The sequence below is a fragment of the Patella vulgata genome, chromosome 7, assembly GCF_932274485.2.
Source record: "Patella vulgata chromosome 7, xgPatVulg1.2, whole genome shotgun sequence".
Classification (NCBI taxonomy): domain Eukaryota; kingdom Metazoa; phylum Mollusca; class Gastropoda; family Patellidae; genus Patella; species Patella vulgata.
In genome coordinates this window covers 22,234,503-22,291,660 of record NC_065885.2, presented here as the reverse complement: position 1 = coordinate 22,291,660, position 57,158 = coordinate 22,234,503, and the positions used below count along the sequence as shown (strand labels likewise).

At 32.1% G+C, this 57,158-nt stretch overlaps 4 protein-coding genes across 8 annotated transcripts; 2 read left to right on the top strand and 2 right to left on the bottom strand.

Annotated features, from left to right (window-relative positions):
• Positions 1 to 2,174: 2,174 nt before the first annotated feature.
• LOC126828752 (homologous recombination OB-fold protein) lies at positions 2,175 to 13,515 on the bottom strand. 3 transcript variants are annotated; one of them, XM_050558720.1, is made up of 8 exons: positions 13,339 to 13,515; positions 9,836 to 10,399; positions 9,633 to 9,698; positions 8,731 to 8,862; positions 7,583 to 7,691; positions 5,058 to 5,143; positions 2,941 to 4,057; positions 2,175 to 2,627 (listed from the first exon to the last, which is right to left on the bottom strand). In XM_050558720.1, exons 1-8 carry the CDS (start codon positions 13,375 to 13,377, stop codon positions 2,581 to 2,583), a joined length of 2,160 nt encoding a protein of 719 aa, XP_050414677.1. In that variant the 5' UTR covers positions 13,378 to 13,515; the 3' UTR covers positions 2,175 to 2,580. The 3 variants fall into 3 exon arrangements, with proteins under 3 accessions (XP_050414677.1, XP_050414679.1, XP_050414678.1); XM_050558721.2 differs by lacking the exon at positions 2,175 to 2,627 and having other exon boundaries at positions 3,808 to 3,891; XM_050558722.2 differs by lacking the exons at positions 7,583 to 7,691; positions 8,731 to 8,862; positions 9,633 to 9,698; positions 9,836 to 10,399; positions 13,339 to 13,515 and having other exon boundaries at positions 2,941 to 3,891; positions 5,058 to 5,144.
• Positions 13,516 to 13,573: 58 nt separating this feature from the next.
• Positions 13,574 to 32,506, top strand: LOC126828754 (nuclear protein MDM1). 3 transcript variants are annotated; one of them, XM_050558725.2, is made up of 16 exons: positions 13,574 to 13,666; positions 18,117 to 18,228; positions 18,945 to 19,201; positions 19,606 to 20,211; positions 20,342 to 20,470; positions 20,791 to 20,940; positions 21,517 to 21,541; positions 21,752 to 21,869; positions 22,457 to 22,562; positions 22,728 to 22,966; positions 23,428 to 23,667; positions 24,122 to 24,363; positions 25,900 to 25,949; positions 27,894 to 28,044; positions 28,801 to 28,953; positions 29,646 to 32,506. In XM_050558725.2, the coding sequence occupies exons 1-16, from the start codon at positions 13,649 to 13,651 to the stop codon at positions 29,801 to 29,803; spliced, it is 2,754 nt and encodes a 917-aa protein (XP_050414682.1). In that variant the 5' UTR covers positions 13,574 to 13,648; the 3' UTR covers positions 29,804 to 32,506. The 3 variants fall into 3 exon arrangements, with proteins under 3 accessions (XP_050414682.1, XP_050414681.1, XP_050414680.1); XM_050558724.2 differs by lacking the exon at positions 18,117 to 18,228 and adding an exon at positions 16,977 to 17,091 and having other exon boundaries at positions 13,581 to 13,666; XM_050558723.2 differs by lacking the exon at positions 13,574 to 13,666 and adding an exon at positions 17,073 to 17,091.
• On the bottom strand, positions 29,758 to 38,000 carry LOC126828755 (mitochondrial tRNA-specific 2-thiouridylase 1). Its single transcript, XM_050558727.1, has 8 exons — positions 37,808 to 38,000; positions 36,551 to 36,716; positions 36,081 to 36,265; positions 35,657 to 35,829; positions 34,136 to 34,189; positions 33,711 to 33,777; positions 33,201 to 33,301; positions 29,758 to 32,559 (listed from the first exon to the last, which is right to left on the bottom strand). Exons 1-8 carry the CDS (start codon positions 37,881 to 37,883, stop codon positions 32,215 to 32,217), a joined length of 1,167 nt encoding a protein of 388 aa, XP_050414684.1. The 5' UTR covers positions 37,884 to 38,000; the 3' UTR covers positions 29,758 to 32,214.
• A 125-nt stretch (positions 38,001 to 38,125) lies between these two features.
• LOC126828756 (myotubularin-related protein 14) lies at positions 38,126 to 56,875 on the top strand. The gene is made up of 19 exons (XM_050558728.2): positions 38,126 to 38,289; positions 39,053 to 39,109; positions 39,348 to 39,451; positions 40,375 to 40,483; positions 40,688 to 40,763; positions 41,691 to 41,733; positions 42,601 to 42,714; positions 43,668 to 43,741; positions 44,272 to 44,342; positions 44,462 to 44,539; positions 45,102 to 45,165; positions 45,354 to 45,516; positions 46,980 to 47,016; positions 47,265 to 47,332; positions 47,694 to 47,800; positions 48,604 to 48,724; positions 50,294 to 50,506; positions 50,957 to 51,070; positions 51,457 to 56,875. The coding sequence occupies exons 1-19, from the start codon at positions 38,179 to 38,181 to the stop codon at positions 51,653 to 51,655; spliced, it is 1,923 nt and encodes a 640-aa protein (XP_050414685.1). The 5' UTR covers positions 38,126 to 38,178; the 3' UTR covers positions 51,656 to 56,875.
• The last annotated feature ends 283 nt before the right edge of the window (positions 56,876 to 57,158 follow it).

Sequence of the window (57,158 nt, the reverse complement as noted above, 5' to 3'; positions counted from 1 at the left end):
CTTAGAAAATTTGAAATTCTCGCTTTAAAGTTAGACTAGAGCTTCCACGATATTTTAAAAAGTGATCAAGGGTTATAGCTCTGGCATTAATTATCAGAGATTGTTGAAAATCAATAGAATTCTTTGTCTGGTTTCTTGAAACACTGTCTATAAATTTAAAGTCAATCAAACATTAACATTAGCCTCTAGAGCGTCCACAAGATTTTCCAAAGTAATCAAAGGCCTTATGCGATTTGATGGGTATTTTCTTGCACCGTATACGAATTATCTTAGAAAACCAAATTATAACCTAGATAATCTCATGACGTCAATTCGATGTAAAGAAATAAAATTCAATCTCAACAGTAGGAAATGATTTCAACATAGACACGCACATCACACGAAATGCTAAGGACAAACTATTCTAGAAAGTCCTGTTCCCGAGGCAAGTCACCGCTCCCTTTACCGAAAAAGTTCTTAAAAATTTGGTGTGATGCATTAGGGTCATATGTCAGAGTTCCTCAATGTTGCGTTATGCTCCCTTTTCCAAAAACATTCTGCACGCGATAGGTTATAGTCTTTAACGAATTTCATTCCTGAGTTATCCCCTCCCCATTTCCGAAACCTTGTGTACGCGTTAGAGGCTAAAATTGTTTTTGGCGTCATCAGAGGACGAATCACGTGGATATTCCCTTTTCCGATAACTTTGTGAAAGTCATATAGTCTACAGTTTTTTGGTGTAAAGTATTGGATTCATGAGAGAAAGACCCCCCATTGATATTCAGTGTTCTGCAACCTTCCGTTCAAGAGTTATGCTCCCTTTCCTGAAAACCTAGTGAAAGCATGAGCGGCTACACATGTTTTTGCCAAAATTTGGTGCAAATCATTATGGTAATGAGAGTGAACCTGGAAATTGTATACAATTTTTTTTGTGTTTGATTTTAGTAGCCTGGGATGTCCTCTTTCAGTATCTGCCGGGTGAACCTCGGTCATCCTTAAAGAGAAATTCAAGATGGCATTCAAGACGGCCGCCATTTCAAATATTTAGTCTAGGGTTATAATTTTGGTGTCTAACCATATGTTTTTAGGATCAAGGAATACACTGACTCGTTCATTATGTTGTGGTGTGAGTAGATGATAGTAAAATACAAAATGTCAGACAATATGGCCCATTAACTCGTTAGCGGCGGTTGGGGTCGATTATTTCACCAAACCACATCTAGAAACAAACTATATATTTCTGGACATAGGAGCATATGAGTCATTATGAGTGATACAAGCTGTTTTTGAACATTTAAAAAACAAATTCCATCCGCAAAACCCGAAAATAACCTCCACAAAACTAGGAAATAATCAGTTTAATCCTTTAGTCGTGTTCCTGATTGCAATCTACCACAATACAAGCGCAAAATACTGTATATTCTACGGCATCCCTAGTGCAGCCCCAATCAAGCATACTACATGGGGTGTTACTCATGTATCGGCATCTGATGAGCCACATGACAGACTCCGGAAACAGCAGATCGGATTCAAATCCAAAGAAAATCAGACACATAAGATGGCATCGAGAGTTGATATGGTCTTTTTATGTTAATAAATGTCTAATTAATAGTTTATATAACATTTCAGGTCTAAAGAAAGACCTCCAATAGGCAGATTTATCTCTTGCATAATGCACGTTTAATTATTAAGCTAAGTATATAAGAATAAGATTATAAACATGCATTATGCAAAAGCTAAATCTGCCTGTTATACATTAATTAACTTACGGTACCAAGACCATAATCAACCCTCTATGCCATCAGATGGCTGAAATATAGGTGGATAATCAAGACTTTGTCTATTATCGTAACAATGGTAGTAATGATAATCAAGACTAGACTATAATTGTATCCCCAATATCTAGGCTTAGAGTAAAGAAATTTGACTGAAACTTTCAGCATATCCTCTTTTCACTATTTCTTAACTACATAAGTTATACATGTAGCGAGAACTGTCCGCTCTTACCTAATCACCTTTTAAGTGGCATGATTTAAATTTAAAACCAAATTACACGTAGAACTATTTCGTTAATTTTGGTAAATATTTATGAGCTTGTATAAAACCAATATATACATGTATTGAGTGCCATCTTATACAAATGCTATATTCTTCACTTCTGTATGGCCTGCTGGGAGGTGGGAGAGCATCTGGTATTGGATTTGGATAATTTATTGATCGATTCTTCGTCTTGGTAAACATGGATACCTAATGCTACAAACCTTTTTCATGTTAACTTTCTGAATCCTGTTCAATATGATTCATTGATTATTATTAAAATGTTTTGTATAATAACAGTAGAGAATATGTTTTACAAGATAACAAGTCCCACATTATTGTTCTTTCCATTAAATAAAACATAGTGTGAGCAGGATGAACATGCAAACAATTTAATGTTTAGAATTGTTCGCTTTTTGTTCTATGAAACTTCCTTCTAATACAGTTTAAATTCCGAACATATTAAACATTATTGATGGAATACATGCACCTTACAATTCATCATAATTTACGATTTGCGCTATTTATTCTACCAACACCAGTGAAAGTTATGTAAATATATATCTAGATCATCTCCTCTGATAAATGGGATAACAGTTCATCAGTAATATCTGGAATATAAAAAAACAATAACACCTTTCACGATTTTTTGTAGACTTGCTGGGATTCTTTAGTTATCCTTAGGAGTCTTTTGAAAGGCCATACACATAACTTAGAATTGATTGTGTGGAATAATATTTGGAGCAAACTGTTTAATATGATTTTAAACACTATTTCAGTGTCTATTTTGGAATGTTGAGGCTATAAATTGCAACATGCAATAACTTTAGACACATTAAAAATAAATATATTTTTTAATTTTTTGATATGTAATGCAGCTTGAAAATATCAAACAAAATTGTAGTGTAGAAATATTTTACATACCATCTTGCCACATTTCTTCCATACTGTCATTTTTCTTTTTGACTAGTGTTGATGAATTATTATCCAAGTTTATAACTGTATTTGACTGAACATTTATTACTGTTTCTGACTGAACACTAGTTTTTTCACAAACAACTTTCTGTGTATCTGGAGTTCTAGTCCTCATATAAGGTTTAAAGTTTATGTTAGTTTTTGGAGAGTAACTGGGTGTTTTATTTTTAAAACTAAATTTGGCAGTCTTAGGAGTCACAGTAGCACTATTTAACCCATTGGAATTAATGTCCTTTGAATGTCCAGTAAAATTATTTGGACTGTTTGTAGAAGATTTACTATCAACCAATGTTTGTTTATTTCTTCCAAATACTGGTACATATCGACCACTGTTATTCACCACTGAAGGGTTTAATTGTCCAGAATTTTGGGCCACTATATTTTCTTTCGCATTAGAATTATTTAAGTTTGTTTTCAAAATGTCAGTTCCTGTTACATAGTTACATGTGGTGCTAAGCCTGGAAGAAATTGTCTTTGCCGAACTAATGGCTTGATGAACATTTCCAGAACTCCGGTTTACAGTAATGTGTGAACTATTAAGTTCCATTGATGGTTGCTGGTAACAAGTTATTGGAGTAAGAAGTTGGTTGTTACAACTATTAGGTATTGAAGGTCCTAGGTTGTAACTTTTTGGTTTTGGAGTTGAGACTTGTTGATTTAAATTATTTGGAGTTGAAAGTCGTTGATTAAAACTATTTGGAGTAGAGAGTTGCTGATTAAAACTATTTGAAGTTGGGAGCTGCTGATTAAAACTATTTGAAGTTGGGAGTTGCTGTTTAAAACTATTTGGAGTTGAGTGTCGCTGCTGATAAATATTGAAAGTCCTTGGTTGATTTGGTGTTGCTATGTTCTGATTATTTGCAGTAATATTGGGAGTAACTACACTTGTGTCCATCTGATCTATAAAATTTTGTTTGTTTTTTTTAAATTCTGTCATAAAATGTTTTAAAGATGTATGATGAAAAACATGTTTATTGACATTGATAGTGTTACTATTCAGATAAACCATGTTGGTAGGGGTAATATTCAGATAGTGAGTACGACTGGTTGGACTAACAACACTGACCTAAAAACATATTATATTTATTTTAATAAGTTAAGAATTCAAATAAATATATTTAAACTATAATTAAAGACAACGTAAATTTACAACTAACATTTTTCTTTTGCCCACTTCTAGAATTTCTGTTGACTGCCATTGCATTGTTTATTTTATGCTTTAATTTTTTTTATCATAGAAATATTTATTATTATTATTAAATAAAGAAATACTAAATCCATATTTTCAGCTAAAAATATTCTGTGTAGTTTTTTTTCATAAAATAAATTTTGGTGAAGCAGACCTAAACAGAGATTGCAGTATTATGGTACAGTAAACTTCGCATAAATCGGATCTAAGTGGACTGACTAATTTTATCCAAGTTAAGCAAAGATCCGAGTTAGCCGAAGACCGAAATTCAATCTTTGCTCAATTAGAAATAAACTGCAAGAGCCGGATAATAATTAATTTAAAGGCACATTTCACGCTTTTGTTCGGATGTGCGAGTAGATAACTTCCGTTTTTTTCTCCATCTTTGAAAAATGTCCTAAACTTTTCCAGAAAGTGTCTCGTACAGCAGACAGAGAGTTTCGAATTTTCTGGGAAAAAGAATTATTGCATCCCATCAAATAGGCTGAATTGAGTCAAAATGATAGGAGAAAGTATTTTGGGGCTCTGTGTGCATGGAATACCTAACTGCGTTTTAGGCCATCGGTCCAAAACTGACTTAGTGAAATTCTGAACATACTGTCAATCCGGGAAGTAAAAAAGCCGCAATTAGATCAAATGGACCAGACATTTTGATCCGAATTGAGCAAAGATCTGACTTAGGAAATCTGACATATGCGCTGAATTTTAATAAGAAAAATGTGCAGGATCAAAGGTTGCAAACGATTTTATCCGAGTTGAGCAAAGATCTGACTTATACAAATCCGACTTATGCGAAGTTTACTGTATTTACAGAAACCGGGTCAACCTACAGCTTCACTATTTTTGTTATAATATATATTATATACCATATACAAACCTGTCTTAGAACTAAAGTTGTTCCTGCTTGAATATCAGCCCCATATTCTTTAATAACATCTCTATGTAAAGTACCCTTAATTTTACCTTCAAAAGATTATAAGAATAACCTAAGAAATACAATTACATGTAGCAAGAGTTTTGTTTTTCTATACAGTTTACAAAGCTGAAGATGATTATAAAATGCAAATTAAAGAAGATAGTCAATCTGTTTTATAAGAAAGATAATGAAGCCTGCTAAGCAGATCAACTTTTATAAATATTCCCCATTCCCCAGTTCAAGCACTACCCTTAATCAAAGAGGCGCCGTGGTGGCCTGCTAACCTGGATATCCTGTGTTGGATCCCAATGTTGACCTAGAAAGTTTACTGGGATTTTCCTGTGTGGTTTCCCTTGTCTATGGTGCAGGACGAAGGGCCAATGTAAAGTCGTTCTGTCGAGACTAAAAACCAAGGTCCTGTGTACACATTGGTGGGCATGTAAAAGCACCCTTGACAATTGGAATTTGAATAAAAGTAGGCTGTAGTGCTGCTGTCTGGGCAAAGTTTCCCTCATAGCACTTTGTATGGCGTATCCCCGTCTTCATTAGCCCAGTTGGAGCAGAACAGGAGGACATAAAACCCCATCCGATGAATGTTTTAACAGTGAGGTTTAGAAATTGTGATCTTTTTAATATATCGTTCAAAGGTGTTTAATTTGTGTATCAAAATTATCTGTTAGTCATGTTTCTACACTTTACAATTGCCAATTGCTAGTTCTGATTCCATCAGAGACATGTGTGAGTGAGAGTGAGAGTGAGTGGAGGAGTGAGTGAGTGAGTGAGTCAGAGAGTGAGAGAGAGAGAGAGAGAGAGAGAGAGAGAGAAAAATGGGGTTTAAGGTCCACTCTACACAAACTAGGTCATTCCGGGACTAACATATTGTTTAATTTTTTTATTTCAATAATTTGCTTGCGCGTAGGGGTCTTTAGCAGTGGGAGGAAACCGGAGTACCCGGAGAAAACCCACGAGGTTGGACAGGCGACCCTATTCCTTGTCACCAGGGCTGCCGACAACCAGTATCGCAGCGCAATTTGCGATACATATTTTGTCCGTTGCTAATCAAAAATTAAAATCTAAAGTTTTTGATTCGCAGTAACTGCGAATCATTAATATGCCTGTCATTTTGGATATTGACAGAAGGATAATCCACATTTGAAGACTAGAAGGCTTTCTGAACACTTTCAACATGTATAAAATGTTGAATAAAATTTTATAAACAAAACTGAATTCTCCGTGTGACATTTTTTTCTCGAACTACCCAGACACAATTTATTATACGGTACTATATAATACAGGGACATAACTCTATGAATAGGGACTATTAAACCGGAAATAGGGAATCAAGTAGTACCACTCACGTTGCGAGACATAAAGTAATTAAATTATATTCATTTTGAAAGAAATAAAGCCAGTGTATCCCCCACGTATTGTAAATAAAATATATGTTAAAGTATTGTAAAATGATAAATCAAAGTAAAAATTCCCGTAAAATATCGCGTGTGTCTAGTTAATCGAGGTGCGCCCGATTGAACAAAAATAGCAATACACGATAAAAAGCAGACGAAATTGTTTTCTAACGAAGATTTCTAACGTAACGAAAAATAACAATTAAAATGATTGGGGCCTTGGAAGTCACTGTTAAGAATTGGATTCAGACATAAGACCTAACTAAATGTCTACATCACATTCACAAACTGTCACAAGTACTTGTGGCAGTGCTAAAAAAATCTAAGAATAGTAAGAATGGAATCTAATCATATTTGTTATGAACTAAAGTAATATCTTGTTATTTAGGTTTTTATGTTGAAACTGAAAAACTGCTAATCAATTTTTAAATTTGCTAATCAAATTTGGCAAAATTGGACTTTTTGATTAGCAGTGCTGCTAATCAACTGTGAAAAATTACCGACAGCCCTGCTTGTCACGTACAACCGGGGAATCAAAACCCCGCCAGTTGACTCAATGACAGACCGTATGATACAGTGCGCGCGTGCTAACCATTCGGCCATCCAACCCCCCCAGAGACATGTGACCTGCAGAATGTTGATTCGAGTAGCATCTTCCCTCCTTTAACAGGAAAAAAGAAACAGGGCACATTAATAATTCACCAAATTAATTATCTCAATCAAATATATATTACAATCAAATATATATTTTGCTTCAGAAATGTGTTTTGTTTACACAATTCTTTGAATAATTGTAGATTACTGAAGTAATGAAAGAAAACAAAATTCACCATACAAAAGGAGGCAACTGTCCAAATGGGCATATTTCAGTGATGCAGATTCATTAGTCTAGATAAACTTATTGACTAACAAAATGTCATGTGTTGACTAATCTTAGTCAGTTTAATATTTTATTTTATACTTTAGGTAAACCATGAATCAATGTGTGGCTCCTTACTATATTCAAGTTAGACAATACAAATATTTATCAATATTTAGACGAGTGGAAACAAGAACATTAAATGAAATAACAATATTTACCAGTTTTATCTTTTAATACAACACTAGCTCCAGCACCTTGTAAATCTATAGATTCTACCATGACCAATAACAGTGGTATTTTACCTTTAGGTAATAATTTCTTGGATGCCTGAAATCAGTCAACAGTTAACAGACACTCCTTAAACTCTGATGTGCAGGATCCTGTCTGGAGGCCATAAATGGTCAAGAAATTTAAGCAGACATACTTTGAGAAACCATATGTTTCATGGTGAGCAAGTTGTGTTTTTTCTTTACCAGCGGTTGCCAGGCAAGATACGCTCACATTTTGCAAGAGATGGATAGAGAACAAGCTAAAACAAAAATGTGATTTTTCATACAATCAGGGGCCATAATCCAGGAAGTTAAGGTCTGAAATGCATGATTATCGAAAGGGACTGAGATCTTGTGGATATACAGATATACCGTAAGTTTCATAAAAATCGGACAAATTAATTGTGACCTATAGAGGGTCCACAGCCTTCATATTACAATATACTTTTACACAATTTGCGTACAAGGAGTGGCCATTTAGTCGGATAGTATCGTTTGAACTCAACCTTCCTTATGGTGTAACGGTAATATATTTAAACGGTTTTTAAAATTAGATAAAAATTGGGACCTCTAGAGTGGCCACAAGCTAAAAACATGATTTTTCGTACAATCAGGGGCCATAATCCAGGAAGTTACGGTCCGATATGTGCAAATATCGAAAGTAACCGAGATCTTTGGGCGATAAACCCTATTTCAAGTTTCGTCAAAATCAGATAAAAATTGTGACCTGTAGAGTGGCAACAAACAAATATGCACGGACGGCCCGGGACGGCAACAATATATGTTTACATAAAAATGTGGGCGTCTAAACAACAATATCTTTATTCCTGATATCTGAATGGGATTGGAAAACAGGCTTAGCCAATGTAAATCCCCTCTCCCTGTTGTGTTGTTGACAAATTCCTGCAGCCATACCCACTTCTCTTCATAAAGAGGGCATAAACTGAAATGGTCCATTATGAGGTAGAATATGCTTCCATTTTGAAATAATTGGTGTTCCTATCTGTTGCTTTATACTTATGACTAATTTTGGCCACTGGAGTTTGTTTTTTGGCTATCCTGCCCCCATATGATAAAAGCTGATTAATGTACTGCACCTTCTGTAAACTAGACATAACTGAAAATTGATCCAGAATAATTTCTGCTTCTTCACCAAGATCTTGTAATAAAGATTGCCATGAAGTTTCATTGAAACCATCATCTGCTGCTTGAGATGACATTACAACATTCTACAAAACAAGCATTGAAAAATTAATATACGGTTCGATGTTGATCATAATAATGATTATATTATTCACATGAAATACTAATAGGTTTCCATTATGAATACAATATGAAATTTGAGTTCTGTAAAGTAATTCACAAAATACATGTACTCCAATGAACCATGGCAGCTGAAACATGTTTGCTGTGTTTGGTTACATCACGATTCTCCCGACGTGGTGTGGGGAGTCTGATTCTAAACAAAATTAGTGTCAGATGTTTGTACAGTACATTGTTCTCTGTAATTCCAATCTGGTTAAAACACAGATCCTATTTCGTTTCATTTTTATAGTTCAAAATTTCATTTTACTTGTCTTTACTACACTTGGATCTGGAAGAGTTGTTATTTAACTCATGGTGTCAGGGATAAGCCAATGAAACGGTCTGTCACGGCGAGCTTTAGGCATGTTTTGCACTAGTAACATCAATGCTGATTGGTTAATCAAATGTCTGACATCATAGGGTCATAAGTCGGTCTGTTGACCCCTGACTTTACCTATCGCTATAACTTGTCAGATCTTCATGTAGTGTAGGCCATCGAAAATATAAAAAAACGAAACGAAATATAGATCTGTATTTTAATCAGATTGCTGTAATTCAGACTATTCCAGGTTTGTCTATAGCTAATGTACAGTATTTACAGTGTAAAGTCTGCACTAGCATACATATACAATGTGCATGTCATAACTTAGCCTTTTTAACCTAGTAAACTGACAAGAATGTTCTATTATAATACCTGTGGTAATTTGTTGTCACTTTCTGGTGATGTTGAAGCTGTTTTCTCTATATGTTGACCCGGTTTCTGTAAATTAGAATACCCAAATAAAATACAAATATAATACCTGAAGAATAAAATATCAAATGAATTCTTATTTCAATAAAAAAAAGCCAGTGTATAATCAAATTCAAACTTGTCCTACATTTCTTGTAAATACTAACCAGTTTAGGTAATCGACCAGCTGGTCCAGGAAACTTTCTCTTAACACGTCTTATAGGAATTTGATTATCTGGATCATTACTATCGGATGTTTTTAAATTAGGCCTACTTTGTGTTGGTACTTGGGTTCTTTGATTGGTAACACTTGGTGGAAGAATAAGAGTACTTTCTGCACTACCAACTGACTTCTTCACTGGTGTGTAGAATTCACAAGATGCTGGTCTTCCATTATTTCCAGGAATTTCATTCATGATGAAATCTAATTTTTCATTATTAGATGTATTATATATACTACTAGTGCCACCCTTTTGCTTAATATTACATGCATTACTATTGCTAGTCGGATTTCCGGTGGTTGATTTAATGATATTTAAATTATTTTTAGTACAAATTGAATTTGAGAAGATTTGTTCAGCTTTAATTGGATCTTGTTCACCACTGTTCTGTTTTTCAAGTCTTATTCTTTTGGCGGATTGACCGGTTCCATCATCGGTGGTAGTTTCTAATTCTTTACTTGGTTTACTTTGTGGTAGGTTCTTTTCTGTGATATCCACTAATGGTAAATCCTAAAAAAATTAAGGACATTCATCTTGTAGAACATAATATTTATGGTATTTCAAATAAAAAAGGATTTGAATCTTCAGACTCTTTACTCAACCTCGGATAGTCAAGCTATGTCAACCTTGGCTAGTCATAACAACTAGGCACTTAGGGATTTCAAATTCCTCAGCTAAGAAGATCAGGGGAATTTTAAAATCTCTTTCAGATTTGCAAAACAATAATTAAGCACGTGTACTTATTTGAAAAGGTGACTGGTTTGCTTGTGTAATCCAAAAATGTAAATTTTACACATTCCTATGTATTCTGATCGCATACTATTTAAAAGAATCATGTACCATAATGCGTTTCAGCGCCATTTGTAGCACAGGACTCGAAGAACGAGTTAGACATATTCCGCAAGTCATGTCAAACGGTGACGTCATATTCTTATCTGGAGAGCATGCACAATAAATACTATCGGTGTAGCCTGAAATAACGCTAGAGATTGCCATTCCATTGAGACTTCTATGGCGTATTTCGCCAAACATAACTGATTTGAAATTAGGGTAAAAACGGAAACGATTGAATGTAAATCAGTTTATAAACATTCATATTATATTATTATATGCGTTGCAACCCATTTGTGCCAATTTCTAGATCCCAAATATTAGCGACTTAGCTCCTTTAACCAACATATTTCTACATCCTAAAATTAAACTTTTAAAGTCGTGTGAACGAGTCAACCAACACGTGTGTACGACTCTACCAACAAGTGTGAATGACTCCACCAACAAGAGTGCATGACTCCACCAATGAGGGGACAACTTAACCAGATTTTTCGTGCGGACGACTTTGCTAAGTTGTGGATGACTTAATGACTGGCATTCGATAGAGTGCCGCTTGGTCCAAATATTGACCCATGAATGAAAGGTAGCACGTCATTTCGGTCCCGGGTCAGTCCGGACTCAACACAAACGTCGTTTCGGACTCAGTTTGACAACCTTTCGGACTTACTTGGAGACTTTTCGGACTCGGACTGGCGACGTTTCGGACTCAATAAAAGCTAAAATTAAACATTGTTAGTTGTGTTTTATTTATCCCATACCGACCTTGAACTTGAAGTAAAACCAATATTATTTGATCGGCGAATACATTATTTATTTATTTTTTTTTATTTTATTTTTTTTAATAGCTTTATTTATTTACAAATATACACGTATACAAAATTATAATAGGTACAATTAACAATATGCATGGACAAACATATAATACATTTTATATTTGTTTATAGATTTTTATATGTAGCTATTTTTTTCCCAAAAGTTTATATACAAATCGAACAGATATACAACTGTGCATTATCTATTGTCAGGTATATGATAATATAGTGAAACCAAGCCGAGATTATTTAATCTCTATTGAAGTGATTGGAGATTGTTGTATTTGATCTGAGTAAGTTTAGATTATTGGCGATAATTGATCAATTGATCGGCGTTTCTTAAAGCCGTTAAGAAACGATTGAGAAATAAAAACACTGCTACCTTCCTTTTGTTGATTGAGTCAACGCCAGGGGTCCGGTGTCATTTTATTTACTTAATTGTGAGTTATTTTCAGAGGCAGAAAAGATACCCTTCAACATTACCATGATATCGGAGGGCTCAATGAGACGGCACCAGAGAAGCCGGTATCGGCATATAGAGGGCCGACTATTTCAATTATGGGATGAATAAGCTTATAACCACCAAGATATTAGTACTAGTAGGCTATTAAAAAAACAAAAAAACACAGCCATTTGTACGGCCCACCTGCCCAATAAAGAAAAGTGAAAAAATAATTAAAATAATTGGAAAACTGAAAAAATAAAATGAAACTGATAAAATAAATAAAATAAATGTATGTTTTATAAAATAAATGAATACCCGACTGAAGCTTTTATTTCATCAAATAATGTTAATGTATGAATTTATATGTATGTTTTATACAATAAATGAATACCCGACTGAGGCTATTATTTCATCAAATAAATATGCCCGTTGTTATAAATCGCTGTTATCGTTTTATGCTATATTAATAAATAAAATAGTTTATAAAGTAAATTGACGGCAATGCGCATGTCAACTTACCAAATCTCAGCCAAACGAGATCACGTAACTAACAAAAATAATTCTACACACCAAATCTCGACCAAGCGAGATTACGCGCCTCATAGAACTATTTCTATGACGCGTCTAATCACTGACGTCACATATTTTTTTACGTCAATGAAAATAATTCTCACACATTTTTGTTCTTTTTTTAAAAACAAAATTAATGTTAAAATTTAGATCTAAATCAAAATCAATTTTGAAAAAACTAAATTATTTAACATTTTTTGTATCAATTGAGAAAATTAATTATAAGGGTTGTATATTTGACAATAATCAGCTTCGCTCTACTCAGGCAATGTCTGTTACATATTAATAGAGCGAAGCTCTACAGCATCGCACAAAGCGCGGTGCTTGAGCAAAGCTCTTTTCCGGTAACACAGGAGCGTAACTGAAATTGTCACCCACAGACTGTTGATTAAAAATAAATTCAGACCGGAACCGAATACACTGGGCAAAACAGGCAATACGCATGTCAACTTACCAAATCTCGCCTGAAGCGAGATTACGCGCCTCGTCATAGAACTATTTCTATGACGCGTCTAATCAATGACGTTACATATTTTTGACGTCAATGAAAATAATTCTCACACTTTTTTGTTCCTTTTTAAAAAAACAAAATTAATGTATAATGTATCTAAATGAAAATCAATTTGGAAAAACTAAATTATTTAACATTTTTTGTATCACTTGAGAAAATTAATTATGAAGGTTTTATATTTGACAATAATCAGCTTCGCTCTACTCAGGCAATGCCTGTTGTTACATATTATTTTCATTTTTTGTCAATGTACTGAGTGATATGTAGAACTAGAGTCTACCTCCCAAAATTCTTCATCATCATCTGATATTTCAAACATATTTAGTATCTACAATGTCAGAATGACTATATCTTAAGATAACAAAATATTGATTTCGAATCTATATTGGCTGACTGGCAATTTCATTTAGAAACATCATCCAAACGAAAATTTATTTTGAACCAGCCCGCCATGACAGGAAAGAGTATACTAAGGGAGAGTATTCGTTAAATAAGGCGCATGCGCGTTGCGGATGACGCGGGTTAATCCACATCCGGCTTTAAAATCAAAACAAGAAACTTTTTCCTCAAAATCGAACAGATTTATTAACATGCCAGTGAGATTTAAGGTAAAGTAGACATTTGTCTTTGTAAATAATAGGAACTGTCGCAATATTCTTTGGTGTTAGATATATAGACCTAATTATGTCGAAAAAATGAGACGAACTAAATTGGAATAGATCTAGCTCAAAACTGACATTATGAAAGAAATTACAACAAAAACGTGTCTGGACTGATCAAAAGTCAAAGGTTTGCAGTTGACATTTTGATGTAAAATAAGGCTCATTGAGATATTTGATATACCCAGGTATTTACTTTGCCGATGTGTATATGACCAACAAGAAAAATAATTGAATACACACAGAGGGTCAATATATGTTGTTGAGCAAATTGTTTTTTTTTAGCCTATTTTTTGATGATTGTTCAGACACTCGACAGTCAGTAGTGTAGTATGTTTTTCTGTTTTGTCTGTACTGTTGGTTAGAGACATAAACGGCCCTAAACCATAATGACCAAAATAATTGGTCATAACGGCCAAAATATGGTACTATTTCAGTAATGTACCTCTACCAGTTCCCATGATTGTAGCGACTTGAAATTTTCAGGGGGCATTCATGGGGCCTAGCCATGACCTCACACCAAATTTCACTTGAATCTGTCAATAACTTTTTATTTTACCGTAATTTAGCTTATAACGAGAATGTTTAACCGATTTTGACGCCATTTTGTTTGTTGGCTATTTAAACTCGAATAACAAGACAGGGTTAGGGTTAGGGCTAGCCCTGTCTACATCTTGAGACTATGACAAAATCTACAGGTCCTAGCCCTTACCCTAACCCTTATCCTAACCCACAATCCACATATGACGTCTTTCGAGCCTAAATAGCCAACAAACAAAATGGCGTCAAAATCGGATAAATTTATCTCTTATAGAAGCTAAACTACGGTAAAATAAAAAAAGTTATTGACCGATACGGCTAGTCCCCGTGAACACCCCCTGAAAATTTCAAGTCTCTACGATCACAGGAACTGGTGCGTTACTGAAATAGTACCCAAAATATTTGGTCATGATGACCAAAGAATTTGGTAGATCGTAACGGCCATACAAATTGGTCATAACGGCCAAATAAACCATAACATTTATTACATGTACGAAATGATATTTATTAATAACATGATAAATGTTGCATAATACTATAAAAGATAATACCATAATATAAATACATAGATTACATAAACATTAATTTAATATGTAAATTTACATAGACATTTAAAGATGGGTTCCCAGAAAAGTATTTATCGGGTGGTTATTTCCAAGAAAAGAATGGTAATTTTGGTATATATGTAAAATAGAGATATCCAATCTTACTAGAAAAATACTGAATTCCCCGAAAAACACTCATGGAGCGTATACAGGACAAAAATGTAAGGGTTTCCCTAATCAACAGTCCGACGATTAGGAATTTCTGCACGCGTGATGTCAAAGGTCACACGTGAACATTGAGCGCTTGATGTATAAGTTGATAAACTTTATGAAGAGTTAGACGTACAACACTTTCTATGATAAAAATGACTGAAAAGAACCCGGGTAGTGGATAATCTGAGAATTTAATTAGGATTTGATATTTGTAATAAATAGTAAGCGATTAAAGACAACATCGTCTTATGTATGCAATGAATTCTCCTCTGAATTCCAAGAGAGGTAAGTCATGTGACGTAAACATGACCTGGTTTGATCAAATTTTTATAGCAGGACATTCTTTCGCAATTACAATGTTTGAGAAGGATTTGAAGCAAAGTTATGACAAATTAATTAGTATACGTTTTTAGTCCATATATACCATTAAATCACCCAGTTTGTACACGGGAACCCATCTTTAACATAATACAAATTATAATATTTCACATACATAATACATTGTATAAAACATACAAAATATATTTTGTAATATTACAAATTTTGTAATATTGTAACATGATATTGTAATTAGTAATTATTACTTTCAACACAATAAATAACTTAGAATTTTCTGTTAGTCGCTCTGATTAGGTTATCTGGATTTTCTCTGAATGGATTGGAGATGGCCATTTCTTTTACCTTTAGTTAGTTGATAAAACAAATAAATGATTAATATTTATCTTGCATCAATATTTCAGCTAATCAGATCAGAGGGTGTGAAGTACCTAATTAGCTGGGATTATCCAAACAGTTGATTAATTAGTACTAACCTCTTTTTCTTGAATTACAATTACACTTTACAGCATGTAATTTTCCGGGTTGGCTTGGGTTGTTATGCCTCCAGGACACATGTATGGTTTGTACATGTATAAGTTATGCAACTGTTAATTGCATATCAAAATGGCCCATTTTAGCTAATTTATGCAATTAGTTAAAAATGAGACCTTTAAACATGAATATCTCCGGAACTAATCAAGATATTTTGTTAATTTTTTTTTGCTGGGCTTCTATTGGTGGCTACTTTCATGATAAACTATCAAATATCAGAAATAATAAGAAATGTAGCATCACATCAATGTTTTTTATTTAAATATATTGTTTTTCATTAAATTAAAAATGTTTGGCCGTTACGACTAAATTATTTGGCCATTATGACCAAATTTATTGGCCGTTATGACCAAACTGTTTTGCCGTTATGACCAAACTGTTTGGCCGTTATGATTAAAGTATGGCCATTTTGACCAAACCTGTTTTTGGCCGTTATGGCATAGGGCCGTTATGACCGCATTAAACTGAGTCTGAAATTTCGGGGGACCAACATGTCGTTCTACCAAATGAAATACATACAAAATAAATAGTATGGTACTCTGCATGTATGGTGTGTATGATCAGTAATTATTATTTGAGCTTTATTTACTTGAGGGGGTCACAGTGATCAATCCCTGCATTGGCCGAGAAAGTTCTTTCAGATTTTCTGGCGTGGTACCCCTTGTCAGTGATGGAGGACGGAGGGCCTGACAAGGACAGCTGTCTGGTTGTTTGGATGGGACGAAAAAAGAGGTCCCAATTACACATTTGCGTGCACTTAAAACATCCCTTGACAGTTGGAATTTGATATAAGAGTAGGCCGTTGTGCCGCTGTCTGGGCAAAATTTCCCTCATAGCACACTGTATGGCATATGCCCGTCTTCATTAGCCCAGTTCAGAGCAGAACAGTAGGATGTTAAACCTCATTTCATTTCATTTATTTACTTGAGTATGATTATTGTCACATTATTTAGTACAAGCTTACTGTACATGTATTAGATGTAAGTAATAATATTTAGAACAACAATAAAACAAATATCATTGTATCAATTGTAATGTAGTATCTAGACTAATGCTTCTACATGTACCCCAATTTTATCATATTTTTACAGGGGAAATCTGAATATGATCTTCATTATAAATGGGTGGATTCCTTCCGTAAAAAAGGATTTGTTCCTAGTCCCGAACAAGCAGCACCTCTTGCTGGTCTCCGTTCTGTTGAACTCAGTGGGTACCCAAAAGAATGATTGATTAGCTTGCTGAATTTGCACAGTCAGGCATTTAAGAATATATTGTTTTAATACATTGTAGGCTTATTTATTCATAATCAATTTCATAAATTGATCTTCTCTTATCACTACATGTACTCACATGCATGTACAAAGCCTTGATACTATAGCAAGAAACATACATTTTGATACATTCTGTCATGATTTAGGCCTACTCCAATTTTAAAGGCTACTGCATATCTTACTGTTATTTAAAAGAAAATTGGAATAACTAAACATGAGGAAACGCAAGGTGTTTTTGCTGTCAGGCACCTCAGAAAGATCATGCCAGATGTGCTGACTGCTGAGAGAAGATTGGTATATGAAAATGGCTTATTGTCATAACCAATTACTTTTACCTCCTGGTTAAATTTATGATTCTATCATGTACATGTAGGCCATTAAATTTCTACCTGTAGTCAGATTATAATTTGGATCAAATTTTGGTAACTTGTTATCTTTTAAACTATGTATTTCCAAACAAATGTACATGTAACAACTGAGGTGATTGAAGATTATCAATAATCCTTACTCATCAGGGTAGATTTGTGTTCTGAGTTCATATAGATTTCATGATTTTGGTATTTGAAAAATATGTTTGGCCCACGTAATGATTTAATTTCAATTCATATGGTTCAAACTGAAACACATCCTATTCCTACTAGGGTTGTAACCTTTTTTTTTTTTTTTTTTTTTTTTTTAAAAAAAACAAAAAAACCTGATTGTATAATTATCCTGCATTGTGCATGTGTATGTTTGGATTGGGATTGATGCCTATTGTTGCTATGTATGTTCATATTGTATTCCTAGCTTACACTAATTAATTACCACTTACCCACTAGATTTTTATTTGTTTGCAGTGTCTTGGCAACGTGATGATGATTGCTGTCTTATAATAAGCCTCCCAGATGTTTTTTCTGCACTGATACATTCACAGTCGACTGCTTGACTCAGACATTATACATGTACTTATTGTCATTACAGGGCTCTTCAGAATATAAAGAAAATTTTAAACCTTTTGTAATGCAGCCAGTTATAAATGCTGCATCTGAACAGGTAGCTGTAAACGATGCACCATGGGTTGGTGCAGAAGTAGGTAGGAATCCTCATCACTGAAAAGCTGTATTAAAAAAAAACAATTGTTATTTTTTCTGAAGAGGATGCTGAATGTTATAAACTTTTTAATTCATCATATTGAACAGTATTAAACCTTTACTAGTTTTAGAGATTCAAATTTCACAATTATTGTTATTTTCAACTTGTGATTGTAAATCCCACAAATGATGGTCAGTGGTTGTAAATCTCCTAAAGTTTTCCCATGTAGGCCTTCACTTTCATTGTGATCTGTGGTGAGTGGAAAAAATGTGCATATAGGGATATTAGTGTTGCTTTGCATTTTGATTTTTTTAAGCTTTCCACTGGTATATGTGTATGATCAAAGAGAAATGCATGTTGCATCTAATATGTATATATATCCTAAACTTAACACTAATCAAGCTTATACTAATATTTGTACATTTATATTATTACATGTATCTCTAATTCTAGTCTTATTACCATACCTGTAAGTTTTCTTTTGCTTCTGTCTATAATAAAAAATATAGATAGAAAAAGAAATTCAGGAAAAGGTCAATGTAAAAGTATTCTAATTCAAAATTAAACGCTAATTATTTGGGAAAATGTTTAAAATGATAATATTAGCGTAATCTAAATCTAATCTGAGGTTGTCAAATATGATATTCATTAGTACATGTACCGTCATGAATACAATTAAATACATGTATGTTCAGAATGTATTTTTTTAATTTTCAGGGAAATCTGTGGAACCACCAATTCAACATAAGAAAAGAATATCAGGACCACCAACTTCTCTAGCTAATGATTTTTATGAAAGACCACCTCCACAAGAATACACATTGTTAGGACACAATGATAAATTTGCATCAAATGTGCAGTACATGCCTAAAAAGAAACTCAATATGGACAATGTTAATCGCATTAACAACAACGGCACTTTTATTCAACCGCAACCAAATCAACCAGTTCAAAATCTAGACACATACATGGAGGTTTGTATTGAAACCATTTTACATTAACAATCTAAAAGACATTGAGTCAAGATCATTTGTTCCATATGAATCTACATTTATAAACCACTTTACTCTTCTGGATCTAAAAATATACGAGCTGTAAATGGATCGTTCACTCCCATTCACAAATTAATTCAATGGTTTTTGTTTCAGAATTGATATTACGCAAGTGTTTCTGTATATTGTAATGTGCTACTTATCTTGGTTAAAGCATTAACTCTGTCTGTTAAAACAATAAGTGTGAATTTGATATCTAATTTGTAGAAGAACCTATTATTTACCATTAACTTTAGTGTACTGAATAGAGTTAACAGAATGTATTCAATATTCTTTAAGTTAAAATTACACAATTTTAAAAATCTCTGTTTGGTTTTTATTCATAGAAGTCAAATCAAGATAAAGAAATAAGAGTCTCCAAACCCAACAAACCACCAAAAGTTGACACACGAATATATCTTGGTCCACCAACGCCTGATACTCCTAGGGAACCAGTATACCATGCTGAAACTAAAGAAACACAGACCACTTACAGGCAAGACTTGAGAAATGGTAATCCCAAAAGTCACCAGCCTAAAAATGATTCCAACACCAAACCACCAAAAGTTGACACACGAATATATCTTGGTCCACCAACGCCTGATACTCCTAGGGAACCAGTATACCATGCTGAAACTAAAGAAACACAGACCACTTACAGGCAAGACTTGAGAAATGGTAATCCCAAAAGTCACCAGCCTAAAAATGTTTTCAACACCAAAGAAACAAAATACTTTCAAAACCAAGGAGTGACTAACAAACAAAAACGTCAGGCCAATAAAAAGGAAAAGGGAGAAAAGAATGAAAAGCAGGTGGTTTATAAAGCAGGTTTAAAAGATAAAAATCTAAAAGATGTTCTGGATGTTGAAAGAAAGCCACGGAGGGAGAGATGGAATGAAATAACCCAGACAGATCTTGATAAAGGAATCATTGATTCAGCACCAGAAGCAGTGGTATGTCACAGCCTATTTGAAATGTTTGTCTGTTGATTATAACATGTAAATTTATCATGCATAAGTAATTGGAGAGATATAAAACTCAATGGGGACATTATAAATATAAGCTTGCTTTGTGTTATTTCAGTCGGATTATGCATTAAGATACAAAGCAGGAATAGCTGAAACTAGAAAAGGTCGTAAATGGTCAGAATATCAAAGAGAATTTGAATGGAAGAACAGAGTTCCTGATTCTCCACTTATAACAGCAGATCAGGTAGTGAGAAATGTGTGTGTTGAAACATGAACTTATAAAATGTTCTTTATTGACATAGATTTACATTAGAGAGGTCAATGGCCAATATGTACAACTATTCACTTTTATTGTTTGTAATCAAATTGTATTACTGATTGTGTATTGAGTATACAGAAAATGTTTTAACCAAATATATGTATACAGTAGAAGATTAAAGCTGGACTATAACTAGTATAACACACATTCACATTTAAATCCTGATTTTGAATATTCAACACAAAATCATATACTTTCAAAATGTTTAATTCACAAGTATCTAAAGTGTCTTTTTATGATCACAGGTTGTACATAAAAGCAGCACAGCTTTGGTGGCACCCAAACATGTCCCTAAACCACGAGCTAGTGAATATAAATCTCAGTTCAAGGCATGGAAAATGAGACCTGTTGAAAGAAAGGATAAAGTTGAAGAACCCGCTGAAAAGAAAGCCAAGGTATTATACATGTATATGCTAATTTCTTATTTAAACATACATTATGCAAGAGATAAATCTGCCAATTGCAGGTCTTTTCTTAGGCCTGAAATGTTATCTAAATTGTTAATTAGACATTAATTAACTTGTCCAGACCATAATCAACTTTCGATGGCATTGCTAGTCTGTGATATTTACTGGATTAGAACCTGCTCTGCTGCTTCTGATTAGATAAAAAAATGGATAATCTAAACTATGTTTTTTATCGTACCGAATTTAGTAATGATGATCAAGGCTAGGCAGTAATTTCAATCGGTTAATTCTCGGTTCATAGTGGATCAATTTGATAAAATTTTCAGCAAATTGCCTTTACATTGTCTAGTTTTTAACTACTATAGTGAGAACTGCCAGCTCTTTATCTAATCTCCCATAATGTATTTCTAATCAATAAAGTCTGACATTGAAGGTAATTTTTACATTGGTGCATGTATTGGAGAATATATATTATAAGATAAGGAATGTCCTTGGCACACCTCTCACAGGCTCCTCTGGACCAATAGACATTTGTTTCTAATTCTACTTTTATTTATTTTTTAGCTTAAAAGAAGTAAAAGTATGGGAGGTGAGTATTCCAGTAATTTTAATATGTGTGTTTACAAATTATTAATGATCCATGATATATTTATTATGATGCTAAAAGTACAGGTTTCATTTTACCCAGTGATATCATCAATCGGACATAATCTTCATATCCCTCACTTCCATGATGTGGTGGTTTGAGGTGTACTTGATGTAGGAGAAATAATAAAGTTTATTAAAAATCTTTTTTCAGCTATAACTGAAAATGTACGTAATGATGAAGATTCCAGAAGTAAACAACAAGTTAGAAAATCTTTGAAAGATAAATCTAATATTGTTGATGTAGTTAAGGCTTCTCATGGTAAACTCAGGTAAGTTTAATAAATTTAAAAGGAAACAACCTAAACGTAATTATGCCAAGAACAACCAAAAACAATACCACATATGGAATGTGCTGTCATTGAAAAAATAACCATCAAATACCCCAGAATCGGCAATACCCATGAAATTTCCCTCAAAATAAAATGCAGACACCTTGACACATTGAATGTTCTGTCACCACCTCAAAAAAAAACCCCAATAATATTGCCATCCACCTCTAAACAAACAAAAAATAAGAGTGAATGTGCTACCACAACATTCATTATTTATGGAGAAATGTTTGACAATTTGACACCAGAATCCCATCTAGATGACTTTGAGTTTCTATCCCGAATGTAACATTCAGTATAGTAGATGTTCTGATGTACGATGGCAAAGACAGATAAATGTTTTTAGACACATTTACACTGACAAAAATCCACTACGACTGCATTAACATTATCTTACATTAATAAGGATGAAACTTGTTAATTTTCAATCTTCTTATATTTGACTTGTAGTTGTACTTCCTAATATTTGACTTTCTGAATTATAAAAATTCTTCAATAAATTAATTGCATTCCACTATATTTTGCAGGAGAACTGAATCTGAGTATGACTCCAACTTCAAGGCCCCCTCACAGTTTCAATATAGAGATGGAGCTTGGCATGGTGCTAATCATCCGCATGCTTTTATTTCTAAGGTATTTATATTTTGGCTGCTACAAAATAATGATTTACCAAAAATCTAATATTGTCACTTTTGACCCCAGTTATTCACAAGTATAATGAATTGTTGGCTGATCTTGCATCTCTGATTGTGATATTGACCCTTTTTTGGAATAATTATATTATATATTTTACTCTAGAAAGCAGAAGAGAAAGGTGAAGATAAGCCGTCTAATTGGTATGGAGAAGTTTTAGAATTAAGACAGAAAGCTGATGAGTATCGTAAGCGTGCACAAGGGACTCATTTCTCTCGTGCTCATTTAGCTCAATTATTAGCCAGACAAGCTGAATTATGGGATAATACAACAGGTAGTACAAGTAGTACACTATCGGCTTTATCTCTCGAGACCGGAGATTTACCTCCACCCAAAAAACTAGAGTAAGTATGAATAAATTAATCAGTTTTATCAAAATATTTTTTATGATGATTGTCATCAGATATATTCATTTAAACCCTGGGTCTGATGAGTAAACAAATCTCAAGTGGAAATAACAGCTCTTGTGCAATTGTTTCATATACGGGTCTCAAATGTTACAGATCAACTATGGCAAAGATGTTTTCTTTCAAGTCTGTTTAACCTATTTGATCATTCGATCTCATGTAAAATGGGTGAACAACAATAATAAACGAAAAAATGTAATCTTATAAAAATTATATTATAATCTATTTTTAGTTATATTGTCATGATTTTAGCTCTCTGGAATCTGCTACTTGTAATATCATCTCCATTTTAGGACAATTTTTGACAAAAGTAATATGCTTGTAATACTTGGAGCCATTATAAATTTTGAAAAATGCTTTATTGATAGATTGGTTTATATGTGTTATTTTCTTGATAGACTGAAAGAGAAAACATTACGGAAGAAAGGACAAGTGGAACAGCGGAAACAAAGAACATTTAATGACATGGATTCCACTAAAGCTACCATAGCAACAGAAGTAGAATCAACTTCTACAACAGACTATGAGGAACCAATACCAAGTAATTATTATATTGGACATAGAGGCAAGGAAAATATACGTCCCAGAAAAACAGCATGGAAATATACAGAGTCAGAACAGACGTTAACTGATGATGGGTTTGTACATATTTTATTATTAGAATGTATAAGATAACATAAGTTTTTTTTAATGTAACCATGGAAACATGAATTGGAAACAATGCAGCTAGTGTATTATGAGGATACAAGGAAACATTGTACCCAACCAAATATTGAAGATTACTTTGTGATCAAGGTTGTGAGCACATTGGAGATAAGAGATTATGATCAACCCTATAAAGCCCCACTCTCACCACTTAATATTTGGCAGCCACAATGGTGGTTTTGTTTATTAAAGTAAGCAAGTTATCAAGCAAGAAAGAAAGGATATTATTCCAGAGTTTCATATATATATAACAGAGTTCAAAGAATTCATAATATTCTTCTCTATGGGTACATTTTAAAAGTGATGACAGAGTTGATGTCCTATTATTAAAAAGAAATTAAGTTACATCGGTTAAGTAATGTTGTTTTGTCTTTGTGATAATTATAGTGTTTATGACAGAGATATAGAAACACCTGTAAATGAAGAAGAAAATAATAATAATTACCAAGAAGGTAGATTACCCACACCACAATTACAACATCTTGATAAACCTATTCAAAGACACCATTTTGATAGAACAACTCCATGTGTTGGTGGTGCCATTTTATCTTCTCCTCCAGAAATGAAAAACCGTCCAATGAAAAAATATTTAACGAAAGAAGCTACGAAGATACATCAGTATGCAAATAGTAAGTTGAATTTATTTAAAAATTAATTTTCTTGACTTTCAATTTACACTAACTTTATTGTGTACAACATGTTGTGCATTTCAAATGTACAAGAAATATATTTTAACTTTTTAAATAAATGATATAACATATACTGCCTTATGCATGATATTCATCAATACTGATAGCTAAGCATGATATTCATGATATTCATCAATACTGATAGCTAAGCATGATATTCATCAATACTGATAGCTAAAGATAGGTTGCCAGGCAACGAAACATACGCCCATAGCAACTAAATCGTCCAGGCAGTCAACAAGGGTTGTCGCATATTTTTACTTTTTTCGGTAATGAAACATTTATAATACACTAAAATCTGATTAAGAGCAACAACTCACGAAGTAATTATCAGAAAACTATTAGAATTTGTTTGGTTTTTATAAAGTTCTGCCCCATGCTAACATTTTGTATGCAAAGCTTTTAATATCATGGATTTAACTGTTTAAGTCATAAAAATTCATTGAAAATCAATATACTTGTTCATCTCAAGATCTTAAACTCTGTGTATCAATCTGAAGTCAATCGGATTATAACTTTAGCCTTTAGAGCATCACAAGATTTTGCAAAGTGATCAAGGGCCATAACTTTGGCAGTAATTATCGGAAATCGTTGAAAATCAATAGGAATCTTCGTCTCATGACCTCAAACACTGTGTATAAATTTAAACTCAATCGGATATTAGCTTTAGCCTCTAGAGCATCCACAAGATTTTTTGAAGTGATCAAGGGCCATAACTCTGGCAGTAATTATCGGAAATCGCTGAAAATCAATAGGCTTCTTCGTCTCATGACCTTAAACACTGTGTATAAATTGAAAGTCAATCGGATATTAACTTTGGCCTCTAGAGCGTCCACAAGATTTTTCAAAGTGATCAAGGGCCATAACTCTGGCAGCAAATATTGGAAATCGCTGAAAATCAATAGGCTTCTTTGTCTCATGACCTTAAACACTGTGTATAAATTTAAAGTCAATCGAATATTAACTTTCGCTTCTAGAGCATCCACAAGATTTTTTGAAGTGATCAAGGGCCATAACTCTGGCAGTAATTATCAGAAATCGTTGAAAACCAATAGGCTTCTTCGTGTCATGACCTCAAACACTGTGTATAAATTTAAGGTCAATTGGATATTAACTTTGGCCTCTAAAGCGTCCACAAGATTTTTCAAAGTGATCAAGGGCCATAACTCTGGCAGTAATTATTGGAAATCGCTGAAAATAAATAGGCTTTTTCGTCTCAAGACCTCTAAAACTGTGTATAAATTTAAAGTCAATCAGATATTATATATGTGACAACAATATTTCAGATTATTCCTTTTATTATGCAATTTAATTTTTTTTTTAACAAAATGGGTTGAAATTATGACTATACATTTCTTTGTGCAAATTGTTAAGTTATGACTGAGAATAGCACGTAAATGAGAAGTATTCCTTTCTTAATGAATTTTGGTTTGACCTTAATTTAATTATAATATGTGTATAAATGTATTATTGTAGATAATTACAGTGATGAGGATGAAGAAGAAGAAGCTAGAATTATAGGAAAGGTAAGAATCAGAGTTTAAGTTTGGGTATAACATATTACTATTTTGTCAATATGTGGGAATATCTTTTCTTGGTTGTTTTATAGTGTTAAATTATTATACACTGTAACCCAGGTATCATTTAATATTGTGTATCTAGCACTAATTTCTTTCACATTTGTTTAATATCAGATCTTTGTTTAAAAATTTGTAAAAAACGTTTAAAATCACCAAAAATCATCCAATTTGTACTTTTGTCCAGTTTAAAATTAAAGCTGACTGATTAATTTTGATGAGTGTAAAATTTACAAATATTTAATTTCTTGACCAAGGCCAAACATTAATCATTATACATCATTAATCAATTGGGTTGTTTATTTTTCAACAGTGATTGAGAAATTAAACACTTGTAAATTGGACACTCATTATCAAAATGGAATGGTCAGTTTTAAACTGGACACAAGTACAAATTAGATGATTTATGGTGATTTTCAACGTTTTTTACGAATTTTTAAACAAAAATTTGATATTGAACATATGTGAAAGAAATTAGTGCTAGATACGCAAGATTAAATGATACCTGGGTTACAGTGATACATGAAAGTCGAAAACAATGTTTTATCAGACTGCGATGAAATTCAATTTTTATACGCCCACATTTTCATGTGATATACAATAATTAATACAATATCAAAAAACCACAAATTTTATGCGATTTAAAAAAAACAAAACAAACATGCAAATGTATCACTGTTACACCGTGACGACGGTTGAGTTCGAATTTCGTGAAAATCAGACCAAAACTGCCAGACAAAATGTCCACTCTACGTATGCAAATAGTGTAAAAGTATTTGATGTCAATGTTGTGGACCCTCTAGAGGTCACAATTTTGATCCGATTTTGACGAAACTTGAAATGTATGTTTATAACTCAAAAGATCTTGGTTCGCGCATGTCAGATTGTAACTTCTTGGTTTATGACCCCTGATTGTTTGAAAAATCATGTTTTTAGCTTGTGATCCCTATGTAAAAGTTTGTAGAGTCACAATTTTGTTTCCAATCTTGATGAAACTTAAAATGTATGTTTGTATCCAAAAGATCTTGGTTCCTTTCGATATTCGTGCATACCAGACCGTAATTTCCTGGATTATGGCCCCGATTGTACCAAAAGTTGCATTTTTTTTAGGTTGTTCTCTATCCATCTCTTGCAAAATTTGGGGTATCTTGCATAGCAACCGCTTATTTGGGTGTTATGTTTGTTGGTCAGAAAATCGTATCATGTTGCTCTTACTCATTTGTTGGTACTACATGAGGCCCACAGTAAGAATGTTTCTTGTTCTAATGGGACGTATATTAATTACATCATAGTAAAGTTTGTTTAATAGTACAAGGGTCATGGTCTTTGAAGTTAAATAAGTTTTAGACAAGTGCGAGACTTTTAGGTTTGATTTTTTGCTGTTATACATTACTATGTTACTCAATTGTTAGGATGTTATGGTATCAATATTGAGATATTAAAGGAGAATAACAGCCATTCTAGATTGTTTATATTTCATTCATAATGTAACATTACTGGTACATTTATCCAACAATGCAGAAACCATTTCTCCTTTAATTTATAAATTAAGACAATATCGTTAGATGGTTTATTATCAGTCACTGTATGATATAATACCTACTTTCCATTGCTTTATTTATCACGAGTGGGGTGATAGTTTCCCAGATGTTAATTTGTACTTCAGATTCTGCATTGTGGAACAGTTTTAATACATTTGATTCTTTAAGACAAAACAATTTGCACTTCTTGAGGTTTTGCATGTGGAAACTATTTTAATGTACGTTAAACAATGAATAAAATATGAAGAATCTGCAATGGTTGGATTTCTCCTTTAATAAAAAATAACAATCTATCATAGTAGAATTTTGGCATTATATCCCTTTGAACTGCATATTCATCACCTTTTTGTAGACATATAAGTTAAATAAGATGAAACCTAAACCAACATATGGCCAGCCATCACACGATACACATTATCTGCTGGATGAAGATGCTTCTACAGATCGACCAATGAGAACACAGTTTGTACAAACACCTTTAGTTGAAGATATTGAAACAGATGGTATGCTAATATTTTCATTTCAATAAATTCAAAATCTCTCATAAATTTAAAAACAATTTGCATTGTCCTGTTTTGTATCCAATTAAGAGTTTAACTAACTAGTTGCTTCTAATTAAAACAATGACATTTCATTTATTTTTCGGTTGTTTGCCCCACTTCATCATGTTTCAAAAAACATTTTTCATTTGACTTGTTTATTATTCTGATTTGACTACACTCACTCCAGACCATTCTATCAATCAAAACCCTTTAATGCTTTGCTTATTCTGAGCACAAAAATATGAAGAATTGCTGTCTTCATCAGGTCTATTTAAACTGGTGGATGTTAACATTTGGGGAGAGAAAATACTATTTTCCACAACATTTCTGTGTTTTCAAAATCTCAGAATTATTATACCAGCCAGTAAGGATCAGGTGGTTTTTGACTTTAGATATTAATAGAACGAATATATCACCTATATTTGATATTGGCTGTTTAATAGTGATTTGTGAAGGGTTTTGGGTCAGATAATTTCCTTGGTTTGAGACTATGGTACATAAATATTAACGCATGTATTCAGTTACCAAACTGAACACATTTATGTCTATAATTTATGACACTACATGTACAAATTAATTTGACATGCAGGCCCCTATCGACAGTCAGTTTGTGAAATGATTTGACTTTCTGTATTATTGACGTTTAAGGTGTTGTTTGATTGTGATATTTATGAATCATAGAAATTTTATATTTTAAAATATCTATCTTGCTTTCAGAATATCTGCATGAACCTGAAGAAGTTCAGCCTAGATACATTCCCAAACCTGCTAGAAAAAAATATTCATCTCCTCCAGCAATGGAAGCTATAAATGAAAATTTTGGGCAGACCTATAATAAGCCTATTGTTCCACCTCTTTATTCTTATCAAGGTATTACTTTGTTTTAAAGGAGCTAAGTCTCTAACTCAGTATTTTCCATAATATTCAAAATTAAAAACAAGAATTAGAATTCAATGTTGATCAATTTCAATTAATATTGATGTGGTTATCTTGCCGTGAACTATAGGATCCTAATATCCAATATTCATGACACAATTAACATTTTATAATCAGTACATGAGCCGTGTACCTTATGGTTCAGGGCGCCATTTTGTAATGAACAAATAAAAACATATCCAACACAATGTGGAAGTAATTAGTTAAGGCTGGTTCACAAACAACAAATTAATAATTTATGTGTAAATAATAGTACATGTGTAGCATGTACTAAGCAGGCGTAAATGACTGCCATTCAATTTGAAATGTTCATGTAATTCACCGAACATAATTGATTAGAAATTACAATATTCTTTTCAAAAATTGAATATAAATTACTTTACATACATACATTCATATTACATTAATATGTGCTTTTAGAACCATTTTTGTCTATTTCAAGGTTCCAAAAAATAGAGCCATACACCCTTTAACTAAATAACTGATAATAATCAATGGTTGTTTTGGGTTTTTTTAACTTTTTATTTTTTTTTATTAATAGTGTTTAAGTTCTCCTCAGTGACCATTTTAATGGGAAGAAAACATCAATTATTTTCATTTTTGAATATGTTATTTACTTTATTTAGATGGTGGATATTATGAAGATGATGATGATGATGATGCTTTGTCAGTTTCTGTACGGTCTGTTACTTCCAGTTGCTCACTGGCCTCAGAAATATTGGAACGGACACGAGAACGCAGAAATAATTTTTGGAAATCCAGTAATGGGGTGGCAGCAAAGTGAAATGATTATTTTTTAACATTATATGTTGTTTGTTAGGAATATAAAAAGAAAAATCAAAAAAAAAAGAAAAAGAAAGAAGACATTAATTAAAAGCCTTATGCAAAAACATACAACAACTTATGTTTTCTCAGGATATCATTTGATAAGAAAATAGACATTTGGATTTCTAAATCATGGTGCCACAAGATAACTTTATCTCTATAAGACAAGCTAGTGCTGTATACATAGAATACTGGTTTTGCTGAATTTGTTATAGCAAACCAGGATAAAGATGAGTTTTCTATAAAAATATCAAAGGTAACATAAAAACATATATCACTATTTTAAAACTCAGATATAGGTGTATGGAATAAATGTTGTTTTGTGTGATGGTTTGAGTGGAATTTATTGCGTTCAGGAAAAGAACTCCTGGCTCCTGATGAAATTTATTTATTTATTTTTCTAAAAGGCATATCAAACATGACAATAGGGATGTGATATAATAGGGATGAGAGAGAGTGACGATGTCATGAATGATCAGCCTCTTGAGGATAACTCATAAAAATCTGCTTGAATTAAAACTAAGTTTATTTCCAATGGGGCTGGGAAAATAATTAATTGAAAGGATTGTAGTATGATATACATGATGTTAATTTGTATATTTTCCTTATGAATTTATCTTAAATTGGGTACATAATCTTTAGAGGATTGTTATATGATGTACATGTTAATTGGTATGTTTTACTTTATAAAATTATCTTGAAATAGGAATAGTCGATGTAAAAATACATAAACATTATTCTAGAATTCATTGTTCTTCTTAATACCTATTTACTTAATACCAGCGATAATTTTATTATGGATGGCTAGCTGTTATATTAGAGTAAAATTGATGAAATGAATCTGTTCGAACCTTTTCCTTGATATTAAGCCACATTTATATTGATTTTAGGTTTCATATTGATTTGTTAATTGTCTTACACTAAAATAGAATGATTTTAAAGAAATTAAAATTCCAATCTGAATCAACAAATATCAGTATATTAGCAACACTATTATTGAGATTTTAGTATAGTATGTACATTATATTTATAAGCATTCTGTGATAAGACAATATTTTTAGTGGATAAATTCGATGATTTATAAAGTTAGTATTTTAAAATTTTAAAATACAATTAATCCTTACACAAGTATTTTGATACTTAGTAATAGTCATCGTCAACTGACATGAATTACATAGACACTATTTAACAGCCATGCATTTTCGTATTTAATCATATTATTAGATAACTTGTATATTAGTTTATAGTTTTTTTTAATAAAGTTCATATACAAATGTGCTCTTAAAATATCATCACAATAAATCATTAACAACATAAAATACGTCTTTTATTTTATACCACCAGTTTCTGTATTTGGGCAAATTTTCATGGAAATTATAATATTCAGTTGTAATGGACAATGTCGATGTTGGTGTCAACCAATATTACATATTTGGTTAAACACATTCCAAATATAATTTTAACATGTAGATCTTTGAGACGGTTGATCCATAACATGCATTTGAAGAATCAGGAAGTGACGCAAAAAAATGAAGGCAGTTACCGTTATTGGCTGAAGTAGAGAGCAATAACAGGTACACAGACATTGTTCAGCTAACAGGAAATTCCTTTGAAGTTCAAGAGTTGTTATATGAGACTGTGAGAGGATATCTATTTGCAACGGACTATGCATAAGAAGAATTGACTGAAACAAGATCCGAGAAAGAACAAAAAAAAAAAATGGAAAAAATGTAGCAAAGATCTTAATGTTCCAATTATATTTGGAATGTGTTTAAAATTGGTGGATACTACCATTGCTCTTTAAGCCCAAGGCACATAATCTATGCTCTTTTGTCAAACTAGTTGTCATTTTGAGTTACCATTTAATAGGTTTTGTGGCTGCATAGAGCAAAACATTAAAAAATTACTGATGGTATTGGGCTATATCCTCACTGAATGATTGGTTTAGCAAGTTAACAATTAAATATTCGAATCCCAGTTCAAATTGAACATGACGGTCTTATGGATAAACATCACATAGGCCTATTGTCAACTAGTAGATTTGTTAAGTTTGACTGTGATGTAGAGAGAGGGGTAAAATCTTTTGCAGTTTTACACTACAAACTCTGGCCTATACAATGCACCCTATAAAAATTATTAGAGGAAATAAATTGGATCTTAGACTTCAAAGCAATTTTTTATCCTGGATTCTATCCATTAAGTTATTAAGTAGTTATGAATTAACCTATATAGGCTTGGCAGTTTGAACCCTGTGGGCCCCCTTTGTATAATATTTTTGACACTGTGATAATCCTTTCTTACACGCATTGTCGTCACCCTTGGCGTTGCTCAATTGTGTTCAATTGATGCTTATTTCACTTTATTTTCTTGTTATCTAAATTCTTTAGGATTATCAATATATTCTTTATAATTTAATGTATATAATGATGGTCCTGGTCGCAATATTTTAGCACTTCCTAAACACTCATCTTCATTATAGAACACAGCATATTGTCCTGGACATATGGCCCGCATCGGTCTTTCAAGGGAGACAATTAGGCCATTCCCACCAGTAAGGGTAGCAGTACATTTAACTAGTGGATGTATGTGTTGAAATCTAAAATATGCATCAAACATTTGGTCTTGATACAACAAACGGGGAGGATGGCGTATCCAATGAGGTTCTTCTGTGAAAAATGTTTGACAAAATAAAGCTGGATGATTTGTACCATGTGCCTGAAATGATATTACAATATCATTTAAAGATGCATTATGTAAGAGCTAAATTTGCCTATTGCAGGTCTTTATTTTGGCTTTAAATGTTATATAAACTATTATATAGACATTTATTTACATGACAGGCCTATTTAATGATTTAATTTAAAAAAGGTGAATCAAGACTTAGTCTTCATTAACAAGTACCGTTTCTACGATAATAAACAATCTACATGTATGCCACATCTTGTCAAAACTTCAAACAGTGATAACTTTACTCAGAATAAAATAAGTTGAATGAAAGTTTCAGTATATTCATTTTGCATTATCTTTTTTTGAACTATTATAGCAAGAACATCCAGCTCTTCGGGAAGCGGACACACTAGTTGAATAAAATTTGGTCAAATATATCCATCGTGTTTGATTCTGGCGAATCATTCAGCCAAATGACAGTGCACACACTAGGCGAATTTCGCCGCCGACTGATTCGGCAGAATCATTCGGCTAGTGCGTCCACTGCTTAAGGCATGGAAAATTAGATGTAAGAAAAATACAAGCAAGAACGCAAGAATTTACAATAGAAGATGGAATGAGACTATCTCACTATTTAGCCAAACAGAAAGGAATGTTTTATTATTTTGTAGTGAATTAGATTTTCTTACCACAAATATGTCATTAGTTAAAGAATTTATATCTATTATAAAATAAGGCTGTGTACAACCAGCTAAAGATGCTCTCTGTCCTCGAGTCCAGTAGTGAACACCTGCCAAAAACATTTCAAATATTATCAACAATAGTATTATTTGTATTAGATGTGATCAAGAATGATTTGCCATTCTCACTTCGATCTTATCTCAATTATTTTTCCTACAAGATAAATATTTTAGTTTGGCAAACATTTTTATGGCATAAAATTTCTGACATAGAATCAGTAAAGGGATTACACTCAATCATAACAGGCTGACAAATATAATGATCTAATGTGGTACTGGACCTTCTCAAAGTGCACATATATATGTATTCAATAAACAGCTTGGTTGTAAACAGACTATTTTGAATTAAGTAAAACCACAATATACATTATTTAGTCTATTTAATAGACTCACCAAATGTTATATTTATATTTATGACTTCATGTAAGTTAATATTTCAAATAGAATATAAATATTTACCTTTATGTTTGCCTACTTCTTTACCAGTTTCTAAATCTCTGAATACTCCTTCTTTTGGTTCAATATACTGAAGTTATATATAAAATTGTTTGAGATCAGGTAGATCTGCAGACATATAATAAAATGAATATTTCAATAATATAACAGTTTATCGTGCAAACATGGTCATTAAATAAATGTTCTTATTTGCGACTCTAGAGAGAGTAGGATTTAAGTTTAAATTATATACTATGGTATATTAATATTAAAATCACATTAAGTGAATACTTTTTCAAGTCTGTATAATGGAAAGATTAAGGCTTAAAAAAGTTAGATATTTTTCGAAAAATGCAAGAAGTTACAATAGGCTTTAATCCTCTACACCTTCATAATATGTTATGGCTTATAAAAACAATCCTGGGAAGATATCAATTCATGTTACCTACCTCTTCTATAAAATGGTGAAAATTTCGTGAACCTATAAAACACATACCCATACTCTACAAAATAACCAAAAATAAAGATAGGTTGCTAGTCAATGAAACACACATTTGCAGCAATTAAGTCTTCTAAAGTTGGCACATTGTGATCTTTTTTATAGATAACTAGGGCAAAAGCAATCTGATTAAAACACAGATCCAATTTCGTTTCGTTTTTATAGTTCAAAATTTTGATTTTACTTGTCTATCGAAATTATAAAAAACGAAACGAAATATAGATTTATATTTTAATTAGATTGAGCAAAAGGGGTCCACAGGTAGCGGATCTTACTCTTTTGCTATTGTAAGGCTTGACATTATAGAAGCTCTTATAATTTAATCTCGCCTGTGGATGATCAGATTTTTCCATGTGATCAAGGACAATAATGCTTAAATAAGCATTATGTATAATTTTAATTAAATAGCTGACTGTTCTTGGCTGTAATAGTTCAAAATAGATGATGAAAAATACATATATTGAAAATTTCAGTCAAATTACTTTATTCTCGGCAAAATTATGAGTATTTGAAGTTTTTACAAGATGTAGCGTTAGTTAATCCTAAATTGTCAAATCTCAATTGTCAAGTATCATTGTACGATAAAAAACAAAGTATCGATTATCCAATTTAATGTATATCATGAAACATTATAATTTATTGTGTATTATGTAAAGATTATAATTTATTGTAAAATCATAATTTATTCTATATTATGTAAAGATTGTAATTTATTGTACATCATGTAAAAATTATAATTTATTCTATATAATTCCCTAATTGTATTAAACATACACTATGCAAGAGCTAAATCTGCCTATTGCAGGTCTTTCTTTGGGCATGAAATGTTATATAAACTATTAAATAGACATTTATTAACAAAACAAGACCATAATCGACTCTCGATGGCATCAAATACTCGAGATTTTAACTAGATTAAAACGGTTCGCCATTTAAAAATTTAATTTGAAAATGGGAAAGCGAGGCTAAGTCCTGATTATACCAGTGCCCAGGGGCCTGTTTCACGAAATTTTAACTAAGATAAAATCCAGATTTTAGTAATTTGATTGGATAATATTAGGTTGATTTTAGCGCTTAGCCAATCAAAATTGAAGTATCTACTAAAATTTGGATTTTATCTTTAGTTAAAATTTCGAGAAACAGGACCTTGGTTACCACTGTGCACACATCTTGTCAAAACAACAAACAATGATAACTTGGCTGAGAATGAAGTAATTTGAATGAAATTTTCAAAATTTTCTTTTTTTATCATCTATTTTTGAATTATTATAGCAAGAATTACCAACTCTTTATTAAACTCTTAACTAATGTATCTTTAAGGTTATGAGAGTTTTTCATTTTCCATATGGTCTTCATTTCAGTAGACAGAGATGCCAGATGGTAATGATCTTGACATGCTTTACCAAAGAACTCAGCCACTGCAAGCAATCATAAATGTCCCATAGCCCATGCTAAAAAATTTATTCCATACCTCCTTTTTCTTAGCTATTTTTTCCAGACCAGCTTCCAGAGCTATTTTACGTACATAATGTTTACTGAGATCCCCTATAGGAAATATAGTTTTTTTTAATCCATTCTGTGAAATTTGACATAAGAAAAATGTTTGATCTTTCACACTGTCTGCAGCTGTTAATAATTTTACACCTGAAAGAAGAGTATTATTATGGAAACTTACAGAATCATTCATTGAAATGTAAAAGATACCAAAATCGAAGTAGAACAAGAATTAAAAATTAATAAGTATTTTAACTTCTTACATAAACAAACAAGAAATCAGGTTTTTAAGAAAGTGTTGTTGAAAGATAAAGAAGCAGGCTGGGAAATCAGCCTCACTGGTTTAAAACTCTTTCAAAATGATTTCATACTTTTTTTTCAAATATTTGAGAATATCATACCTTTCTTTTCATCAACTGTATCTAAATCATATCCAATGTCAGTTCTGGCATAATGTCCAGTAGCAATGGCATCTCCATTCAACTTCTCCAAAGCATATTTTTGAAATAAATTAAATTTTATATGTTTATTGCACATTATGTCAGGGTTCGGAGTCTGACCTTTTTGATAGTCCTTTAACAGTTCACTGTAAATACAAAAACAAAACAAAAAACAATTGTGATTCAAGAAAAACCGATACAAAGTTATCCACTTATTTGATTTTTCCAGACTACATCCTACTTAATTTCAAGTAAGCATTTCAAATTCATAAAAATCATCTCTGTTCCTAGAATATTATTTTTCCATACATAACTCAGATTCGGGCAAGCCATGCTATCCAGAAAACATTGATTTGGGAAATTTATTCATTCATTTATTACTTTAGATTTCAAAATACACAGTTTTATTATATGTCAAAATCGCTTATCACCTAAAAACATCATTCCAGTATTGTTTGATAAAGTTAACTTCATGTAGAGGTATATCAAGATGACGACAGATATATTTAGCATCTTCAAGATCAAGATCAGCCTGACATTCACCCTTCTCATTGACTGAATCCCAGTTTCTCATAAATAAACCTGTTACTTCATATCCTAAAAATTAAAATACAAAAATGAACAGTTATTACACCCTAATAAATGTTATCATATCTTAATAAAATTTAATTGTAATGTTATGTAATATTGCTATAATAATATCACATACAATTTGGCCTTTTTAATTGTGTAGTCTTAACAAATAGGCTACCAGATTAGAGCTCTAATATGTAGACACAAATATTATAAACAGGTAGTGCTTATCAAATTTATAAATAGATAACAGATGTGCATAAGAACTAATTGTGATAATGGTATAAATTAGTATTATATTGTATATATAGTAAATGGAAAGGGATATTTAACATCTTGGTAACATTATATATAGGCCATATATTACATGTAGGTTATTTTGAGAATAATATATGGTTATTTTTATTACATATGGTAAGCGTAAGTGTACTGCAATGCAAATTGGAGGATACTTTGATTCTGACAATGACATTTTTGACTATAACATACTCTTTCTCCTGTAGTCTCTTTTCTAACAACCATATGGGCTCTTTTACGTACAAGCCTATAGAATTTTTAATGACATGATGTTATAACATCCTACTTTTCTGCTCCTTCCCGGCTAATGAAGATGGGCATACAGTGTGATATGATGGTTATTTGTCTGGACAATTTACAGTGTTACAAGTTACAGCCTAGCTACTCCTATTTCGAATTCAAGCTGCCAAGGGTTAATTTCATTTTAAACTTGCACGTCTGTAGACCTTGAGATTTTTTTGGCCATTCCGAATTCGGCACATTTCTTTGACAGCTGGGTGCTCCGTCCTGCACTACTGACAAGAGGAAAATCCCAAGGAACTACACATGGATCACCAGTAGTACTTAAAAAATGTCGCTGAACCATTGCGTCTCCCAAACTTTTAGTGTTATACAAGGCTAGTGCACAATATATCGCATGCCAGGCAACATTCAGCTCATAATTCCCGTGACCACTGCTACAGGAAAGATGGCACCTCGCAATTGAACTACCACCAGGCCTATTTATGAGTGGATAAACATAGTAAATGTGATCAATAACAATTGACGAATTCAGCGGAATTGTCGTGAAATTGAAATTTCAATATACTAATTCTTGCCTCTTTTCTTTAAAATCAGTGCTGTAACAGCACTGTCCACACCACCTGACATTCCGCAAACAACTTTACGTATCATTCTTTCACATTCGATTTGATAATCATGAAACTTTTTCAAAAATCAAAGTGAAACAACACAGCTTTTCTATCCCTAATTTCAGTGTTACCACCTTCAACTTTCGGTTTGTTGACCCTCTCATTGATTGGTCTCTAAAAATAGTGTCCAATGACAAAACCAGTGAATAGTCTCTGTTATCAGGACTGGCGTCAAATATACGACTGGAATAACAAGACTATCCCGGTCACTTCCTGTCTCGACTGTTTCTCAATCTAAATTGGTTGTTTGCAGATAATTCTCCAGATTTTTTATTTTGATGTCGAAGATGAACGAAAGCAGCGATGGTGATGTCAGTAAACAAGACATTCATCTGCTGCTGGAACATTTCTCGAAATCAACTCATAAAGTACGAACTGGAGACATGAAGGTAAATTTGTCGAAAATTGCATTGTTTTGACACACCTCCACTTTACTTCAGAATCAGAATCATTCAATCAGAGGCCAATGACACTTACTAACTGTACACTGTTGTTTACATTTCATCACCACATGATGTCCTGATCATGGGGTCTCATTGATTTAATTTATATGTCAGGATCTCGTTTATTTGATTAAATCTGAAAATCTCGTCCATTTTAGAAGATAATTACAGGACAATATTGGTGTCGGCCATTAGGCTGTGATAGAACTGGTTAAATTAACTTTTAAAAACAAATTCCAAATGTGATTTCACAGACGACCAAAACTTAGTAGTTCAAAAGCTCTTAACACTGAACTTACTACCAAGTTGATTATAATCCATTGCACAATATGAAAATATTACTAAAAATGTATTCCTTTTTAAAAGCCATACGGTATATTCCCTTGAACATAGTTCATAAATTTTCATCTAACTTTCAGTAGGGATGGAACATAAACAACATTAATTATCAATACCATTTCTTTAAAAACAAAATATGCCAAAGCAAAAATAAACGAAATCCATAGTAATTTTCCACTTCTGTTTATCATAAATCCTTCCTCTCATAATTGTTAATTGTGCAGCCTAATTTGAAGATCGATACCAATTCGTGAACTAAAACTTATTGTTGCATTGACTGAGATCAATGATGAAATGGTGTGCAGCTAATTCCTTATTGTTCTGTGATCAGGTTGTTAATTGTACTTTTAAAAAAAATATTCTTTTTCAGGGTGACACTGTAATGGAAACATGTTTGATGCTAATGGCTAAAGATTATAAATATTCCGTAAGTTATTTTTCTCTCTTTATGGATTTGTATATAAAACCAATTTTGTAGTTTTAATTTTGATACTATCAATTATGTCAGCATTAAAATTTGTAATCTATATATGTATAGAAATGATGCATTGAAAGTACATGTATTTGTAACACAATGTAAGTTCAATGAATTAATGTCACCAAGTTTATATGAGTTAGATTTTTATTGAATTTTATGATGTTTTCTTTTTTTTAATTTTGTTAAGGTTGTACAAAATTTTAGTGGAGAATTATGTGGTCAGTATCCCCATAAATTAATTTTGTTAGAATATGAACTAAGAGAAGGTGATGATGCCAATACGAGCAATGAGTAAGTAGATATTTAAGCATCAAGCTTTATTTTGCAACATCCTTTTATACTAATTATTTATTTACAAAATTTATATCCTATTACATTAAGTACCGGTAATGAATAAGGAAGTTGAATAAAAATGATCTATACTATGACACAAAATGGGTCGATTTTCTACTCAAAATTTCATTTTTGTAAATTATGAATTTTTAAATAAATTTATAATTTTTTAAATCTCTATAAATTTACAGTAGTATTTTAATTTTAATGAGTCAATTTTCTACTCTAATATTAATTACATTGTTGTTAAAAATGAATTTTATCAGTAGTATTTTAATGGCTTTGAGGTGTCCATGTTCATTGTAAAATAACACAAAGACATTACACAGCAGGTACATATACACATGATTTAGACCTGAATTTGTTGTTAGGGACTGGGGTCGCCTGTCCAACCTCTTGGTTTTTTCTCTGAGTCTTCCGGTTTCTTCCCACTGCTAAATTATTAGAATAAAATTAAACTATGCGTTAGTCCGAAATGAATAAATTAAAGAGGCATTATGTAAGATTTAGATATAGAACTCGCTGTTCTTGCTATTATAGTTTAGCAATAGATACTGAAAAATTAAATAGAAAAGTTCATTCAAATTACTTTATTCTGAGTGTAGTTTGTTCATTATTATGGCAATGGTACTTGACAATCCAGTCTTCGTCTCAACTATCCATTTTATTGTTAAATTCTTAAATCTCGCAGGTGTTCTAATCCATTTGAATCTCATCCGTCCAATTGTCTAGAGAGTTGATTATAGGCTTGTCATGTGAATAAATGTCTAAAAAATAGTTTATATTATAACATTTGAAGCGAAAATAAAGACCTGTAATAGGCAGATTTAGCTTTTACATAATGCATCTTTAACTCATAATGATAATTTTATTTATTATAGTTTACAGAGTATATATGATATGGACAAATTAAGAGAAGTAATGAAACAAGCCAGATTTGCCAGGTGTAGGTCTCGTTTTGTTGTACCTGTCATTTTATATGAGGGCAAGGTAATATTTTTGTTTTCTTTTTGATCCAACAACAGTTTACGTACGTACATGTACCTATAGTAATATGTTTTGTTTATTTAAGCATTTTCAAGCTCATTTTATTTATGCTTTTCATATATTTTATAACTATATCGTTGATAGACTATGCAATACAATCATGAAGATACTTTTATTGAATTGTGTATCCCAAATTATATTTTACAGCATATTTGTAGATCAGCAACTCTCTCAAGTGGTCCAGAAATGTACGGAAGAACAGGATTTGATTTTTTATTCTCAAGTATGTATAAATTAATTATGTCAACTATCCCCATTGCTATTCTATATAATTGTCATCCCTGACCCTATCAGTCTGTCAACATTATTGAGTGTGGTGAAATTGAATTATTGGAGAGTTCTTCCGTTTCTGTTTAAAAGGCTAATAATAGCATTTACCGGTATATACATGTACATAGGTGTCTATAGTTTATCTTGTCTCTTCAAGACATGCAGAAATTGACAATGTACAGAAAACCATTGCTTACTAAGAATTTCAACAAGTTGAAATGCAACTTTCAAACTCTCCTTCATACATATATAGTATTATATTGATTAAACATGCATTATGCAAGAGCAAAATCTGCTTATTACAAGTCTTTCTTTAGGCCTTTAATGTTATCTAAATTATCAATTAGACATTAATTAACTTATCCAGACCATAATAAACTCTCGATGTCAAGGCTAGCCTTCGATGTTGGCTGGATTAGATTCCTATATGCCGCATAACGGCCATTGATAATTAAATCAAAACAGTGGATAATCGAGACTATGCTGTTTATATTAATGATTTTAGTAATGATGACCGAGACTATGCAAAAATTTCACCCGCTTCGTTCTCGGCTCATAGTGGATCAATTTGGCTGAAATTTTCAGCAAATTACCTTTACACTATCTAGTTTTTAACTATTATAGCGAGAACTGCCATCTCTTTATCTTATCTCCCATAATGTATCTTTAAGTAGTAAACCTCATTCATTTAAACACTAACAATGTTACACAATTATAGACTATATACTGATTCTAACACAGTTATAGACTATACTGATTCTAACACAATTATAGACTATACTGATCAATTCTAACACAATTGTTGTTACTTCCTAATAAAGTATTAACAAATAATTCAGTCTCTTTCAGTACTAACAAATCAGCTTCTTTTCTATTCAAGGTGGAGAAACTATACCAAATGGTGCTAATGGGGGGGATCAAAGGTTGGTACATTTGCTTTCCTAAGATTTATTTTATTAACTCTTTCACTGCCCAGGCCTTTTAAAGAAACTAGACATAAATTGACTAGGTTTTTCAACCATCTGTAATAAGATTCACGTTCACTCTCATTATCCAACAGAAAATAAATCGGCTACTTCTTTCACAGAGAAATAATCCTGTTTGCATTTTGCAGCCATCTTCACTGAACAATAGAAATTGTAAACAATGCACAATTGAAAATCCCCATTGACGTTGACTAAATAAACAAGCCACGCGGGAATGACGCCACATAGGAATGACATCAATGGTACACATCGCCTTATTCACTAGGTCGTACATCTACAAACTTACCAATTTACAACTAATAAATTTTGATCGTGCATGTACGTTCTTAGCATTGAAAGAATTAAGTCCAACTTGATAGTTGATTATTGTTCAAACTGATAGTTAATCTTTTTGGAACATGGACTACCATGGTTCCTGGAAAAATTTAGAGAAAGACGATGTTTTTATCTCAAAACTACTATTAAAAATTAACATCCCATGAAATAATTAAATGATCCTGTGTAATCATTATATGATTAGTACAATGCAAAATATTATGAAAACTTGATAGATTACTAAATTTATTACAATGTAGCAGCATTGTTGAAATATTTCATGCTCAGAAATTTAGTAATTACACAATTGTATAACTACTCATTTACTGATATTGTGTTTCCATAAAATTATGCCTTGTGATAATTTGTTCAATTACAAATGATATTATCTGGGAATTTCTAAAAAAAAATTGTTAGGCCAATTTAGATATATGCATAAACTACATCGACAATTAGTATATTGCAATTTTTATTTTTATTTATTTTCAGTGAACAATTATTTGATAGATATCGGGGACATGATATTAGGCTATTAAAAGAATTATCTGTAGGATATATTTGTGATCTCATGGTGGAGAAGAAAAAAGTAAAGTTTGGAATGAAGTAAGTTTAATTTCTTTATAATTACAAGAATTAATATAGATGTTCTCCTCAAAAAGACATGTGCCAAGCTTTTTCACAGCATTAATGCGAAAGCTTTCTTTTAACACTACACAATATGACTGACATTTTAAGATCATACCCAGTGTAGTTTTCTTCATGTGACAGCAAATCATTATATGGATTTGATAACATGTACATTGTTTATATCCCACATATAATCATTTTTGAAAGAATTTTAGAATTCAATTTGCAGAAGAAAATGATTAACTAATTAACTCGGCCCAATGTCATCCCTTTCAGTGATATTGGCTACCAAGCAAATATTTACTGCTGATCATATTGAACATGTGTATCGGGTCAAGGAATGGTTCTGTAGTGGTACCATGTTATTACGTGCCAATCCATCGTCTCTCAATTGGTAATCGTTATACCCCTCAGCTAGTTGACATTTTGCTAAATATCACCTATTTACCAAAATTGGGTTGTGAAATTAATGTCCGAATTCAGTATCGCAACACAATTTAACACCTGTATAGACACAGTTATTATTCTTGGGCATTTTTTAAAATTTATGTACCGGTATGACATTGGCAAAATAATGGTTTAAAGACAAAAAATACTTGGTTGTTCTTCTCAAAATTTATTTAGTTGAATGCTTTGAAATCTTAAACCTCAAGTGGCTGTGTATTTATCAAAATCCAGAAGATTTAAATATTAAATTGCCTTGCCCCCTGGAATTCATTTTTAGTTGCTGTAATTATTTGCTCTAGGATATGTTTTTTTTTATTGGTATTAAACTGGGAAATGAGCCATGGACTTACATAATTCACAAAATCAACATTGACATTAAACATGCATTATGCAAGAGCTAAATCTGGCTATTGCAGGTCTTTGTTTAGGCTTGAAATGTTATATTAATTATTAATTTCCTGACACTTGAATTTTGATTACAGCATTACATCATCTGAAAAGGTTGATAAAGAGAATCGTTATTCCGATTTTACCATTTTATCAGTTCCATATCCAGGTTAGTCTATTTGATGTTTTTGTATGGATGTGCATGGTTTAAAGTCATGAAATTTTACACAGATTCTACGGGGGGTGCAATACCTGTTTATTACTCAGTGATGTTTCGACTAGGTGTCTCTAGTCTTTTGTTACAAAATGTACCTTCTGTTCTTAAAATATCAATATAGTGGCTTAAAAAAAGACAAATTTTATTGTATAAAATCTTTCAACATTGTATTGTGCATTTCCACTCCTTTTGACAACTGAGATCCCATCGCAGTTGAAGATCGCGTCCCAGTGGAAAGATGTTATATTTGACTATTAATCACAATCACATGATCTGGAGTTATGATTTCCATACCCCAAAAAACATACATATAGTAAATTAAAAAATCGTTTTCGTTGCACACTAATGTATTATAATTATGATTTATTAAACCCTATTTAGTTCTATTCAATGAGCATATCGTGACATATATATGAGCAGCAAGTTTCTTTCCAATTATTGACATACTGTATGAATATTAATAAGACTAAATATGTTTGTAGGTTGTGAGTTTTTTAAAGAATGGAAAGATAAATATTTTACAGGAGAAGCTATACAGTATGATTGGAATCAGGTACAATATAAATCATCCATGTTTTTTTGTCTTACAAAATAGTTAAATGTGAAATATGATACTTGATAATTTAATTCAGGCATTTTGAAGGTTATAGCTGTTTTAATGTTATTTTGCAGGGTTTCAATGATGCATTATTAGATATTCCCAGTACCCCATTACTCTCTCAGTTACCTATAGACTGGAAGAAATACAGGGTAAGCATAATCTTTAAGAATATTATAATCTTAGTACATGTATTATAGATTCTTCAAAAAAAATAGGGGATATTGTACGGTTGATTAGGAGCATGCCACGACGAATGGCTGAATGTCTGAGGATTGGTGGAGCAATTACTCATTATTAAGACAAAAAAAAAAAAAAACGTCCATTTTCACTTTTGACAGTGTATCTCTTTGCGAGTGAAATGGGGCCTGTCAGATAAGCTGCCCATATGAACTGTTTATGTTCATTTGTAGGCAACTGGCCTGTTATTAACATACACTGGTTACCTCTAATAAAAACAGCAGTGCATTTCTGCAGTTTTGTATTGTTTCTAAATATCCCCTACTTTTTTTGAAGAGTATAGATTCTTCAAAGTCAATCTATTTGAAGTGTTAGTAAGGAAATAAAGCTTGATTCTATAATTAAAAACTAATGGACATCATCTTTTGGCAAATTTTGAAATAGAAAGAAATATTGAAGAAAATTGATATATTTGATATATTATATATATGTAAACAAAATTATATATACCATTTCATATATTTTATTTTTCAGGATTGGGACTTAGTTCAACTTACCCAAAATTACTTAAAACTTTTATTACATTTAGTTACACACGGTTTGTTTTAATTTAATATTTTTGGTAAAGTTATTTGTGTATATATGCAAGTCATAATTTCTTATTATCAAATTATTATTATCTGAATTTTGTTAGTTTATCCAGCCATACAAATGAGAGGCATCTTGTACATGATACCAGTTTTGTGACACTAACATCAAGTCTGATTGTGAATATTTTGCTTTTAGGTGATAAAGGTTTATTGGTACATTGTATATCTGGTTGGGATAGAACACCATTATTTGTATCATTATTGCGTTTAACACTGTGGGCCGATGGTATTATACACAGATCATTAAAACCAGCTGAAATATTATATTTAACATTAGGTTATGACTGGTATTTATTTGGGTAAGTATCAGACTTATAATGTCTAGTTCTTTCAACCCAATAAATCAGAGAATTATGATGATTGCAGTTGTTCCCTGAAGCAATTATTGTGTAGCCAGAATGTTTTCAAATGTAGTCAAACTTGTGAGTTTTAATACTTTCAAGTATATTCTGGTGATTATCTCCCCTTTGACTGTATGTTAAATTTATTCCACCTATATATAGTGTTGTGGGATTAATTGTTATTTGAATATGATATTATCTCCCCTTTGACTACATATCTCATTCTAACTACACAATAATATAGAATGTTTAGCTTAATACATACAAAGTATTTCTTGAACACGTTATAAACCCAATAATTAATATAATTATTCTAGTTAATTAAACATGCATTATGCAAGAGCTAAATCTGCCTATTGCAGGTCTTTCTTTAGGCCTGAAATGTTTTCTAAAGTATTAATTAGACATTAATTAACTGATCCAGGCCTTAATCAACTCTCGATGGCGTCAGATTTCTCCGATATTAAATAGATTAGAATGGTTCAGCGATACTTTGATTTAATCAAATATTAGGGTGACCCACCATAAATAAATATCTCCATATATCTCGACAATTACGCCACAATATTTATATATATGCCAAGCCTCAAATCAGTTTCACACAATTATAGTCACTAAATAAACGATCTTGTTGTACTTAATAAGCTATGACTATTAATCATGTATAAATAATAGAAATAAGCACGTTAGGTAGCTCAACAATCGTTTTAAGAAGCTTGTAAAAGTAAAATGAAACTACTGCTAGTATCATGTTCCTGTCTAACCCGAGTGTTTCTGAGATATTATTTGTACTAAACCAAAAGATGCCGCTCTTAACGGTACAGTTAATGATAAAGCAATTTAAAAAATGAAACGAACGTAATTTCTAAATCTGCTGTAATAACCAAGAAGCTTAATTTAACTGCTATTCAAAATCGTCAACAATAAATTTTTTACGGCTGTAATAGTTGATAGATTTGTAGAGAATTGCACGTGCCATGGCTATTTATAGTATCATACTGTCAGAAAGTTGGTCTCGGCACGGCGAATGTGCACGCTTCAGTGGTAGTCTCGAACTATCAGCGGTGGACTGTATTTCTGTGAGTACATGGGTCACCCTACAAATATGGAGGACCGAGACTTAGCTTCGATCAACCAGTACGGTGGTTGAAATTATTGCACACGTCTGTCAAACCTTCAAAGGCTAATATCTTCGCTTGCAATAGAGTAATTTGAATGAAATTTTCAAGTTATTCATTTTACATCATCTACTTTCGAACTATTATAGCAAGAATGGCTAGTTCTTTATCTAAATCTTACATAATGTATCTTTAATTAATTAATTAAAAATAATAGGGCCAAATTTGTTGATGATTTTCCTCCCACAGTTTTATTTTACTTCTGATCTATGTATTGTAAGTTTTGTTTCTGTCTTTTTTTAGTCACAATTTATCTGATAGACTTAGCAAAGGAGAGGAGGTAAGTCGTATGGGAAGTAATACCTATAATTTCTATTTCTTTTGAAATTACATTTTCTTACTTATAACCCTAAAAGTGTGTTCAAAGCACTGATAATATGTAAAAAGTTCTTTACCCAAACACAATGAAAGTCCATCCGAGACTTTCCCTTTCCATATGAAATAACCTAAAGAATATTATTTGCATTTGTGCCTGTGACAAAATTTATACTTATTTTTACATCAACTTCAAATGTCTTTATCTTTCAGATTTTATCATTTTGTTTTACATTTTTACGTTATATTGGTTCAGAAGAATTCTCTGTTATAAAGAGAAGGTAATCATATTCTCCATTCTTTACCATTTGATAATTATTACCATAAATCAGTCGCCAGTATCTAAATAATAATAATAATAATGATATTTGTATCGCGCAACTATTCAATCCACTAGGGAATGTGCTAGGTGCTAGAAAATGTTCTCACTTTGGAGTGTTAATGATAGTGACTAAATAACCAAGTTTTCACTTTGGATTTAAAAACTACACAGATTCGCATTGTCAAATATTTTCTGGAAGTGTATTTCAAACAATTGATGCCCTGTATGGAAAAGTTCTTTATACAAGTTTCAAGTATCTCTTGTTCCAAACTATTTCAAGGTCAGTCTATTTGTTATTCTCTCATTTTAAATTCTTACAGACGACGAACTTCAACCAAAGTTTTAAACCCAGATGTGATAAGTGAAAGGCGACAAGCAATGAGAGCCAATTCAGAATCTAGCATTCCAATAGATGCTGTACTATTAGGTAGTTTGATATTTAGTTTTCATCAATACATTTTCATTTTATAAATTTAAAACATTAAAGATACATTATGGGAGATTTTAATAGAGAGTTGGCCATTCTTGCTATAACAGTTCAAAAGAAGATGATGAAAGAAGAATATATTGAAAAATTCAGTCCAATTACTTTATTCTGAACATAGTTATCATCGTTGTAATATTTGCCTAGAAATGGTAGCGAAGTGTGTCTTCACCTTCGCCGGTCGTTTGATTGACAGGCGTTAACTCCACCTACATATCTCGATTATCAAGTAAAGTTTTCAATGGCATACGGAAACGCTTTACAGCGGCCTCGCTAAGTACACTCTATCATTTAGCCTCGATCTAACTGACGTATTTTCATCAGGTTACCCCTTATCTGATTTAATCAATTAGTGAAATCCTATTTAAATCCGAGCTGTAGCCGAGCCATCCGTGGGTCTACAGAGTTGATTTTGGTCTTGTTGTTTAAATAAAGATCTAATTTATAATTTCTATAACATCTGAAGCCTAAATTAAGACTTGCAATAATCAGATTTAGCTCTTGCATAATGCATGTTTAACTGCCAGTTAATTGACATTCTTCACATTCTGTCATTTCCAGACATAGATCAGAGTCAACTGTTTTTAAGCTTCAGATTTGAATGTATATCAAGACCTCTCCAATAAGGCAACAAAACAAATATACATTATCAGTTTTAGCAGTTGAAATGATATCAAAGAATGTTGAGTGAAATGTATTTAGATTTATGTACACAATTAGATAAAGTCTTGTCATTATATTTTCAGAGACAGATGCAGCTCACAGTTTACGAGGTAGTAATGCTAGTATTAGTAGTGTTAGTAGTGCAGAGATGGGACCAGTTACATTTACTGTAGGTCAAGATGATGAAAACTTAATATCGTTTGGGTAAGTTAAGATAAAAACTTAATATCTTTAGGGTAAGTTGAAATGATGATAACTTTAGGTTAAGTACTGCAGGTTAAGGTGATGATAACTTTAGTGAAAGTACTGTAGGTTAAAATGATGATAACTTTAGTGAAAGTACTGCAGTTTAAGATGATAACCTTGGGGAAAGTACTGTAGGTTAAGATGATGATAACTTTAGGGAAAGTACTGTAGGTTAAGATGATGATAACTTTAGTGAAAGTACTGTAGGTTAAGATGATGATAACATTAGGGAAAGTACTGTAGGTTAAGATGATGATAACTTTAGTGAAAGTACTGTAGGTTAAGATGATGATAACTTTAGTGAAAGTACTGTAGGTTAATATGATGACAACTTTAGCAAAAGCACTGTATGTTAAGATGATGATAACTTTAGTGAAAGTACTGTAGGTTAAGATGATGATAACTTTAAGGAAAGTACTGTAGGTTAAGATGATGATAACTTTAGGGAAAGTACTGTAGGTTAAGATGATGATAACTTTAGGGTAAGTACTGTAGGTTAAGATGATGATAACTTTATGGAAAGTGCTGTAGGTTAAGATGATAATAACTTTAGGAAAAGTACTGTATGTAAAGATGATAATTTTAGGGAAAGCGCTGTAGGTTAAGATGATGATAACTTTACAGAAAGTACTGTACGTAGGTTAAGATGATGATGTTTAAGTTATGTAAAAATACAGTACTGGAATGGAAACGACTAGCGCATGTACTATAAAAATGAAAGGAAAGGGGTTAAACATCACATCCACACAATTGTTTGATCAATTTGAGAAAATGTATTTTAATTATAGGTTCTATATTTGGGTCCTAGAAACTGACACAAATGGGTCGCAACGCATACAATAATGTAATATGATGAATGTATATAAATTGATTTACATTCAATCGTTTTTGTTTTTACTGTAATTATTAATCAGTTAGGTTCGCGAAATACGCCAGTATTCTCAATCGAATTTCAATCTCTAGCGTCTGGTTATTCCAGTCTACGCCGATAGTATTTATTGGGCATGCTCTCCAGATAAGAATATAGTGTCACCGTTTGACATGACTTGTGGTATATGCCTAGCCTCGTTTTTCGAGTCCCTTATTACAAATAGCGCTGAAACGCATTATGGTACACTATTTGTGTACCAATTGTAAAATGTTTATTTTGTCTTAAATATTGGATATCAGAAGGCCATCTTTTCCCGGTAAGATCACAACATCAATGTTGATTTAAACCGACAAATAAATCGTGTTTTCAATGTCGAAGATTTTGGATGATATTGAGTTAGAGACTTAGCTACTTTAAGTGTTTAATGTATGGTGGATGGAGAATATTGCCAGAATAGTGGCATTGCTGCCATCATTTCTTTGCAATCAAGTGGGTCGTTTTCATTCACAACTTAATCGTACATCAGATTAAGCTTGTTGTATTATAACAGCTCATTGATGTGGTGTTGATCAATAGTGACATAAAGGGTTTAAAAATTATAATGATATATTCCAGATAGTCAGTTTTGTTCACTGTTTTTTATTTGTCTTTTTCAGAGACGAAATACCAAAACCAATAAATATAAATAGATGTCGAGCTACTAATTCTCCATTAGCTTCTTGTAGTTCTCCTCATAGTACAGGTTCATCAGATAATAGTTTTCATTCTCATGGTAACCATTTTAGTACATCATCATCTAGTCCAATGGCTGTTCCTGCTTTACATCGATATTCTGATGCAACAAGAGCATGTTCGCCAGGTTATGGCAGGTTTGTAGTAATGAAATTTGTAATAATAAATTGTAATGTAATATATATTAATTAATAGAGCTCCAGAAATCCAAAAGAAAACAAACACAAAATATAAATAAATCCAAACTGATACACAAATCGTAATTTCAAGGATATTTATTCATGCAGATCAATGCAAATGTACTGAATTTATTAGGAAGACAGAGGAGATTCATGAACACTGTAACCTAACCTAACACATTATAAATGTTGTCAAATAAAAGCTGGTTAAATACATAGAAAAATTAATAAAATGACGAAGCAGTTATTGTTACTTAATTGAATGATTTAAAACTAAGAAAGTCAATATATAAATGTCAATAACCATGTTGAAAACAACATGATTTTTAATAAATTACATATGCTTGTATAATCTAGCTATCAATTCCCTGTCATGGTACAATATATGACTTTCTGTTTATTTTCTAGTTGGCAGATTATATCTAGTTGTGGTAGTTTTCGAGGTTTAGGTTCAACAGACTCACCTCAAGTTAGTTCTGAGAAATCCAGTTCATCCGGTCATAGTCATGTTAGCTTTAGTTCGTAAGTTTGTTTACCTTTTATTACCTATTGTTTGTCAATATACCTTCATTGAAAGCGTTCAAGCACTAGACTAACAAGCAGCCCAACCTAATATCTGCCACTCTTGGTTCAAAAACAGAAAGATAAATACTGTCTTTGGAAGTGTTTGAAATAAAGATAATAGACCATTTACCGACCATAAACTGAAAGTTGTGTTGTTATTGACAAATCTATTTTATTATCTTATTGGTTTAAATCCAAATATTGTTAATGATAATAATAAAATCTTTATTTCAAAAAAAGAGGAAAAATTCAGAAACAGTATAGAAATTTAAAATTTGTCACAAACACATCTAACACAATCGATTTATCTCACCTGATAACATATCTTTTAACTATTTTTGCAGGTGTCAAGAAGCATCAGAAATAAATAACACGTCATTACGATGGCAAAAGTTGGATGCAGTTAGAAGAATATTCCAAAATGCCTATTCTAACACAATAACTGTACGCCCTAATGGAAACGAGTCGGGAGCCTTATCATCATTAGTAAACCAGTTTGCAGAAAAAGTTGGTATAAAATCAGGAAAGAATACCATTGTTTGATAACAAGTTATTAATATATAAAGTGACCTATGGAACAAAAAAGCAAAAAGAAAACCATGAGCAATTTTAAACCTTTTGTTTTTATGTTAAATGTGAATGTTTTGTTGACAAAGCAGCTTGCTGTAGGTAAAAGATTACTTTATATAAGTAATTAGCCAATAAGGCAACAAAATTTTATTTATTTTTTTGTTCTTAGGAAACACATGTTTGCTTTCTGTTTCTTCAGGTAAAAAACTTTTTTAAAAACAAAAAATACTTAGTTGTTCTTCTCAAAAGCTTTCATTTAAAAATGTTTCAGTTTTTAGATTTTAAAGAAAACATCTGTTGGGATTTTGTCATATATACAACCAGATTAATATAGTTTGTTAACAATCTGTTTATTTTTATACAAATACATATTCTCAGGGAATATTGTAAACTGTATGTTACACAAAAAGTTATCAACATTTCCATATTATGTTAAGTATTTACTTACCATTTTTCGTATAATAATTCAAATGTGACTGATATTTTTGCTTGAATTTTGTTGTGGCAGCTAATGTTAAATATAAAACAAAAACAAGTTATTTCTTAAATCATAATATTAATATGAGCTACATTAAACTAACAGAAATAGAATATAGATGATTTAATCTGTCTTCTTTTTTCTGATGTTCATAGTCGTAGGAGGTTGATGAATTTAGGGTGGAGGAAGAGGGGATGAAACAGAAATGTATGATAAAATTCCCCGTTTATAATCCAGATGCCCCCAAACCAGCTGAAGGCAACAAGTGCAACATTGGGAGGAGGGGGATATCTGTAAGTCTTCACCCAGAAAATTTTGAAAATTAAATGGCTGCAAATTTCCACAAGGTTTGAGCTGCTGACTCGAAAGTAATTACTCATGCTCAACATTTTTTGGGGCATTCTATTATTGGGGGAATTGAGCTTTCCCAATTATTTGTGACATTGCCCCCTCATCCTCCTCCTTCACTTATACTGATGTTGTAAATTACTTGTAATACAATAACTATTACATGTAGAGAGAATTTAAAATCAATACCTGTTTTGTTTTTAACTAAGTGTACTACTATATATATGTATATGTTGGGATTATTAACCATAAAATGATATTTGTACAAGGAAATCAAACCAACTTGACTTGTAGAAAAGGTGTTTTTAGTTTATCTTTTTGTAGATTATTTCTCTAGTCAGTTACTGGATTATCTATTGCTTGATTACTCTATAAATTAAAGAGGCATTAACACTTTCAACAAAATATTAATTGTAAATAATTTTATATGATGTTGTGTTCAAAATAACTTAAGATCCACTATTATTATCAAAAATCCAAGCAATAGCCTACATGGAGAAAGCATTTATCAGTTATTGTCCAATATTCTCCTTGAAAACCACTATTCGCTAAAAATGTCTGTATTTCCGATATAGAATGACAGATTGATCTGTTAAGATTTCTCACATAATCTAATTTAAACATCCCAGATGTTATTTTCGGTCTGTAATCATATCACCTCAAATCAGAAATTACGTTTTTACTGACCAGTGAAGATTTCCAAAGTGTTAGTGCCTCTTTATATGCCCACATTGAAATGTGAGAAACTTCTAATCAATAGAAACAGGTAACACAAACCAATTATGATGCATTTGATATTCAGATAAGTTGATAACAATAATTAATAGAATACAATATCAATAAACCTTCGTTTTATCTAACGATTCATCATTAAAAATACTAACTTCTTCAAGGATGAAGAACTAAGTCAACTAAGTTTTTATGCAAAATGACTGGAAGTCAGTTGTAACATCATAGGAAGTTATAACATATGAATGATGATGTCATGGATATAACATGAAAGGTGTAGCTTATAGTTATAAAAAAGGTAAAATTTTACAAGTAAGGGAAATTATGCATGATTATGAATGATTTTGAAACCCCCTGGATTTAACTCATTTAAACTGTTAGGGCAAAACTGAATCAAGTCTATGAATCCACAGGTTTTCTGCTGTGTTCAATTTTTTTCTTATCTTTATTAGGAATTTTTTGTACTGTGGTACACACGAAATCATGACCAGGTACTTAATTAACAGAGTAATCGTTTGGCCTGGATATTGCATTCTACAGGTTTTACATGTTTAACAATAAACAACATAAGTACTGGTACAGTTGACACAGTCTCTAATCTTGAATGATTTCATGTCTTTACTGGTTATTTCTTGATTTGTGGGGGTTTGGAATGCCGAATGGTTAGCACGTGCGTGTTGTATCATAAGGTCTGTCATTGAGTCAACTGGCCTGGTTTCGATTCCCCGGTTGTACCTGACAAGGAGTAGGGTCTCCTGTCCAATCTTGTGGGTTTTCTCCGGGTCCTCCAATTCCTCCCACTGCTAAAAATCTTTACGTGCAAGCGAATCATTGAAATAAAATTGAACCATATACTCGTCCCGAAATGACCTAGTTTGTGTTGAGTGGACGTTAAACCCCATTTCTCTCTCTCTCTTTCTTGATTTGTACAAAGTCTCACATGATTAGCATAATTTTCTGATTAGTGTCAGTAGTTCTCAACTTATTTTCTTTCAAAATATTGCCAATTGTTCTTTCTCTCTGCTATAATTATTTTACTGTAATCCATAATTTTTGTCATTCGTCAACTGGTGTCTAAAATAGTTCGGTCTTTAGTCATTTGGTGATGGTCAGGTTGTCGAGGGTCAAAGGCTGATGTCCATGGAATAGCCTTCATATTAGTATCAGTCTTTGGTTGGTAAGGTCAATAAATCAGCCCTGGTCTTCTGATCTGCTCTTTTAAATGCCTTTTGTATAATTTTCTTGAGATATCCGGATTGATTAAGATAGGATCCAAAAATTTTTATTGTTGATTTTGCTACAAATCCGCAGAGCACCACTGTAAGGGATAACGTTAAAGATGAGTTTAATGGTGGAAGATAATGATGGCAATCTGTTTTCTTGGAATATAGATTTTTCTTAAATCCCTTTCTTTGATAACTTTCACATCTAAAAAATCAACTGAGTTGCTATTTATATCTACAGTAAATTTGATCTTTGGATGTTGTAGATTAAATGTTGAAACGAAATTATTACATTCTTCTAGTGGGAGAGATAAAAAGGCCAAATATCATCAATGAATCTGTATGAAATATCTGGTTTATTAGGTAATGGTTCATAGTAGGTTTTCATCCAGTATGACATATAAATGTTAGCATATTTTACAGCAAATGGAGTTCCCATGGCGGTCCCAGATATCTGTCTATAAAACATACCATAAAATTCAAAGAACAAAATCTGCTATTTGTAGAATTGATTTTGAATCTTCATTGGTCACAATTTTAGTTTCAGGTAATGCATGTTTCAGTGCTTCTAAAGCATCAGAAATAACAATATTCAGATATAAACTGATAACATCAAGAGTCATAGGATTACCATTCTTAGGAATAAATTCACTGTTTATAGCTTCCATCTTTTGAAGGAATTGAGTGGTGTCTTTAACTAATTCAGGGCAGTAAAGCTGTGCCACAGGTTGTAATTTCCAGTCAAGCCAAGAAAAAGCTTTTCGAGTAGGTGCTGTAACTTGGCTACATATGGGACTTCCTGGTGGTATATCTGTAGGATTAGAAACTTTGAGCTTTTCCTAAAATGTAGAAATGGGCTGGTTTATCAACAGGTCTGTCCAGAATAGCTTTCTGTTCAATTTTTAGAATTTTAAGGCCGGTCACTAATTTTGTCAATTGTCCATGAATCTCACTTGAATTATCTCCACTGACTTTCTCCTACACAGACGAATCATCTAAATGTTTCAAACATTCTTTAACACAGTCCTCTTTATACCACCTCCTTTATCAGCTTTTCCAATAACAATATTATTAGGATCATTCTTCAAACTTGATAAGGCCTTCCTCTCTTTGCCAGTCAAATTATCTTGTACTTTATTTTGTTTGGTACTGATTAGTACAGTAGAGCTCTAGAGCTTTAACTCTTCCACATGGTGGTGACCATTTACTCTTGACATACAGTGATTTAGGTAAGAATTTTTGTGATGGTTTTTCAAAAAAGAACTCAGAAAGTCTTTTAGGTCATGAAGTTCTATAATTTGGTCATATTTTGGTGGTACTGAACAGAATGATAATCTTCTATTTAAAAGTTTTATTTCAACAGGCTCTAAATGTCTGGAACTTACTATTGTAGATGAAATTTTGGAAATCATGTTCTTGGTCTTTTACTTTCTTTTTTTTCTTTTTCCTCATGGCTGTAGTTCGTGATCTTTAAAGGGTTTAAAGAGAAGAGTTTTTTCTGATGATTTTGTTGTATGGAATGTTGAAGTCTCTGACAACAGTATTCAGTTTTTTCTAGTTGTAATTTGAAATCTTCAGACGGGAGTAGCTGTTGCAATCTGACTTTGGCTGAGGCTAACTTATTCCTAATGTCAATAAGTCGGATTTGTAGAAGTTGATGGATTCATTTCTAAGGCTTTTTGAGATTTTCCATAATATCATTTTTCACGAGTTATTAACTGTGGATTCGTAGACTGGATTCAGTTTGGCCTAACGGTTTAAATGAGTTAAATCCAGGGGGTTTCAGAATCATTCACAATCATGCATAATTTTCCTTACTTGTAAAATTTAAGCTGACCTTTCAAGTCCATGACGCTATCATTTTCCTTACTTTTAAAATTTTACCTCTATTATAATTATAAGCTACACCTTTCATGTAAGGTATCTAAATCCTATGATGCCATAACTGACTTCTGTATTTAGTTCTGCATCCCTGAAGAAGTTAGTATTTTTACTGACGAAACATTGAATAAAAAAATGTTGTTTTTTTTTAAATTTTATTCTATTAATTATTGTATATCACATTGAAATGTGGTCATATAATGTCATCGCCCCTGTCCGTCGGCCTGGCATCCACAAGCAATCGTGGACGCTCTAGAGGCTAAAGTTAATATCAAATATACTTTCAATTTATACACAGTGTTTAAACACTGTTGAAACAATAGGATGGCAGTACTCACGTGTCTTGTTTAATAATCAATTGACATATTAAATTCTGTTTAATGTCTTAAAATAGTATGGCCAAAATTCATCTGTGATATTAATTTGACGTTTCATCTGTCCAAGAAAAAAGTAACTTTATGCCTGATAGGTTCTGATGGAATTATATGATAAACAGATCTCCTACATGTAGTTTTGGAATCGGGGGGGGGGGGGGGGGGGGAATAAGGTACTGATGATACCTTGTATTGAAATTATATAAATTTCCCCAACAACACCAACATGCCGATTGAAAGTTAAAAATAGAGGTAACTATCATACACTATAAAAAGTGATTTTTTTTTAATACTTGGATGTGCTTCATTACATAATAACAGTCTATACAATTAAATGATTATAATTGTTTTACTTATTGAAATATTTGTGAATGGTCTGGCTTGTGATGTCTTTAAAGTAGCTAAGTCTCTAACTCAATATCACCCAAATTCTTCGACATTGA

Coding starts and splice junctions, on each gene's coding strand:
- LOC126828754 (XM_050558724.2), top strand. Junction 17,092..18,944: donor TCTCCGTTCTGTTGAACTCA/GTGGGTACCCAA, acceptor TTTAATTTTCAG/GGAAATCTGTGGAACCACCA. Junction 19,202..19,605: donor ATCTAGACACATACATGGAG/GTTTGTATTGAA, acceptor TTTTATTCATAG/AAGTCAAATCAAGATAAAGA.
- LOC126828752 (XM_050558720.1), bottom strand. CDS start 13,377: ATGTTTGAAATATCAGATGATGATGAAGAATTTTGGGAG. Junction 5,144..7,582: donor TGTATTAAAAGATAAAACTG/GTAAATATTGTT, acceptor AATCTTTTGAAG/GTAAAATTAAGGGTACTTTA. Junction 2,628..2,940: donor GGAAGAAATGTGGCAAGATG/GTATGTAAAATA, acceptor TTTATATTCCAG/ATATTACTGATGAACTGTTA.
- LOC126828755 (XM_050558727.1), bottom strand. CDS start 37,883: ATGATACGTAAAGTTGTTTGCGGAATGTCAGGTGGTGTGGACAGTGCT. Junction 34,190..35,656: donor AAATAGCTAAGAAAAAGGAG/GTATGGAATAAA, acceptor GTTATTTTGTAG/AGTATGGGTATGTGTTTTAT. Junction 33,302..33,710: donor AGAAGTAGGCAAACATAAAG/GTAAATATTTAT, acceptor TGTTTTTGGCAG/GTGTTCACTACTGGACTCGA.
- LOC126828756 (XM_050558728.2), top strand. CDS start 38,179: ATGTCGAAGATGAACGAAAGCAGCGATGGTGATGTCAGTAAACAAGAC. Junction 41,734..42,600: donor GCTAATGGGGGGGATCAAAG/GTTGGTACATTT, acceptor ATTTATTTTCAG/TGAACAATTATTTGATAGAT. Junction 44,540..45,101: donor TAGACTGGAAGAAATACAGG/GTAAGCATAATC, acceptor TTTATTTTTCAG/GATTGGGACTTAGTTCAACT.